This window comes from Pantherophis guttatus, chromosome 4 (genome assembly GCF_059756535.1).
Source record: "Pantherophis guttatus breed Tessera chromosome 4, ASM5975653v1, whole genome shotgun sequence".
Taxonomy (NCBI): domain Eukaryota; kingdom Metazoa; phylum Chordata; class Lepidosauria; order Squamata; family Colubridae; genus Pantherophis; species Pantherophis guttatus.
In genome coordinates, this window is record NC_142066.1 from 59,024,544 (window position 1) to 59,096,632 (window position 72,089).

General features: G+C 37.5%; 2 protein-coding genes across 2 annotated transcripts; both read left to right on the top strand.

Annotated features, from left to right (window-relative positions):
* The first annotated feature begins 5,235 nt into the window (after nt 1-5,235).
* LOC117664799 (proepiregulin-like) lies at nt 5,236-15,054 on the top strand. The gene is made up of 5 exons (XM_034416125.2): nt 5,236-5,388; nt 9,538-9,624; nt 10,668-10,785; nt 13,540-13,689; nt 14,481-15,054. Exons 1-5 carry the CDS (start codon nt 5,340-5,342, stop codon nt 14,572-14,574), a joined length of 498 nt encoding a protein of 165 aa, XP_034272016.1. The 5' UTR covers nt 5,236-5,339; the 3' UTR covers nt 14,575-15,054.
* A 24,697-nt stretch (nt 15,055-39,751) lies between these two features.
* Nucleotides 39,752-55,912, top strand: LOC117664801 (amphiregulin-like). The gene is made up of 6 exons (XM_034416126.3): nt 39,752-40,016; nt 41,169-41,351; nt 49,975-50,161; nt 51,384-51,542; nt 54,025-54,115; nt 55,777-55,912. The coding sequence occupies exons 1-5, from the start codon at nt 39,968-39,970 to the stop codon at nt 54,095-54,097; spliced, it is 651 nt and encodes a 216-aa protein (XP_034272017.1). The 5' UTR covers nt 39,752-39,967; the 3' UTR covers nt 54,098-54,115; nt 55,777-55,912.
* Nucleotides 55,913-72,089: the final 16,177 nt, after the last annotated feature.

Genomic DNA, 72,089 nt, shown 5'->3' on the forward strand with positions numbered 1-72,089 from the left:
GGGCCCTGTTTTCTGCCCCGATGGCCTCCTGCAGCCCTCTGTCAGCAAAAACAGAGCTTGGGGAGGCCATGCATGCCCCTAGGCCCATTTTCAGCCACAATGGTCTTCTGCAGCCCTTTGTAAGCGAAAACAGGGCCCGGGTGTGTGTGCACACAACCTCCCCGAGCTCCATTTTTGCTGGCAGAGGCCTAGCAAAACAAACTAAAAGCAAACAAAACAAAACAAAAGGAGAAATGTTTCCTCTTTCGCATTTGAGCATTCAAGAAGGGACAAGAAAGGAGTAAGGGAAACAGGAAAGACAAAGAAAAAGATGGGAAGATGGGAAGAGAGCAAGGAAGGAAAAAGAAGGAAAGAGAGGAAGGAAGAAGAAAGGAGAAGGAAGGAAGGAAGGAAGGAAGGAAGGAAGGAAGGAAGGAAGGAAGGAAGGAAGGAAGGAAGGAAATTATAATGAGAGGGAGGGAGGATCTAGGGGAAGTCCTGCCTTAGCACTTGGCCACCACAGGAGCACCTGACACGAATGATGCCGAACTGGCCACATCCACCCTTGTCGTGCCCACCCCAGCCCCCTGAGGTCAAACACAACCCTGATGTGGCCTTCAATGAAAACGAGTTTGACACCCCTGCCCTTAACACTAACCCTGAGTTTAGCTGTAAGAATTGCTAGTATTAATTCCCTGGAAGGCCAACGAATAGATAACTTTGGAAAGTTGGCTCAGATTTTTCACATACATGCACAAACACACAGAAATCCCTGGAGACAAGGACTTTGTCAAACTATTTAGAGTTATGGGATAGATCAGATTTCCTCAGCTTGCAACATTCAAATATGCTGCTTACTAGAGGCCAGTCATTCATTGCACTCCTATCTCATAAACCTGCATGTACAAGTTTAAATCTCTTAGATCTCTGTTTTTCATTAAATTTCACTAAATTCTAAAACTGGACCTGGAAAAAAAGCATTCAGCAGAGGCTCATATTTTATGGGTAAGGAATTAAAGCTTAAAATGTTTAGTAGAGCTCAGCTATTGAACAGGCAGTTCAATATTTGTAAATCAATTCTTTGATTTACAAATCAAACATAAATCCTTATATCCTTCTTCATTTTTTTTATTTCCAAAGCTAAAACACAAAACAAAAAATTAGGAAGCAAACTAACAACCATCCAATGCCAACAACAGAAACAAAAAAAGAAAGAAAGAAAAAGAATATGTACAAAAAACAAAAACAAAAAATGAATACATCATTGACACTAATACTGAATATAAAAAGTCTACCTTGGTTGAATGCTAACAAATATATTAAAAATCTGATGTATTCTCTTCGTCTCACATAACAAGTTACATGTAGTTATAAACTTTCCTATCTAAATTATATTTGATGAAAATACCATATTATATAAAACTTTGTCCCTGATGTGAAAATATATTTGACAAGCAATCAAATTACCCAATCTTTGTTTGGTGTCTGTTTGTGTCTGCATGTGTGCGTGTGTGTATATCAAATTAAAAAATCAACAGGTAACCCCAAGATAAAACTAAACTTCAAATTCCTCTGTTAATGATCAGTTATTGTATTGTATACAGAGAAAATCCACAAATCACTTCTGATCTCTTATAAATTTATCTAATTCATTGTCTATAATCAGTGCATAAATCCTTATGTCTTACATAATTTGTTTTTGTTGTACAGTACACAATTTTTGTCTTTTTCCTGTTATTGTTTTCCCCCTTTATTGAATAAATAAAGCAAAAAAAGTAATTTTCATGAAGATACTTTATTTAGGTAAATGGCTTCATTTTAGTTAAACTATCACTCAAAAGCTGGGCTTAGGAAACCTAGAAGAACTAATACAAAGTTCTAGTAGCAAGGTATTCATTGAACAAGGCAGTTGAAAAAAGAAGAGAGGGAGAATTATACTATTGAAAGAGTTTTGTTTTCCTAATCCCAAATAATTATCATAAATACAAGATAGCATAATATATCCAGGTATATTGGTCTTTAATACTAAACTGTACAGGTACTCCTCAAGTTATTACCATACCTTTAGTGATCATTCAAAGTTACAATGGCACTGAAAAATGTGACATGAATATTTTTCACACTTAGGACTGTTACAGCATCCCTGTGATCACATGATCAAAATCTTAACAACTGGCTTGTATTTATGACTGTTGCAGTATCCCACTTTTTGCAACCTTCTGACAAGCAAAGTCAGTGGGGAAGCCAGATTCACTTAATTGTGTTACTAACAGCTGCAATGATGCCCTTAACAGCTGTGGCAAGAAAGGTCAGAAAATGGGACAAAACACACTTAACAACCATCTTGATATTTTGGGCTCAATTCTGGGCATAAATTAAGAACAATCTCTAATGTGCATTATATGTAGAGATTCTCGGTCATCCAGGTCATGGTTGTCCCAAAGGTGCTTTTTCAGGAGGCAATTGGACTTTCTATTCCCCACCATCCTGTCAGAGCTGAAGAAGTTTTTTGGATGAGAAGTGAAACATCTTCAAAGAAAAATCAAGAAAGTCCAGTTGCCTCCTGAAAAAGCACCAGGACAACCATGACCTGGATGACTGAGAATCTCTGTAGATATTTAGCTATACAATTTGGGATGAACCCCCTTTGAATGATGTGGGAATAGGAATCGATTTCCAGAGAAAAAAATTGCTGCACTACCCAGGTGACCCTGAGGACACAGATAAACCTCTAAGTGCTTCAAGGACCCTCTAAAAGGATGCAAATTACCAGCTTCTGCAAGGAATATGAATCCTTCCATTCCCTACTATCCTGTCAGAGCTGAAGAAGTTTCTTGGGTGAGAAGCGAAATGTCTTCAAAAACAAACAAACAAACAAACAAGACAGTCCAGTTGCATCCTGAAAAAGCACCTTTGGGACTAATGTCTGGATACGGGTCTGGATGGGTAGGAACAGGCTCGGGTTCAACCCCTCCAAGACAGAGTGGCTGTGGATACCGGCGTCCCATGATCTAGATCCCCCATCACTGTTGAGGGGAGCGTCTTGCTCCCTCGGAAAGGGTTCGTAATCTTGGCGTCCTCCTTGATTCATGGCTGTATTTAGTGGACTATCTAACGGCCGTGACAAGGGGGGCATTTGCACAGGTTCGCCTGGTGTGCCAGTTATGCCCTTTTCTAGACAGGGACGCCCTCCGTACGGTCACTCATGCTCTCATTATCTCTCAGTTGGATTACTGCAATGCCCTCTACATGGGGCTGCCCTTGGGCTGCACCCGGAGGCTCCAACTGGTTCAGAATGCAGCCACGCGAGTAGTTACGGGTGTGTCCCGCTACTCCCATATAACACCACTATTGCGCAATCTGCACTGGTTGCCAGTGATCCTCCGGATCCGCTTCAAGATGCTGGTACTCACCTATAAAGCCCTTCATGACATGGGCCCAGGGTATTTTCAGGATCACCTCCTACCGGCCTCCAACCACCCAGTGCGCTCACATAGGGTTGCCCTCCTCCGGGTCCCCTCGGCCAGACAGTGTCGGCTGGAGGTCCCCAGGATGAGGGCGTTCTCTGTGGTTGCACTGACTCTCTGGAATGGGTTGCCCACTGGGCTCCGGACGGCCCCCGACCTCCGCACCTTCCGTACCGACCTAAAGACATGGCTCTTTCAGCAACTTCCCTGATCTGCCATGGATTTTAACTTGGGGATTTGGGGATTTTAATTGGTTTTTAATATTATTTAATGTTTATCTATTGTCGGGTTGTTTTATTGTTGTGAGCCGCCCCGAGTCCTATGGGAGAAGGGCGGCATATAAATCTGACAAATAAATAATAAATAAATAATGTGTTTTGCTTCTTTCTGGTTTACTGAGAAGTACGAGTCCATTCACTAAACCTTAATAATGTGCAAATCTAGACTTCCATGAAACCTGGATTAGCATTATATATATATAAACAGCAGCTTCAAAGTGGAAATCAGTGGGATGCATATATTTTCATCTGACTTAAGTGTAATACACAAAATTATCTGCTACAATGTCCTACCTGTCAATGACTACTTTAGCTTCAACCGCAACAACACATGAGCAAATAATAGATACAAACTTAAGGTAAACAGCTCCAAATTCAATTGCAGAAAATACAACTTCAGCAACAGAGTGGTCAATGCCTAGAATGTACTACCTGACTCTGTGGTTACTTCCCCAAACCCCCATAACTTTCTTAGACTGTCTACTGTTGACCTCACCCCATTCTTAAGAGGTCTGTAAGGGGCGTTCATAAACGCACCAGAGTATCTACCGTGCCTGTCCTAATGTTCCCATGTATTCATTCCCATGTTTATACATTTTATGTATTCACAATCATGTTTATACTTTTTCTGTAATCTTACACATGCTTGACAAAATAAATAAATAAAAATAAATACTTTAAACGTGTCTAAGCCTGGATTCGGTGCAGGAGAATCGGGTATTTTGGATCTGGCCATTAAATGGCCTTTTCTGCCATCTCTATTGCATTGCCAACATTCAGATGTTTCATCTGGGAGCCGAAAGGTCATTTTCACAGCCGCTTGAGGACTCACGTCACTCCCGATTTATACCTATTCAGATTATCTAATCTGGGTATTATTTCTTTATTTGCCAACCTCATCACAACAGGGATTGAAGCAAGCAAACAGCAAACCAGTCCTTAAATGGGAGCCAGCCCTTCCGCTTCCTCCCTCTTACTTCCCCCGCCTATGGATCCGCAGCTGCAATCGCGGAGTGTGGGGGGGGGGTGAGAAAAAAATCACCTGCCCTTGCACCTGCATTTGCTCGTCCAGCTCTACCTATCACGACTCCGCCCGCAGACATCCTGGAGCCAAGCCATGCCTTCTCTGGAGCTCTTGGGACCGTACCATTGAATGAAAGGCTTCCTCGAGAGGAGATTCCACTGGAATCCAGCTTAACAGGAAACCAGAATCAGGCCCAGATTCACCTATTTCCCAACAGACGCTGTGAAGGTTCCGCGGACGCCTCTTTCTTTGCGGTCGAATTTGAGAGGGCCGCGCTCCCTCCCTCCCTCCTTCCTTTCTGCCTTTAGAGCGAAGCAGGTGAAGGGAGCAGCCCTGCCTTAACCCCTCTGTGGAAAGACACCTCCAGCCGCGATTTCGTCAGCGGGGAAATTCAAACGCTTTGCATAAGCTTGCCTGAGCCCAGCCCCCGCCCGCCCCCGGATCCGGAGGCTATAAAATAGGAAGGCGCGCCGAGCGTAGCAGAAGAGTAGCGCTCTCCTTCGACGGCTAGCAGAAACCGGGCGTCAGTCCTTTACATCGCGTAAAAAACAACCCGGCATCAAAGACAGCTTGCTCCGTGACGGTGGACAAATGGCTGGTTGTAGCTCTCAGAGCCTCGGAGGCGCCCTGCTTTTCTTGGGTAAGCTGCCCTTCCTTCTTTTCGCTCCAGCCGCTGACCAACGACGTGAATGCCCCCGCCCGGTACAAACGAAAGGCATGATAGCTTACACTGCTTTCTATCCTATCATGTCTTTATTACCTCTTTTGCTAGTCATTGCCAGTCACTTAACTCAGAGGTCTCCAACCTTGGCAACTTTAAGACTTGTGGACTTCAACTTCCAGAATTCCACAGCCAGCTTCCACAGCAAAGCTGGCTGGAACTCTGGAAGTTGAAGTCCACAAGTCTTAAAGTTGCCAAGGTTGGAGACCCCTGAGTTAACTCCTCACCAAAGTGACTAGGTAACGTCTTAAAGGCAATAGGAAAGAGGAGAACCCTCCTTTAACACTGGTACAGTTAGAGCTGTCTGAGTCGCAAATTGGGAACAGTACACAGTTAATGCCATGGGGATGTGGCAAGTAGAGATGTTGCTGAGGCAAAGTTGCGTTGTGGTTCAATACAAGGGGCGCCATGTCCTAAGAGCGCTTATTGGTCATTCCATTGTTTCCTGCTGCAAATGCCCAATGATTTTGTTACAGAAGTAGAAAAAAATGTTAGCTTTACAGCGTCATTGTTTTTGGGGGTGATAGGATGGATACTTTTGGCTGGGCGCAAGGAAGAGAAAATATATCCCTGAGGATCCAGAGGCTGTATTTTACAGACTTTACCCAGAAAAAGATTATATGCTTCGACCAAATTTAATTTTTTTAATGCTGAATTTTTGGAGGCTGCAGAGATAAGATCATATCATTTCAAGACCTCTTTGCCTCAAAAGTTAAAGCATGGATAAATATTAACTTTCATGTGGCTGGTCCGTCTTCCCCAACCTAGAATAACAGAGTTGGAAGGGATCTTGGAGGTCTTCTAGTCCAACCTCCTGCTTAGGCAGGAAACCCTACACAGGGTTCAGACAAATAGTTATCCAATCTCTCCTTAAAAACTTCCAGTGTTGGAGCATTCACAACCTCTGGAGGCAAGTTGTTCCACTGATTAATTGTTCTATCTGCCAGGAAATTTCTCCTTTGTTCTAAATTGCTTCTCTCCTTGATTAGTTTCCACCCATTGCTTCTTGTTCTATCCTCAGGTGCTTTGGAGAATAGCTTGACTCCCTCTTCTTTGTGACAGCACCTGAGATATTGGAACACTGCTATCATGTCCCACTTCTCTTGTCCTTCTTTTCATCAAACTAGACATACCCAGTTCCTGCAACTGTTCTTTATATGTTTTAGCCTTCAGTCCCCTAATCATCTTTGTTGCTCTTCTCTGCATGCTTTCTAAAGTCTCAAAAACCTCTCCAAAAAAAGAAATGATAGATTATATTGTTTGGGAGAGAGAGAGAGAGAAGAATCGATCACCAAATTGCACAACAGCTATTTTCCATGAGGGGAATTCAATTCATGAATTTAAATACCAACTTAATTAATTCAGCCATCCCTTTTCCTTGAGTAGGCTTGAAAGATTGAAAATATCAAAAGAAACCCTGATTTCCCAATTCTCTTCAGGACTTGTCATGGAATTAAAACTAGGTTAGCCTTCTGATAAGTTTATAGCTAAACTTTCTTGGGAGAAAGTTTAGCTATAAACATGATTAAATTTGGCTGAGATTAAAGCTAAATTCTCGTTTGGTTAATAGCTTCTCCTTGAATAGGACTAGAATGCAGAATTCCATATAACTTCTAGATGGCAGCAATGGTGAGTCTTTGTTTCCATCTAATGGTCATCCAGAACTTGGTACCAAATCTGATACCATTTCCTTTCAAGTCCTACTTTGCTCTGTAAAGCATTTTCATGGCCTGAAGGGACTAGCATGGGGAGGTTTAGATGAGAAAGTCAGAATAACTAAGCCTCTTGTCACTCTTTTGGAGTAACATCTAAGAGAAAATTTGGAGATAAGATTATCCTAGAACCTGCAGATAAGAATTAGCCCCTGCCAAAGACCCTGTATCTCATTTCTGTTAACCTCTATTTTTCCTTGCAGTCATTCATGTAGGATCCCCATGGTCGCTTGGGAAATTCAAATTCATATTCAAATTCAAATTCAAATTCATATAGTTGTTCGCCATAATTTAATTTGGCCCTAACTATTAAAGACCCTATACAGGTCTAGGATATCACTTTGGATTGGATGATAAAGAAACTGGTATCCTTTGCAATTAATGCATAATTGGTTTAATAAGATCAGAACAGTCAGTCAGTATACTATACATCCTAGTACCTGTATCAGTGAAAGCTTCTGAGCTACCTCCAGTTATGTGCAGTTCTGGATATCAAATCATAAGTGACAGAATCAAGGTCTGTTATTTTCTTAGGATCACAGCTGTTGACACTCTTAGCCAGCAATATACCTATGCTTCAATTGATATTTAATCTTATGATGGGCCACGATGGCACAGTGGTTAGAATGCAGTACTGCAAGCTACTTCTGTTGCCTGCTGGCTGTCTGCAAATGGCAGATCGAATCTTACCAGGCTTCAAGGTTTACTCAGCCTTCCATCCTTCCGAGGTGGATAAAATGAGGACCCAAATTGTTGGGGGCAATATGCTAACTCTATAAACCTCTTAGAGAGGGCTGTAAAGCACTGTAAAACGGTATTTAAGTCTAAGTGCTATTGCTGTTAAGCTTTGTTGAATATGGTTTAGTGTCAAAAATTGAGTTTATCCAGTCCAAAAGTCAGAGGTTGTGTTCACACATTATGTTAAGCCAAGTATTTACAACCTAAAGAACCTGGCACCTCATACAATATTCAATAGTTCAGAGTATAGCTTCCAGAAAAGAATTGTTCATTTCTAATTTTGATAATAAACTTATTAAATACAAGAGGACCAATGCAATTTTATTTAATTTTAATTAAAATTGAATGATAGCTCTCGAGATAATATCTTTGCTAATTTACCTCATCAGTCATAGAAATTTCAGCAACTTTGTGATCTTCTGCTATTCAAGTTCAATTTTAAAATGTGTTCCTCAGTACAACATAAATTAAGGAAGTGATAAAATTACCAAGAATTGTGTTCAGTATTAGAAGTGCAAATTGCCTGGATCAACACTTCAACTCTTTGATTAAAAGATTTGTTAACTGAGTTGTTCAGTGGCTCAATAATTACTTTGGTTTGACTATCACTTTCTGCATATTTTCTGCACTTTGAGAAAATTCTGATCTTTTCTCAAAGAAATACAGCCACTAATTTCAACTCCTAATTATAGATCAGGTCTTTCTTCGTCTGCCAAACCCATCTCAACAGGAGGTGCTTAGTTTGTAGTTGTTGTTGTTTTACTCCAGGATAGGTAGTTTCTCCACCATCTTAATTTTATCCATTACGCAACATTCTGACCCAACACTAGAATGTAGGCAGTAGGAAAAGGGAAACCTGATGATAAAAGGAGTGCTGCTAAACATATTATACAACTACTGGGAATATTTTTGGTAGCAATTATGAGCCATCATCCTGGCATAAATTGGAGAACTTTGTTCTGCATAGTCTGTTCATGAAAGACACTGTTTAGGCAACAAAATTCTTCTTAGAAACTGCCTTCTGGCTACAGTTTCCAAACAGTTTCAGCTGCACCTTGAACTTCGAAACTACATAGTTTAGAATTGCTGAGGCCAAGGAGATGTATTCAAAATTTTAATTGCATGGTTGAATCAGTAATTTTTCTTCTCAGTGTTCAAGAATGTGATATTCTCCTTGTTTGCACCATTACCTCTATTGTCTTCCACAAGTCTTCATAAATTTGATTATGAGTCTAGAAATGGGGTAACTCCTTCTTTAACTTGAGATTTTCCTTAAATTAGGACTACTGTGTGTCAGTGGTGGCTGGGAATTTGTAGGTGGCACATTCTGTTATGTCAGCCTTTGAGGCAGTGGTGGGATTCAGCCACTTCGCACCACTTCGGGAGAACTGGTTGTTAACTTTCTGAGCAATTTGGCAAACTGGTTGTTGTAAGAAATCATTAGGGCAGAGAACTGGTTGTTAAATTACTTGAATCCCATCACTGCTTTGAGGTGAAGTAAAGTGGCATGAACAGTGAACTATTCACTGACATGACACAATGGAAACTTTCCATGATGACATGGAAACTTTTTCTGGAAGTGTCTATTCTCTTAAAGCTGTTTTGTTTTGTTTTTTAGGATGGCACCTAGTTCAAACCACTCTTAGTACAACAGTAATTCCGTTATGTGGAGTCAATAAGACTGAAAACTGTGTAACTACTGTAGGTAAGTTGGATTATTCTCTAGTATTCACTAAAATATCAGGATATTATCCAGATAATGAATAAAATAAACAAGTACTTCCAGTATCCTTAACAGTTGGCATATCTTCTGCTTCTTGGCACTTTTGCACTCATCATAGTCACATCTCCTTTCTGTCAAAATTAAAATTGTATTTCTTTGGAAATGAGATTTGTTTCTGAGTCTTGTTTCTGTTACATGTTCCACACATGCCAGGGATACAGATGGATGACACTAAATACACTTTTTTTTTTACTGTAAACGGCTTAAAGGCATCTATGGAAACTTTTGGGAATTCTTAATCAGCTTCCATTCCATTCCATTTTCCAATAGACTTTTCCGGAAATACTTCAGATGCTTTGTGCTCTAAAGTGCAAACAGTATGAAATGACCACATTAAATCTGGAAGCCCTTGTAATATCCAGATATTGAAAGAAAAGGGTTTTTTTTTAAATGTACTCAAAACAATTTTTAATAAGCCAACATCTTATCTTTCTGACAAGTATTTAATTATGGTTTTTCTAATGAGTAATACCATTTTGATTTTCTTTTAAAAAGAGACATCCTGAAATTGTAGAAAAATATTTTATATATTTTTTAAACCTACCTTTTTTTCTTTGTTACAATCCTATGAAATAAATAAGATTGAGAAAAAGCATCAATCTGGGCTATATATATTCCCAGCTGAGCCTGGATTTCCCCAGATCTAATTTTAAAGTTCTTACCCACTATGCCATCTAGCCTTGGCCTTCTGCCAATCCATGTTAAGGAAGAGAAAGTTTTATCCTTAACATGAAAAATAATTTGACTTTAGATTTTAGGAAGACCAAAGTAAGCATGCAGAAGATGCATTACACCAAGTTAAAGGAGGGACCCATTTTGCCCAGGATGGCTGACACCACAGCTTTTTAGACTTCAGTAGAGTCACCCTACCTGCATGTCTTTGATCCTTGAAGAAAGCCATGTCTTCACAGATGATAATGCAGGTTAGCTTTTATTTATGCATGTGTTTACTGTCATTCAAACAGGAACTGCTGTACCTATAACTCAGGTGGGAAGAGAGACAGAATGCAAGCCAGAATGGCGAAGTTACTGTTTCAATGGAATTTGCAGATACGCAGAGAGTTTGGACCGATATTACTGCAGGTAAAAGAGATGCTGTGAAGTAAAGTGTGGAAATGATGGTAATAACAATAAATAATGATGATAATGCTTAGCTTTTTAAGTAAGCACACTTTTCTTTAAAACTGCTGCTCCTGTCCCTCTACTTTGAAGACACAGAAATTCAGGAACTATTTTTCTTACCTCCATACCCCTCTAGAAGTTTGCTGTTAAATAGAAACTGGAACAGAATTAATGAAAGTTTTGATTACATTCTAGCTTGCTATTGGTCTTTCTCCTCCCTGCTTGAACTAATTATTGCATAGAAGTGTAGAAACCTTTGAAACTGTCAATAATTTTGAATTAACGATTATGAGTCATTGAATTGGCATTGACTCTTAATGTCCACACAGATTGATTTTCTCTATTCAACCTTATCTTCTCTGCTCAATCTGATTTTTTCAACACTTCTAATCCTAACACTAACCCCAACTAGCAAGATAGAAACAACAGGAATCCTAGAATACTTCAAAACTAGCCACAGTTCTCTGTTTTGTTGTGTTTTATCTTACTAGTTGGGGGAGAAAATCTTTGTGCATGAATGCTAACATTACTTGCCCTTTTGATTTAGAAAAAAAAATCTTACATCTGCTTATATTAGATAATATTTCTGGATATTGAAAAAGACCAAAGCTTTATTAGACACATGGCCCTGAGAGTCATTACTGGGACTGGACTGGAATTTTTTTTTCTTCCCTTTGGATGTCATTTTAGGCTGTAAGACTCAGCCAAGGGCAGGGAAGTGAGTCACATATTAAGAGCTTGTTTCAGGAGCTGCTAAATTGTCATCATCTTGGGTTTTTGTTTTTTGTTTTTGAAAGAGACTGGTTTGGAAGAAGAAGAGCACTGTTTTAAAATTGGAGAAAGAGGCTGAAACTATTCTGACAATTGAAAATACAAATGACATATAAGTTCTAGTAATGAAAGTCAAGGTACACAAAGAAACTAGGATTAAAATTAAAGATAAAGAAGACCAAACTAATGTCAACAGGTTCTTCAACCAGCCTTAAAATTGATAATAAAGATATTGAAGCGGTGGATAGCTTCTGTCTTTTATTCTTATCAAGAATAAAGCAATCAAGAAATATGCCACAGACTACACATGGTGGAGTTAGCCATGAAAGCTTGGAAAAGATTCAGATACTGGACTTTATCCATACTTACAAAGATCAGAATAATGGAGGCAATGTGGTTTCTCTGTGGAAGAGAAAATTGTTCTTTGAAGAAGCAAAATAAAAAGAATATGGATTCTTTTGAACATTGGTGTTGTAGAAGACCATGGATTCTTCTTCTTGTGCCATATCCGTCATTGGATGTTGGCGATCATGTTAACTATCCTATTTTTATCAACAGCCACACGAAAAAGTGCTGCTGAGTTTTGTCCAAACCAGTCCCTTAGATTTTGAAGCCATGATGTTTTTCTTCTGCCTGGACCTCGTTTGCCTTCAATCTTTCCCTGGAGGATTATGTGAAGTATTCCGTATTTTTCCGGGTGTTGCAACACATGTCCAAAAAGACCATGGATAGTAAAATATTATCCAAGTAAATGGATAATCAAACAAATCAATCCTCACAAGGTACAAATGATAAGCTTCAAATAGTCATACTTCAGATACGTACATTCTAAAGAAACCTGGAAAAGTCTATGCTATTAGGAAAAATGGAAGAAAAGAAAATAACATGCAGCAAGGTGGATGGATTCAGTTACAGCAACAATGGATATACTGTTAGAAGACTGAAAGATCAAGTAGGAGAGAGGCTTTTCTAGAGAAAATCTGTGTTGTCACTAAGAGTTTTTAGTAATTAGATGGCACATAATCATCAACTAAGGCTATCAACAGCTCATTCATTTATGTGTTCATAATGCATAGATATGAAAACAGCCTTCACAACCTAGTATCTTTCAGATTAATGAGATTAAAACTCTTATCCATAGCTTGCAGTGGTGAAATCCAGCAGGTTTTGACAGGTTCTGGAGAACCGGTAGTGGAAATTTTGAGCAGTTCGGAGAAGTGGCAAATACCACCTCTGGCTGGCCCCAGAGTGGGGTGGGAATGGAGAGTTTGCAATATCCTTCACCCAGGAGTGGGGAGGGAATGGGGATTTACAGTATCCTTCCCCTGCCACACCCACCAAGCCACACCCACAGAACCGGTAGTAAAAAATTGTGATTTCACCACTGACAGCTTGTATGGATACGTTTTTGCTAGAAGGGGATTGATAGCAGTTGTAGTCCAATATGTCCTGACGGAATTAGGTTGGAAAGGCTATTAGTACCTCTATGTTTCAAGTGTTTAATTTCATTTTAACTATTCTGGTATTGCTTAAAGCTGCAGTTCCCAAACTGCATCACAGCACTTTGCAATCAGAGTGAATTTGCAAGAGCCACATAGGATATTTGACTAATTAATAAACAGAATGACTAATGAGCATTGTGCCCCAGGGTGCAGACTGCACAGTTAGGGAACCACTAAGGGTGATGTGAAATGAGAAAGGTTGACAAACTGTGTCTTAAAAGAATTTTGGGGATCGTAATTTGTTGAGAACACCAATAAATCTGTTTCCTTTCCCAGAAGTTCAGTCCTTCGGATTCTCTCTTAAAAGGGAGTTACTATAATGTTGTACTTTGGTGGATACTTTGGAATAGCACTTCATTGTTGACTGTGGTCTCAACTTGCAATATCTTTGATACTAAAAACCCCAGTATTTCTAATGTTGACTTTTTCCTATCTCCCTTAGGTGTAAAGAGGGCTGGATTGGTGAACGATGTAGCCATTCAAATCTGAATCCGGTCATGAAACCCTTGAGCAATGAATACTTGGCATTTACTATCCTTGTGTGTCTATTTTTCTTCAGTGCAATTTTATTATCAATATACTTTTACCGAAGGTAAGCAACACTTTTGGAGATGGGATTGTAAACATTCCACAGCTTCTATTTCATAGTAATTCAAATACAAAGCTAGGCTGTTGCATTTCTTTTTGTATTTTCAGATATATACACCCCAAACTCTTCAAAGTGAATTTAGCAAACACATACACACACACACACACATACATAAGGATCTGAGATTGGGAATGAAGAACATTTTATCTGAAAAATTTCTGCATATCAAAAAGCTGTCAAAGGGACAGAAGCAAATTGGCTTTTTAAAATGCATTTTAAGAGTCTAATCTGATCTCATTTGCAGAATGTCATGATGGTATTAATAATTTTGTTTCCATTTCTGGACTTTATTCAGATCACTACATATGAATAATTTTTTACTGTTTTTAAATATGTCCTTTTGTAAAATTCAAGTAAAATTCAAGTAAAGCATCTGTGTATGGTGTGAAAACAGACTTTGATATTCAAAATGATATTCAAAATGATAAATTCAAAATGTTATAGCATATGCCTTCATGTCTTAATGTGCTAAAATGTAACTTTTGAAATCCTTCAATTAGAAAATAAGAGAAAGAGAATTCTGGAAAAAACAAAAATCACAGAACAGGGAAAGATGAAGGAATCTCATTGACATATCTACACCATTGCCTTTGTTTTTTGAACTTATTGTAATACCTTTTAAAGTACCTTAGAATCTAAGCTGTACGTTGAAGAAATAAAAGAAGATAATTTCATGACCTGCAATAGATTCAACTTATTTTATGTTCTTCTAAAGATGTTCTTTTTTCTCACAGGTATCTAAACAAGAAGGAGAGACTTGCTACAAACAAAAGCTATAAAGAGGTTGCTACAGATACTGAAAAAGAACAAAATCTTCTTCATGTGTGAAATAAAGATTAATTTAGAATCCATTTATTTAATAATATAAACACAAATATTTTATTAATATTTATAAGTGAAAGAATTTCAGTTTTGATCAGAGAAGAATATATGTAGAGGCCAAAGCACTATTTTTTATAAATGTCATTTATATTTGTATTTTATTTTTTATTCAATGCTATATCTATGGAATGTTTTCATAATTCAATTATGTCTTGCATTCATACCTGTGAACTGTTACATGTGAATGCATGTAAAATTTATTTTATCATGGTTATATTTAATGCACTACAAAATACTAAATGTTGCTGTTTTCTTTATTGGAAGAAAGGTTTTAATTGGAAAAGATTAGAAGGAATCTTCATTTGTTATAAAGATGACATTTTCCTAATCGTTCCAATTACCTGTTTCCTTAGAAATAAGAACAGAAAGTGTCATATTGTAAACTTGTGCACTTATTTATTTGTTCATTAAAATATTGTTTGCTTACCTGGCCTTTGAAAGAATTGGATATCTATAAAAGTTCAACAGCACAACTAAAGTAAACACAAAAAAACAAAACTTTCTTTAAAAGATGCAATAGAATTTCCATCAAAGTTACCCAAAATAAAAAATCAACATCTTAAATTATCTTAAAAATAGGCAGCGTTCTAAATACAGATAATACTAAATAAGGAAATACTAAGAAAAATAAGGAAATAAATCATTTTCAATGGGTTAGATCAGGGGTGTCAAACTCAATTTCATTGGAAGGCCGTGTTAGCATTATGATTGCCGTAAAAGGGCCAGTTGCATGTAAAACTATGATGGCTCACAGCAGCCAGGTAGGCATGACCGGATAGGTGTGGCTGAGTGGTCACACTGGGTTGCCGCTACTAAGTGTGGATGGCCGGATGGCCGGATAGCCGGCTCAATACTGCTCACTGGGCGCACCTGACTCAGGATGGCTGGGTCAGGACAGAACAAGTCGCAGTGGCTACCTTGACATGGAGACAGCTCGGTGCTTCACAAGCTCACCTCCCCAAACTGCTGGCAGCCAAATGCGTGCGCGTGTACACAGACACACACACAAACACTGCATTCCATGTTTGGGGACTTTTATCCACAAAGGAAGGAGAAGGCTTTCTCCCTAAGCCCAGGCATGATTGGCAGTTTGCTAGCTCAGATGTGGATAAGTTTCCAAGCTTGGAATGGTGTGTGGATATATGTACGCCAAAGGAGACGTTCTTCTCCCAATCCCAGACATCCTTGGCATTTCCCTGTCCAGTGCCCCCTCCAGCAAAGCAGGAGGTTCTGCCTTGACAGATCTCTGGAGAGCAAGAGGAAGAGGCAGGAGAGCAGTACTCCCTAGTCCTGCACGAGCGAGGCTGGCCTTTCTCAAAAAGGAATCCCCATTTCTAATCGTGCGCGGTAAGGATGTTACCTTGGTTTGTTGACCCACATGTTGGGAGAGGTTCCCGCCACCCCATTCTCTGCTAGCGCTGCTGCCACTGACAAGACACATGAAGAAGTGAGGACGTAACTACTCAATCACCTCCTACTAGTCTCCTTGCGGGCCAGATCTAAACCAGGGGCGGGTTCCAAATCCCGTTAATCCTGGTTCACTCACTTGTGCATGGCGGAGCCTCCCGCTGCCACTGCTACCGGTTCGCCCAATCCGGTGTGAACCGGTAACAACCCACCACTGATCTAAACACATTATAGGCTGGATCTTGGTCATGACCCTTGAGTTTGACATGTCTATGTTAAATAGTGACACTGCAGTTAAACAGAATGAGAAAATGAGTTTGGAAAGAAATTTCAATTGGAAATTCAGTCTTGCATATGCATATGAAGCAATAACAAAGATTCAAGAGGCAGCTGGAGAAAGGTAATTGAATGAGATAATGGAATGTAGAGATAGACTTGCGTGATACCAGCAAAGAAGTGGCTATGAAATCTATGTGATTTAAACATGTGACTCGGGTGGGTTCTACTTACCTTTACTACTGGTTTGTAGTGGGGCCGCGCGCAAGCACAGAAGCTTCTGCACATACGCAGAAGCGTTTTGATGACGTCGGGGTCAGTGGGCGGAGCCTCCCGCCAGTTTTACTACCAGTTCTATAGAACCAGTGCAAACCGGGGGCAACCCACCACTGATGTGACTTCATAACAATGTATAGGGAAGAAATAAAAACCACTCTGGTGCTTTGAAGGATACAAAGACAAAGAAGCATAACAGAACATGGGCTGGAGAATTCCGGAAGCTGACATCCAACATCTTAGAGTTGCTTAGGATGAGAAAAACTGCTCTGAAAATACTGGAAGCATAATTAAATATATAGGAAGGGAACCATTCAAAGTTAACTGAGATCCTAACATAAAGAGAGTAAACCAAGAGAGTTGCTTTAAAATAATTGTGTTTGCCTAAGATTAAATCGAACAAAAGGGAGGATGCTGGGCTCCATCCTGCCTCAGCATGCCCACCATTCGCCCACAGCTGAACCTCTTCAGATTTGCCCTGGCGTGAGTTATGCAGGAGGGTGGGAGAATTGAAGCAGAATCCACTGCCTGGCCTCAGCCCCACACTGCACCTGTTTCTGCAGCCACCAGCCCAAAGGAAGGAACTGAGGGTTTTTTTCCACATTTCCAGGCTGTGTGGACAGAACTCCCCATCCCCATCCCGCCTGGTTACCACCTCTCCCCAAGCATGATGCAAAGTGCAGAGAACCTTCCTGATTCCACAGAAAATCTCACTGCAAAAGGAAATTGTGCCTTTTGTGCCACCAGGCGCTGTTCAAATGAAATTAGGGGTTGGATTGTCAAAAGGGTGGTGATGGTATCTTCTGCCCTTCCCCATAGTTTGCAGGACGGGGAGTTCAACTTAGTCATCTGGGTCTCAAAAAGGGGCGAGGTTGCCTTAAATTTGGAGGGTGGACCCCTGCAAAAGCTGGACCTTTCGATACCTCTATTGAGGATGGATGAGTGATGTTGGTCTGGCGGGTCATCTGATTCTAGGGTTATGCTTTTAGGAAGGTTTTTATTTTGTTTTATTACTTTGTTTTATTTTTTCAGTTCAATTCAGAATAGAACTGGAAGGGACTTTGGAGGTCTTCTAATCCAACCCAATTGCTCAAGCAGGAGAGCCTATACCATTTCAGACAAGTGACTGTCCAGTCTCTTCTTAAAAACCTCTAGTTATGAAGCACCCACAACTTCTGAAGGCAACCTGTTCCACCGGTTAATTGTTCTCACTGCTAAGAAGTCTCTCGTTAATTCCAGGTTGCTTCTCTCCTTGATTAGTTTCCATCCATTGTTTCTTGTCCTGCCCTCTGGTGCTTTGGAAAATAAGTTGATGCCCTCTTCTTTGTGGCAGCCCCTCAAATACTGGAATACTGCTATCATGTCCTTCTTTTCTCTAGACTAGTCATTCCCAATTCCTGCAACCGTTCTTCATATGTTTTTGTCTCCAGGCTCTTCTCTGCATTTTTTCCAAAGCTTCAACATCTTTTTTGTAATGTGGTGACTAAAACTGGATGCAGCTTTCCGGGTGTGGTTTTATAAAGCGGAACTAATGCTTTACATATTTTTGATTCTATGCCTTTGTTTATGCAACGAAGGATTGTATTGGCTTTTTTGGCTGCTCCAAATAAAAAATAGGTAATTTTTTATTTTATTTTATTTGGTTATACATTTATTTTATTTTATTTTAAATCAAATCGATTAGTCTCAGAGTTGAGCTATTTTGGGGTGGGGTTGGGACAAACTAATAGGACTTCAAGGGATTTTTGTTCCTGAGTGTCATTGCTCTAGATGTCTTACACTTGAACCATCTTTCTTTTCTTTAGATTAAAGGAAGGTGTCTCACTGCTAAAGGAACTAATCTATCGGCAGAAATCCCACTGCACTCTGTGAATAACGTAGATGATCATATTATACTGAAGTGCACAAATTGCAGCCCACGGAACACATGCAGCTCCCTTTATGAACCAACCCGCCCCCAAAAATGGTAGATTCCTGTATTCTTTATTCTGCATTCTCCACTACATATGAGATTTGGAGTGGAATGGGAGATGTCTGTAAAAGTTTTTTTTTTCTTGTCACTTTTTTTTCTTTATCAATTGACACTTGAGGTATGGAGGTCAACATAAGAAAGCAGGTATTAGTACTTATTTCTTCAATAATTCATGACAAGCACTAAGATTAATAATCACTTAATTTCATTTTAGTTTTCCATCTACTTTTTAATTTTATATGGACATCCACCTCCTTTTGCTAGTTTGGTCCTTGATCCAGTGAAATCTCCAAATGCTTGCTTTGTGAATAAGCCTATTCCAACCTCTTCACATATTTCAGCTATTATATGATAGAGACTCTATTGCCTTTTCAACTCAGAAGATCAACTCCGATGATACAGATAATGTTCTGTATCACAGTGAACTGATAGATCAAACTAGATCTCATTTTGTGGTCCCATGATTCTTTGAAAGACTTCAGTTTGCAGTAAATGGAGGCTTCTCAATTTTATTCCCAGAGGATTGTAAAGCAGAATAGATTTTATTTTGCACAAGACCTTACTTACAATAGAGAGTTTTGATAAACTCACAATCATATTTGCCACTACCGGTTTGTGTCTGAAAAACAATAATGAAGTTGACATGCCCTCCTCCACTAGAGGCTGCTACAGTACCACACAAGAAAACAAAAACAAAAATTTTTTTGAGCCTGAACATAGAACATGTGAATTAAGACAATTATATATTTCTTAAATGAAAGAATTCAAATATTCTCTTAAACTAGCTAAAGAAGATCATTTGGCTTGAAGTGTAATAATCTGACACAGGGTTTTATTTTGTTTCTTTTGTCCATCACTCACATTTGAGGGATTAGCATGTTTAGCAGATATCTTTAACAATTTTTTTGATTGTTTATTTGTAAACTATACAGCTCTCCTCTCCGAATTATCTGAAATTGGCCAAACATAATGGAATATTCAAAGACTGACAGCTGTCTAAAAATGATCATTCCAATGTTCATCTGAGCTGTTCAACAATAACAAGATTCCTTATTTGGTTGCCTTTCAGTTACCATAAATTCAAGGGCTATAATTCACCAGTGATGCTTTTGTACTGCTTGTAATCCTTGAGACACACAGGATGTATTTTATTAAACAGGAGGTTAAATATTTCAGATTAAATCAATTGTCTGGCTTTATTCTGAGCAGAAACTCCAGAATTCAGTACCTCCCCTTGTGGAAAATGTCGCAGTGCTGTGGCAAAAATATTTCAAGTTGCTGACATCACAAAAGTAACAGCAATATCAGGTGTTCCTGGCAAACAATATAATTTCCAAGGAGGCTTCAAACAAACATGTCAGCAACAGCAGCACAAAATTCCTGAAATGACTTCCTTTATTTACAGTATTTAATTCTTTCAGGAGGTGGAGTGTGGAGTGAGGGGGAGAGCCTCCCCTAAGATGTGTGAATCATTATGTTTTGTTCTAGGCTTTGTCCTAGTAAATCTACATATCTGAAAAACCAGTGCCCAAAATTAGTTTTGGCAACCGGTACAGAGGAAAGAATTTTTACTTAGTTTAACTCTCCTTGAATAAACAAGTTCAGTATGTTAAAATTAAGCCTAAATTCCATTTCCAGTAATTCTGAAAGAAATAATAATTAGGAAAAGAAAAAGAATATTCTGAAGAATGTTTCAGCAATTTAAAAAACCCCCAACAATTAGCAATTGCCAAGTTCAGGAATATTCAAAGTGGTGTTGGATTATACTTTTCTAGAGAACATTGATTTGCAACTATTTGCGTTCTAAGACAAGACATTCCTTCAGCATTCCTATGTATCATCTAGATCAGTGATGGCGAACCTTTTCGGCGAACCAAGTGCCCAAACTGGAACGCATGCGGGCAGGTCTGCACACGTGCGTGTATGTGCCGCACCAGAAACCCAAAGACCAGCTGGCCAGTATTCATGTGCACACCGGAAACCAGAAGAGCAGCTGGCAACAGCATGTGTGCCCACAGAGAGGGCTCTGACAAGAGAATCAATGTAGAAGCTAACAGTAAAATCACAACTCATAGCCACATGATGACTTGCTTAAAGGCCACAATGGAATCATTTATCCCAATTTTGGTCACTACCTGAAGTGTCATAATGAAATCCCAATGAACTTCCCACACAAAAAACAAACAAGGGCTAAATATGAAAAGGGGTTCAATATGAAAGTTAAAAACACCCTGTGGAATAATTCCTTTTTCAGTAAATTCACCCTTCATACAGAGGCATTTCCTCAGCATTTTCACTGCCATAGGAAAGCAGCACCTTCTAGGCTCGGTGCTCCTCACCTCCTAGAAATGTGGAGCTACATTAAGACATGATTTGATCTTATACAGCTCATTAGTTTTCAGAGCTGGAACCTTGGTCAACCTCTCTGTGATGTACAAACATTATTAGCACCATTACATCATTACACTCCATCAGTGGTCATCTGGAGATTCTAATATGCCAATGCATCCACCTTTAGCAATATATAAATATATAAATTTAGGGATACTGCGTCCCTAAAGGGATGCAGTATCCTCCATCCCACATGCTGAGGTAGACGAGGTGCCTCGATAGAAAAACACTTAATCTCTCCCCTGGCTCACGCTCATGAAGGGAGGAGAATTGTGGCGCAGAGGTTAATACAATTGCCTAACATGCAGGCAGCCAAGTTCAAATCCAAGTAAGGGTATAGCTAACTGATGAGAGCTGAATAGTTTGAAATAGATCTATACTAATCTCCCTTTATTTCTTTATCAGCAAAATATAAATTTGGTATAAAATGGTTTGTCGTGAATGCGACTGCTTGAGGGCTCCTGGATTGGAGCTGAAAGGTGAAAGGGATGCAGTATGTTCCCTCCCACATGCTGGGCTAGACCAGGTGCCTCAATATATTCCTTGTCTTTTTGCTTCTTCTCCCTTGTACTACTCTGGTGACATTCCGTTATGCAGACTGGCTGAGGATGGACAGTTGCATTCAATGAGAAAGTCACATGACACACAACAATTGGCAAAGATAACACAAGTGCCTAAAGCAAGGGAAATTGTCCCAACTGTACTGGGTCCAAGGTATTTTCCACCATCATCACTAATCTCAGTAGAGTTCTTGACTGAACTGCCTCTAGATCAGTGGCTCTCAACCTTTTGGGCATCAGGGACCAGTTACATGGAGAGATGTTATTCCCCGGACCAGAGGGGGTGTGGTTTCATGTGCTGCCTGCATCTGACGGATGAGGCTTCACTTGTTTGCGCAGCCCGGTTGCTGGCATGCCACAGTTCAGTGCGGGTCCACAGCCTGGACGTTGGGGACTCCTGCTCTATATATTAAGAGGAAGGAGGGGGGGAAATGGAATGGTGTCCCAGGAGAGGAGAAAAAGAACTAGTGTAAGCTTGGCTTTTAAAGAATACATGACATTTCATTCATGAAAAACTACACCAAACATTGGTAATAAAAATATTGTTTTCTGATTTTGCATAAACCAAACAATTAGGTTAGGAATTTCTTTCAGATAATGCTAGTGTACTTGAAGAGATAAATGGCTGAGGAAACATAAATACCTTTCAACCTTACCCATATCAGTACCATTAGAGATAGCTTTCATAATTTCCAAAACAATATAGACAGCCCAAAAGATTACAATCCTATGAAACAAACAAAATCTTTAAAAAATCATGACATTTATGTAGTTACTTACTGAGCACATCTAAATTATATTAAAGTAACCAAAATATCTTTACTATCCCCAAGGCATTTCACAATTTTTGAGCACCCCTAATATCGGGAAATTGAAAGTTTAAAAATTTGACACGCCCTAAAATTGAAGTAGCACAAATCCAAAGGATGCATTATTGCTGATAATTCTGGCAAGTCACACTGTCCAACATCTTCTGTAAATAAACTTGAATCAAATGGACTGATGGGGGTGGAGTGCTTATACCAATCCATGGTAAGGTGTCTAGCATCGTAATCACACAGAGTGGCAGGCAGCAAAGCATCTTGAAATCAGCTCCAGACTTCTGGTTAGTCCAGCTACATTCCTCAAACATTCATTCTGTCACATAAAAAGAATCCTTTTTGCCACAGTCAAAGTTTGCAGGTATGCTTGGGTTGACTATGCAAACAACAAGGGTGTCTGTAAAAATTTGCTGAGTTTCATTCTGAAATTGAATTCTTCAAGCATTGCAGACAGTTGTAATGAAATAGAATGGATTTCATCTTTGTTCTAACCCCTACAATTCAAATATACGAGCCAAATAAAGGTAAGACTAGGAAAACCACTTGGATGACTACATAGATTTAAAAAGTGGAAAAGTAACATTCTCTATCTTCCAGGTCATCAGCACATTCCTGGGTGTGTACTACAGTATCAACCCACAAACACAAAACATCTCAGCCCCTTCTTTTCAGAATTAAAACTACATCCAGTTGATTTTTTAATAATGAATGTGACCTTTGGAATAATAAGTTGAAAAGTTTAAAATGCCTTTGAATTCATTACAATGGTACACATTTTACAAAACTATCTTGATCTCAAAATGCATTTAAATCAATAACAATGTTTTATTTTTTTATTGATCATATCAGAAAAATAGTAGCAAAAACTAGTTGTAATTATCTTGTTGAACATGTAATCTTGGTAGCTGAAAAATAAATTGATATGATTTTGGCATGTCCTATTATTGCTACAAATTGATCTGAAACTCATAGGAGTGTTAACATTACAGTAATTACAGGGCTCATACCAGAGGTGGGTTTCAACAGGTTCTGACCAGTTCTGGAGAACCGGTAGTGGAAATTTGAGTGGTTCGGAAAACCAGTAGTAAAAATTCTGACTGGCCCCTCCCCCATCTATTCTCTGCCTCCCAAGTCCCAGCTGATCAGGAGGAAATGGGGATTTTGCAGTAACCATCCCCTGGAGTGGGGTGGGAATGGAGATTTTACAGTATCCTTCCCCTGCCATGCCCACCAAGCCACACCCACCAAGCCACACCCACAGAACCGGTAGTTTAAAAAAATTGAAACCTACCACTGGCTCATACATATTTTTGGCAACATTCTGGATGTATGAAAACTATTGAAGTAAATTATTATGAAGTTATTATGAGAGCTAGTTTGGTCCAATGGTTAGCTAGAAAACTTGACTTGAATTCTAATCCCACCTCAGGCATGGGCCAGTCTCTCTCTCTCTCTCTCTCTCTCTCTCTCTCTCTCTCTCTCTCTCTCTCTCTCTCTCTCTCTCTCTCTCTCTCTAATCTATCTATATCTCAGCATATAATGTCACACTTGGCTAACAATCCAGCCACTCAATTCCTCTCACAACCGAAGGATCAACACTTGTTTTCCAGCAATTTCCAGGAAAACTGCTACAAAGAAAAAATATTAGCTTCAATTATTATACAGTAGTGAAAGTAGTGAAAGAAAAAATATTAGCTTCAATTATTATACAGTAGTGAAATTGTATAAATCTACAATTGGATTGCAGCAGCAGTTGTCGATGTGTAGTCTTTATTAATGTTCCAGATCGCTTTTTTAATACAGAGAATATACAATAGGAAGGGGATTTTCAAGGAATTGGGTCAAATTTCCACATGTTATTGGGGGATAGATTGTATCTATGATTTATAAGTAAATTCTGTTTTCATGGCAAGATCATATTAGAGTCACAACATTTAAAAAATACAACACACCATTAATACATGTAACAAGTATGTTAGTATGTACATATACAGAAGGAAGAAATCCTATAAAGTTAACATTTCATAAAAATGACTAAAGGATTTCTACAAGCTAAGGCTTGTAATAAATGTCTCTTCTGCTTTTGAAATAACTGGCTATTAGTCGTTCAATAAGGATACCTCGCTGTCATCATGAGTGGAGTTTTTCAGAATAACAAGTGGAAATATTAGCTCTGATCACCAGTCCGCATACAGTGGACAAAGGGATGATGGTTGTTTTTTTTGGTTTGTTTTTTTGTTTTTCTGTTTCTAGCCTGTGGAATTATCCTCCCTTGAGATTTTTTAAATTGTTCAATTTATTTAGAAGAACATTTAAGTTGTTATTACAGTCAGCATTTTAAAATGAATTTTGCATTTTAATTTCTGCAATTTATATGTTTTATTATATGTATATATTTTTCAAATTTCATTTTTACTTACTAAAATTATTTAACTGTTGTTTTAACACTGTGGATGATATGTGTAACTGATAGTAACCTGATTGATGCAAATCTAATAAATAAAGAATTGCCTATATCTGGTTTTACTGTATCTTATGCACACAATATAAATTTATGACATTTAAAACCATCTATTTCAACTATATCAAATTCTTCCAGTTAGGAAGAAACATTTCTAAATTAATTAATCTTTACTGAATACAACTGGTACAGCTGTGCACCAGCCCCGATTATGGGGATATCGCGAAGTCTCTCAAAATACTTTTTAATATGAATTTTGATCCAGTCCCAGGAATAAAAAGGTTAAAAACTATCAATTGAACTAATTTATATTAGATATTAAATTGCTGGCAGAGATGCAGAATATGAACTTTGTTTTTGCTTTAAAGATAGCCCTTGACTTAAGGCCACAATTGAGCCCAACATTTCCACTGCTAAACCAGATAGTTATTAAGCTAGTTTTGCCTCATTTAATGACCTTTCTTGTCACAGTTATTAAGAGAATCGCTGCAGTTGTGAAATTGGTAACCTGGTTGTTAAGTGAATCTGATTTCTCCACTGACTTTGCTTGTCAGGAGGTTGCAAAAGGTGATCATATGAGTCTGGGACACTGCAACTGTCATAAATACATGCCAGTTGCCCAACATCTGAAATTTGATCACGTAATCATGGGGATGCTGTAACAGTAGTAAATGTGAGAATTGGTCATAAGTCACTTCTTTCAGGGCCTTTGTAACTCTGAGTGATCACTAAATGAATGGTTGTAAGTCAAGGATTACTTGTATTTGAAAGTTATTTGGGGGAAAGAACTTGCTAGAGAGATGAGAAAGAAGAATTCTAATACCCAGTACTTCCTTTTAGATGTTGATTGATCAATGAAACAGAACCATTATTATATGTGGCAATCACTAGGAATCACTTACTTGTTGAAATTTTTGCAACAATAGGTCACATTCAAGAAGGTTTTTCAATATATTTCTCAATGTCATGTACTCAGGCTAGAGATCAGGTTAGTAGACATCCAAGACATAGGCTGGCTAAAAGCCAAAAGTTTAGTAATTCAGATGGAGAATTTCAAGACAGCCATCCAGACTAAGAAAAGCACTTTTGTATGAGCTCAGGGTTGGGTCACTAATATAACCTGACTTCCACTAGGAAGTTTAAGAGTTATGATGGCTGAAAATTCAGAATCAATTCTTTTATGTGTTATTCCTCTATCTCTCTATCTGGTTGCATTTTTACAACATTTTGGTATTTTATAATGGTTCTAATTCGCTATTCCAAAGGAACTTGTCTGTCTCTCTGTCTGTCTGTCTCTTATCTCTATCCCTATATCTAAGTTTTAAAATAAAGCCTTCCTACAGACATCTTTATTATCCTGTATATGAGAAAAGGCAAATTATAATGGGTCTGTCCTTGAAGAGTGTCTGGAAACTTTGGCTGCCTTAAAATGCAATGATCCTCAGTTTTACACAAGCCCAGGTTTGTATGTGTCACCCCTTTTGGAGGAGCAGCATTGGTTACTGATCTACTTCTGGGTGCAATTAAAGGTGCTGGTTACAGTATCACCTTTAAAGCCCTACAAGCAGTAGTGGGTTTTAAATCCCATCGCTACCGGTTCGCTCGTGGGCACTAGGGCACTCATGTGACGCTTCTGCGCAGAGTTGTCTGGGCAGGTGGGTGGAGCCTCCTACCAGTTCACCCCATGTGGGGCGAACCGGTAGCAACCCACCATTGCCTACAAGAGTTTTTTTGAAGGAATGCCTTTCCTTAGTTACATCTACTTGACTCATCAGAATGAGAAGGCAGGACATGTTGCATGTTCTATTTAGAGGGAAATATATCTGTTGCCCCCCTCCCTCAAAAGGGCCTTCTCAGTGGTAGCTTCCTCTCTATGGAATATCATTGCTCTAGAGATAAGATTGTTTCTTACCTTGTTACTTTTCCAGAAGGCTGTGAAGATGTGATTCCATCTGCAGGCTTGGTGACTTAATCAATCAAGTAGTTGATATGACTGTATTTGTTGCCGCTATCGGTGGGGGAATTGTAGGCTTTGGATATTTTGTTGATGTTATAAACTTCCAGGAACCAACATGTGTGACTTAGGCAGTCATACATGTTTAATTAATCAATTAATTAATTAATAATTCAGGGCGGGCAATTCTTTGTGGCTGAATGGTTGACCGCAGCAATGTAATTAAGCAGTAATGTAGTAAGCAAAACTGGGATTTCTGGTTTGTTAATCTTTTTCTTTAAGTTTTTAAAGGGACAGATTGGGACTGCTTCTAAAACTGTACTAAACTCATCTAATCATTTACATGATTATTTCCCCAATTCTTCTACTTCAGTATAGCAAATATACTTCTGGAACATGACTGAGCACTTAAAGGGACTCCAGGGGATGCAACAAAAATGGTTTGAAAATCTCATGGCAATAATAGGGTTTCCCCATCTTTCTTTTTCCATTAAAAAGAAAAACGAGGTCACAGGTACAAACTGGATAAAGCACATGGCCCTGGGCAGGAGATCTCTGGAGGGATGCTCAAAAATATCACAAGGGCAGCTACTTGCATTTACAACACTCTTATAACCATTGCAACAGTCACATGCTCAAAATTAATATGCTTGGCAACCAATGATAGTTGCAGCATCCCAGGTTCATGTGATCTCCATTTGTAACCTTTCCAGCTGTCTTGTGTCAAGAAAAGTCAATGGGGTGAACTAGATTCATTTAATGACCATGTGATTCACTTAATTACCAATGATTTACATAACAACCATGGCAAAAAGGTTACAAAATTGGGCATGATTCACTTAACGGCCATTTTTCTTAGCAACAGAAATTCTTCTCCCAATTAGGGTCATAAGTCATAAATCAAGGACTATCTATACAGCATATGTGTTATGCATCTAACAAAAAGCCATGGCTGTGGTCCCATGGCTGTGCCCAACATCAGACCATGGGCTAGCCATGTATTAGGAAGCTTGTTATATAAAAAATTCCCCTCCTACCAACTATTTTCCTAATCTAAAGACACTACTATATGGTCTGACCAAGAAGACAATTTATTGCCACTTTTTTATCGTATAATACAACATTACTGCATTTCTTTCTGTTGTCAGTAGTAATCCCTTCATCATAGAGAATGGTGAAACTTTCATAAATGAGGTAAGATGAACTAATTTTTCACATATGTTGTATTTTCCACATAAACTGGACAAAGCTTACAAGATCCCTAGTGCAATTTCTGAACTCGCCAGCATCTCATAGAAAACTGGGTAAAGGCACAACTTGCTTGGCTCTGTTTTGTGAAGAACATACTGTATATATAGAACATACTGTATATATAGAATATATAGGTGCAGATCCTAATTTCATTTATTTGGTGGAATCATTGCAGAAAATTGCTGATATAAAAGCACTTATCTTGTGGTTCATTTTAAGAAACTATGCAAGCTGCCTTTCAGCTTCATTCATAAAGATAGATATTCTGTAGAGTACAATCAAAAAGTTATAGAAAGTTTTTGCTTTACTCTGAAAACAAAGAGCAGGGTTGTTTTCTGAGTCAGCTTGTTTGGGCTGGGACAAAAATATAAGTTAAAACTGGATCATTTAAAAACAGATTTATTTTAAAATAAAGCTGCAGGCTTCCTGTTCTACTAAAAAGACTATATTTAGGTGAGAATAATTAATACAGAAAAGAAACATACAGGTGTGTTATACTATGCAATGTTTAATATACTTCCTAACTGCTATTATTTTCTACCAAAGTTTTTAAGAAACAAAATATGTAACATTTTCTAAAAATTAACATCAATATTTTATGGAAAACCAACAGTCTGAGGTGATAGTGGCTGTCTGTCCAATCTAGTGCTTTAAATATTAATGTTTACATTGAGAAATAGAAAGTCCTGCTCCTCATTGAGCATTGAAAGAATACTTCAGTTGAAGGTTATCATTTAAATGAAGCTCCAAGGATGAGGAAGCCTTCCATCATCTGAGCTATATGAGGCAAGGTATCAGAAGTTGTGAGCACGTCAAGATTAATTTCCATTGGATTAAAGACATTACTGTCATGTTGCAAGTTATGGATGTATCATCAGACTGAATGAAAGAGTGGCCATGGTTCAGTATTCCAATTTTGACCATATAGGTTGCTGATTCTGTGCATACTATCTCTACCCTAAATTGAGCCAAATCTGAAGGGTCAAAAGAGAAACACCTTTCTTTGCCTGGAACCATGGACAGTAGCTGTTCATCTGAATAGATAAAAATGACCACAGTACAGAGCTAAGCTACCAACCACAACCTTCAAAACTCAGTGAATAGTATAAACCATTATTGGGCTTCAATCACTTGGTCAACTTTCCACATGAATACTGCCAATTTTGTCTTAAATTGCTTAGATGTGCTTTCACAATAATGCCTTAAAGATAAAACTTAGCTCAAGTTACATTCAATTTCTGGTACAGTAGGTGCAATAACCTGTCCATGCAATTTTCTAGACAAAAAGATTGAAGTTGTTTCCCTTTGCTTTCTTCTGGGATATTTATTCAACTTCCTAATATAACTCTCAGGCTTGGGATTTCCTTGTTGTCTCCCAGCCAAATGGGTGTTTCCCTTTAAAAGTTATTGCAATTTATTTCCTACTTGCATTTCCAGTATTTTACTTTATAATAAGAGATGTAGTTTGGATAAGACACAGAGCTTGTTTTAACAGTGAAATCAAAATATCTCACGCTGCTTTTATGACTTCAATTTCTGCTTTATTGATGCTGTCATGCTTTTGCAGAAGCTTTTTGAACAGTAGATAGTGAAGATTAGCTGTCATAGCAAACATTGCCATTAGATTAATTCTGCAAGGTCATAAGAAATTGAATTCATTGCCTAAACAAATCCTATAAAAATCTTGATTGAAAATATTGTATCCTGGTAATTTTTTAATACCTATTGCAAAGAGTTGGTGAAGGGAAAACTAGAGAAAATTGCAAGTTAATATTACTCCCTATTATCTTCTATGAAAACAGAAAAAGGCTTCAAGGGAGTGGATTGATTCTCTTCTCCCATCCCATATTGGCATAGGTGGTAGAGAAAAGTCTGAAGAAGCCGCACAGCTTATAGTGTTCTAGAAGTAGTTTCTCCAAGCTTTAATAATTTCCTTTTTCTTCTCTGCCCTGGTATTGAGCTTATTTGCTTTAAGTAAAACACCCTTTCTTGCTCTCTTTTGCTAACATTTCTTAGCAAAGACATAGTTAGCACCAATGTCTCTTTCAGAGATTCCTTGTTCTCCCTCCTAAATGGCTCTTCAGATATTTCTTTTTCCACTGGGCCAGATGCTTCTTCTTCATCTTCAGTGTGCCTTATTTAGTTGGACATTAAGACAGTGATGTTGAGTATGTCAGCTACCAGTACTTATCTGTAACATCTTTTCATTTACCTTTAATACCTACACAATTTTTAAAAATAGCCAGATATAATAAGATCTTATCAAAGCCTGTTTCAAACATGAGATAAGGAAATATGCTCTATGAGGTTTTTTTGATTCCATACCTGAAAGTTTCCAGCCATCATATGATCCTATTAGGCCTACAATATTCAGAAAGTTTGGGTATATCATTCACTCTAATTCTTAAACAGAATGGTGAATGCTTAAGTATATCATCTTCCCTGTAACATACTTCCTCAGCACTGGTGCTGCTAAGATTGGGTTAATAGGCCCTATGTCATTGAAAATTAGGAGCATGGACTAATAAGACATGATGGTAGATATAGAAAATTAGGCGAAACTCTAAAGATAATATTTAGAAAAGCTCTGTTTCTGAATCATAGTTTAGTAAGTTTCTTCTATCTCATTTGCCTTTAACTGAGGAAGGATAAGTTATGTTTGAATGCCAGGTCAATCATGTGCCACACCCTGAGGACCTTCAGTTCTCATCTACAAGTTCAAACAAAAATTATCTGTATGCACTTGTTTCATTTCCTTTCATTTTATACATTCCAAGAATAAAGTGAATAATTAATAACTTCATTTTTATACGAAATATTAAATAGTGGAATCAAGGCTATATTCCTTTCAGAATACCTACAATATAGAATACTATCCAAATGCAGGTAGTCCTCTACTTACAATAGTTCATTTAGTGATCATTTAAAGTTACAACAGTACTGAAAAAAAAGTGGGTTATGACCATTTTTTCACTCTTATGGCCATTTTTTCACTCTTATGGCCATTGCAGCATCCCCATGGTCAGGTGATCAAAATTCAGATGCTTGGCAATTAACACACATTTATGATGGTTGTGGGACATGGTGGCTCAGTGGCTAAAACACTGAGCTTGTCAATCGAAAGGTCGGCAGTTCAGCGGTTCAAATCCCTAGTGTCGCGTAACAGGGTGAGCTCCCGTTACTTGTCCCAACTTCTGCCAACCTAGTAGTTCGAAAGCACATAAAAAATGCAAATAGAAAAATAGAGACCACTGTAGTGGGAAGATAACAGTGTTCCTTGCGCCATTGGCATTTAGTCATGCCGGCCACATGACCATGGAGACGTCTTCGGACAGCGCTGACTCTTTGGCTTTGAAACGGAGATGAGCACCGTCCCCTAGAGTCAGGAACGACTAGCACATATGTGCAAGGGGAATCTTTACCTTTATGATGGTTGCAGTGTCCTGAGGTCAAGTGATCACTTTTTGTGACCATTTTACAAACAAAATCAACGGGAAAGCCAGATTCACTTTACAACCGTGTTAATAATTTAACAACTGCAGTGATTCATTTAACAATTGTGACAAGAAAAGTTGTACAATGGGGCAAAATTCACTTAACACATGTCTCACTTAGCAACAAAAAAATTGGGTTCAATTGTGGTTGCAAGTGAAAGATTACCTGTATCTGTGGACACAAAGCTGCAACCTTTGTTGATACTCCCAGAGCAGGGTATAGCAACTGCTATATTTCATGTCATTGAAATAGAATAGAAATAGAATAAATAATATAATTTATATCAAGAATGCAATTTTCATACAGACTTTTACAGTGTCTTAAGCACTTCCCATAATTACCTTATAAATACTCAGAACCAGGGTGGATTTGATTTAAATCAAGTCGATTTAAATCACTATTTAAATCGTGATTTAAATCACTAGTAAAAAGGCTTGCTTTAAATCAACTTGATTAAAATCATAATTTTTAAAGAGCAACTATCATCTCTGTCCCACAGTGGCTCCTCCTCTGACCCGCTGTTGACTCACTAACAGTCCCATTCACTTTAATGAGATGGCTGGTGATGCGGCAGTGACACAACAAGGTGAGGGACGTGGCGGGCAGCAGGTGAGTGGATGCCCGCTAACAGTTGCTGCCATGATGGATCTGAAATGACAGGTGCTCTTTAAATGTAAGGACTCATTCTTGCTGGTAGTTAGAATCTTTAATATTATTATTTGCAAACAAAATGAAGGTTTCCTATTTAGCTAGCAGAGCTTGGATTCATTGAATGAGTTTACTAAAAATGTAAATATTGCAGAATAGACAGCCTCATGCTACATAGCCAAGCTCCATTTCATGCTAAATAAGCTAATTTATTGATATATCTTAAATAGAAAACTATATTAGGCAGATTTTTACTCCAAAAGCATTTTATTAAAATAAATTTGATAAAAATAAAAAAATCCAATTTAAATAAAAAAAATCCGATTTAAATAATTTTAAAAATCTGATTTTTAAAATTATTTTTTTAAAAAAAAACATTGATTTTTATCCATCCTGCTCAGAACAATCCTTTATAATAGTGGAATAGCATATTCCTTATATTTCAGATGGAGATCTGGAACCATTTGGCTTATCTAAGGTCACCAGCAAGTTCACAGGTGGTACAATTCACAGTTCCTTTCTGTGATTCATATCACCATTTACTTTGGATGAGCAGAAAATACTTCAGAAATAGAAAAATAAAGGACAAAAAGCAAAAAGAGCAGTGGAGGAAAGAGGTTTTTAGACCTGGCCCCATTTGTGATTCTGTCATTTCCAGTCACCCATTTCTCTGAGTTTTCCCTAAATTAGATTCTTTCCACAATTTTGGCCACTACTGCAGATAACAGTAACAGAATTGGAAGGGACCTTGGAGGTCATCTAGTCCAACCCCCTGTTCGCTCAGGACACCTGTATTAGGGATTCGAACTGCCAAACTGCCAACCTTTCTCATATAGATATATGTCTTCTCAAGTTTTCGCGGGTGTGTGTATGTAAAAAGTTAAAATCTCGGGTGTTTTCCCACGTCATTAAAAGTCTGTTTGGCAAAGTCAGTTTTAAAAATCAGGTTGCAGCTAGGATAATGAAGCATGACCCACAGCTTCTAAACTGATAGTAAAGGCCCAAAGATGACAAGGTAGAGTGCTTGTCAAAACGTTGCCAAACCTTTAAAATGTTGGTTAGGATTTTAGCCAAAGTTTTAAAAGACCTTACAAAGTGTTTTGTTGGGATTTTAGAGGATTTTGCACTGGGATCTTAGCTAGGATTTTAAGCATTTTAACTAACAGACTTTTAATGACATGGGAAAACACCCGAGATTTTATATATATATAGATTGTAGATTTTCACGGGTAGAGGCATGCAAGTCTTGGCATATTCGTGCCACATTTTCCCGTGTAAGATTGAGAGTATCTTGGCGACGTTTCGACAAGGTCCCACTCATCATCTTTAGGCTGGTGCCTTTGGCTTCGTGCGAGCACAGGCACGAAGCCGAAGGCACCAGCCTGAAGATGACGAGTGGGACCTCGCCAAGATACTCTCAATCTTACACGGGAAAAATCTCGAATATACCAAGACTTGCATTCTCTCTCTCTCTCTCTCTCTCTCTCTCTCTCTCTCTCTCTAAGGCAGCTCAAGAGAACTTTGATTTTGCAGGAAAAGAATTAGGTAATAATTTTCTGGAATCTATCCTTGAGAACAGTAGCTCCATTTATTTACTGAGCCAGATGTTTTTAACCATGGTTTGTTATATAATCCCAAGTGACCAGATTGATCTTGAATTTCTGAAAAATAGATTTTGATATATTTTTTCATGCTAACTCTGCATTATGAGCTAAGCAGCCTTTAAAATTGATTTTTTAAAAAGTATGGAAAATTTGAATACATGCTAGGATTGCTTGTAGATTAATTACTTTTACTATTTCCTATCTTCAAGAACAAATATAACTTGCCTTTTCCTACCTACTGGTAATATTTTCAAATATAAATCTATTGACATTTAAATTTGATCATAAGCATTTTCATTTTTAGGAACACCAACAAGAATGAACAAATTTTATGTGATCAAAAATGTCAGAGTTAATCTTTGGTAAAGTTTATCAAACTTTGCTGATGCTGAGATACACACCTAGGAAAAAAGCTTATTTCTAATGGGAATTGGAAGGAATGTAATAATCATAACGAAAATATTGATTATATTCTATCATTCATCTAGAGAATCTTAATTAAGACACAGATGACCTCCACAAATATTTTTTCTGTACATTTTGTAGAGCAAACATTGTATATCCAGGAACAAGTGTGGACTTGTGAATGAATAAAGGAGCTATCAAAAATGCAGGAAACTGTTCTGCAGTTTCAGTGGAGGAAGTCAGTCGTTTTATCCACAATAGGAGTAAGAATATACTTGGGAAAGGTTCATATTTCAAAGCCCAATCTTTCCAATCTCTGAAGAGTTAAAGTTTATTGTTTTAAATGCTATTCTATCATTAATGATATTAGTCTAAACAAATTTAGATAGATATCCAGCCATCACTAAATCACCAATTTAAGATAAGTCATCAACACTTTTTCCTTACTGTAGTCAAGAGTTTGCAGCTGACCATGATATTATTTTCTGAAAGATTTTGACAATGGAATAGTAAAATTATTAAAAAGGAGCTATGTGCCAGTTGTTGTCCTGGAACAAGTTACTATAAAACCATATGGTGAAGGTTAATCAGCAGTTTCTATTGTTTAGTTCTGAAGGGGAATGAGGCGGGGATATCCCGTCATCCCGGCTGCTTGCCTCAATCACCAAGTATTTGACAATAGCCCTTAGAAAGAATTCTTACATCAAAGAACTGTACTGTAAGAATGCCAACCTAGAGTAAACATTTTATATGGAGATGTTTTACAGTAACAACTTGGCCATAGCTCCTTGACAGCTAGTAAACGTATTAAAGAATTAGGACCCTCCCGAATATAATTGAAACTTGAACAAAAACAGAAACATATGATTATCATATGAAGAATACTCAAAATCACTATTTATATTTCCTTGATTTAACAAAATTGAAGCCGTTTTACAATTCACAATTCTTTTGTTTTATTTGGATCTAATTCACCCTAATTTAATATATCTAGATTGCAACTAACTACCCTCTGTTGCCATAACCTTGGCAAATTGTGCATGAAAGATATACTCTGCTTACTTTGCATTCCAGAGATATAGAATTATTATTACAATAAAATTCTCTTTTTGTTCTTAGCTACCTACTTAACTGACAGGATCTGACCAAACAAAGGCTGTCACATTTTATTTTATTTTATTTTACATTTATTTGACTATGTCAAAGCCCTAGGCTGAAAAGTAATAGGTTAAGCTTGATAAATAAATACAGCATATTAGTGCCTACTTTGACACAAGATTAATACTGCTTTGAAAATTCAAAACACACACAATGACAAATATGATATCAATTAATCCAAAATCTTTGACCCTCTCCCCTTCTCAAATTCAATGTTTCCATTTAGCAGTCAAGAAAGTGTGGAAATCTAGATCTGGAGGAAAATGACACAGGAGGAATGGAACAGAGAAAGGTACCTCATAAAAGTGAAGCTCCTGATTAATCTGTGTATTTTGGCTGGACTTTCTAGGACTACCAAAATTAATCTTTCCCTGCTAGGAAAGAAATGAAAGCCATTCTGTATGCACCAAGTGTCTGTGGCCATTCTCATTAACCTCAAGGAAAGATGAAGAAAAGTTTCAAGATCAAAACAATAAGGCTTTCTTTTTGGAATGGACTTTATATCTCCATAGTCACCAGGCATCCAACCAAATTAAAGGGAGTTATTTGGCGACAAAAGCCAGGGACCAGTTTAAGGGATTATGAGAAGTCAGACTGCCTGCAAAATGCCCTGCCTTTTTAAGACTTCTCCCTAACCGGCCCAGCAATGTGTGTCGATAAAAGCTGGGTAGAGAGGCAGCTGGGGGTTGCCTGGTTTTAATGTGAGGGAAGGTGATTTGTGTTAGTTTGGGGAAACTTAAACAGCCTGCAACAGCCTAGACAAATAGAAGATGTACTTTTCTCCAGAAATGAGGCTCAGAAAGAGAAGTAGTGGAAGAACAGAAGTTGTAGTAGAATAGGGGGAGAGTGGTATAGTAAACTGTGAGTACTAGCCTTTGAATATTCATGGGTGTGTTGCCCAGAGGCCTGGTGGGGTTGGATTGGCTCTCTTGGAATTTTGGAGCTCACTAACTTGTGTACACATAAAGGAACCTGTGACAAAGTGCTACAGATTTTCTGCTCACTGAAGATTGGACTCAAAAAACCAGAGTCAAGAAGGAACTAAGATAGTGGTGTCACTATCTTATTTACAAGGGCCCAGTTGAAGTCTAAGACGAGGATGGAGTGTGTGTGTTAATATTGTAACTTTGAACAGGCACGAAGAAACCATAACTCAAGGATTACCTCTATAGATGCCCATTATTTTCACTTAACAATTTTTACACACATGCATATATGCACACACAAAACACACATATGTTTTGTTTCATATGTCTAATGATATTAAGTGGTGCTTATTTTTGAATTAAAATGTGTAAGAATTGAGGAGTCAGGACAGCTAAGAAGAAACTGCTAAGAACCCTGAGTGGTGGAACTAAATAAATTAAATAAATCTTTCAGTAGTCAAAGTACAGGCTTGTAACACTGGAAGCAGCTGTAGTACATTCAGAAAGTATTCAGACCCCCTTCACTTTTGTCATGCTGCAGCCTGATTCTACAGTTGTTGAAATTCTTTTTCCTCCCTCATTAATCTCACTCAGTATCTCATAATGACAAAGCGAAAACAGAATTTTAAAAATGTTTGTAAATTTATTTTTTTAAAAAACTGAAATATCACATTGGTTAAATATTCAGACACTTTGCAACAACAATTGAAATTTAGCACAGGTGCCTCCTATTTCTCTTAATTGTTGATGACATGTTTCTACACCTTGATTGGAGTTGACATGTGGTAAATTAAATTAATTGGACATGATTTAATGATTTATGTAAGGCCTCAAACATGATAAACACTGCCTGCAAACCTCAGAAATAGGATTATTGCAAGGCACAGATCTAGGGAAGGCTCCAATAAAATTTCTGCTGCACTGAAGCTTCCTAAGAGCACAGTGACCTCCATAATTCTCAAATGGAAGAAGTTTGCCACAACCAGGACTCTTCCAAGAGCTGGTCACCCGGTCAAACTGAGCAATTGGGGGAGAAGGGCAGAGGCTCCACCCACCCGCCCAGACATCATCATGGATGCTCTGCGCATGTGCAGAAGTGCCACGCATGAGCGCTCACAGTTCTGAACCGGTAGCGAAGGTAAGTGAAAACCACTACTGGAGAAGGGCCTTAGTAGGAGAGGTAATCCAGAATCTGATGCTCACTCTGGCTGAGCTCCAGAGATCCTATGTGGAGATGAGACAGAGTTCTAGAAGGACAACCATCACTGCAGCCCTCCACCAATCTGGGCTTTATGCCAGAGTGGCTAGACAGAACCTTCTCCTCAATGCATAACACATGAAAGCCTGCTTGGAGTTCGCAAAAAAGCACCTGAAGGACTCTTAGACTGTGAGGAACAAGATTCTCTGGTCTGATGAAACAAAGATTGAACCGTTTGGCTTCAATTCTAAGTGTTATGTCTGGAGGAAACCAGGCACTGCTCATCACCTGCCCAATATCATCCCAACAGTGAAGCATGGTGGTGGCAGCATCATGCTGTGAGGGTGTTTTTGAGCAGCAGGAACTGGGAGAGTGGTTTACTTTCCAACATGACAGCAATTCTAAGCACACCGCCAAGTCAACACAGGAGTGGCTTAGGGACACTTCTGTGAATGTTCTAGAGTGGCCTAGCCAGAGCCCTTACTTGAACCCTATTGAACATCTCTGGAGGGACCTGAAAATGACTGTCCACCAACAGTCACCATCCAATCTGACTGAGCTTGAGAGGATTTGCAAGGAAGAATGGCAGAAATCCCCCAATCCATGTGTGCAAAGCTTGTTGTGTCATACCTAAATAGACTCAAGGCTGTAATTGCTGCCAAAGGTCCTTCAACAAAGTAATGAGTGAAGGGTCTGAATACTTATGCCAATGTGATATTTCAGTTTTTTATTTTTAATAATTTTACCAGACATTTCTAAAATTCTGTTTTCACTTTGTGAAACAGAAAGTGTTTCACAAAGTGAAATGTACATTAATGAGAATGTACTGAATGTACATTAATGAGAAACAATTGAATTTCAACAACTGTAGAATCAGGCTGCAGCATAACAAAATTGACAAAAGTGAATTTTTTGAATACTTTCTGAAATTCTAAATGCACTGTATTTAGGCAATTGCATCCAACTTCAGAGCCATTTTTTGCGAGATGTGTATGTGTCAATGGAAGGCTGAGCCAACCTTGAGCCTGTCAGGATCGCAAATATACCACAATGAAATTTGCTGCCAATTCTTATTTAGTCTCAGTTGCCTCTTTCCAGGAGCTATAGTGCCCAGACATTTCTCAAGCTCACATATGACAAAACCTGATACATTTTATGCACCTTCATGCTGCCTTTGGATAGTGTCATAATATGGGGAAAGTTTTACTTTAATATTGCAGCAAGGGATAGCCTAATGGGGAGGCACAAAAATCAAACTGATTTAGAATCAAACTGCAATTAGGCCATTTTTGACTCTCTCTTGTGGCTATCCTTGGGCCAGGTAAAGGTTATTGAAGCCTGTCTCATTCATAGACTGGAGAGATGAGGGCAATGTCCTGACAAGGCAGCCAATGATGTTACTAAGTAATATTTGTACCATGGTTAGATGCAACTCAGAACATAGCCTATGCTAGTATGTAGAGGATGATGAAATGTGCGGTGTGATCCTCAACTAAGAGCTGCGGTGTACTGGTTAGAATGCAGTATTGCAGGCTACTTCTACTAACTGCCAGCTAGCTGCAATTTGGCAAGTTCGAATCTCACCAGGTTGAAGGTTGACTCAGCCTTCCATCCTTCCGAGGTGGGTAAAATGAGGACCCAGATTGTTGTGGGCAATATGCTGACTCTGTAAACTGCTTAGAGAGGGCTGTAAAGCACTGTGAAGCAGTATATAAGTCTAAATGCTATTGCTATTTAGCTAAATGCTAAATGCTAATGCTGCTGCGCAGCTGCCTCCCACAAGGAAATAATGTGAAGATGGGAAATCTCTTCCTTCCACTTTTTTTAATCATTTCAATGGCTTCTTCAGTTGCAGGGCTGCATGCTGCCTGGGGAATTCTGGGAGGTGAAGTCTATGCATCTTAAGGTTGCCATGTTTGAAAACAGCTTCCATTATGCTAGAGAGAAAACACCTGAAAAGGAAAATGTGGCTGGAACCTCCCCAAATCCCATACAGTCCATTCTGAACATGAAAGGGCTACTGGAGAGCTTTATCCTTCAGCTCCCTTTGGGGCAACTAGAGGCACACAATCCGACCATCCTAGGTGACAAAACCTGGCTCTCAACTAGTCGATCTTCCGTATCTATATACCTGAGGAGACGTCTACAGCCATTGGGGACTACAAGTAAAGAGCGTGACCCTAGCTGACTCATCCGACGGCTTTCTATCATGCCGCTGCCGATCCGCCTCCGCGACCTGTTTGCTCTTTGCGCTACACGCAACTGGGTGATGTCTCCCAACCTGAGGCGCACCTGTTCCCTTCCCCACCCGGCTGACGTCGAGCTTCATCTGACCGCCCTGCCTGACTGCCGGCCTCTCAGTGGTGGCGGCGGCACTGCATATATATCCCTCGCTCGATGGGTATGGAGTGTCTTGCCGCCGCTCCGAGCATAGCTCTCTCCAGGCACGAAGGGAGTCCTCCTCAACCGCTTCAACGCGCTTTTCGCTCACTCTTTAATAGGCAAACCGTCCCCGAGGACGCTCCTTTCCCCTCCAATGCGTGCCGCACTCTTTCTCCTCCTCCTCCCGCTGCTCCAGAGTTCAGGTGAGTGGGCGGGCGAGCGATGGACCCTGTCGAGAGGCGGGGCAGAGGGGGCGCGAAACTTCGTCGACCTGGGAATTTGGAGAGTGGTGCGTTGCTGGCATTTAGGGTCGTTGCTCGCTGCAATTTTCTGAATTGTGCCCCGTTTTCCCCGTTTTCCTCGTTTTTTTTTGAAAGTTATGCTGGAATTACACTGCTGTTTGGAAATAGGAGGCGCCTGAAAGGCTGAGGCGCAGTGGCGGGGGTACTTTCTGCGTTTCCCGCCAGCTCCTTCTCTCTTTCCCACTTTTCAGTTTGACTTTGTCGTTTTGGGTATTTGAAAGTAGTGTATATGTGATGGGAGCCTCATTGAAACCATCCTCAAAATCACGTTGCTATACCTTCGGATTTCCTTTTTCTCTCCTTACCGTACAAGAACCCTGCTAAGAACAGCTTGGCTAAGTCACAAAATTGGAGATCTTTTTGTTGAGTGCAGAGTTACAACTCAGCTTTCTCTTGATTGGAGCCTGCCTAAGCTTCCTTGTATTCTTGTAGGTCTTGACAATATTTTTGCTGTGGATGCTTCTTGTTTAATTAAATCACAAAAGGAGGCATTCATTATTTTCCACTATTTTAGAGGGGTCAGGGTGATGAGAGCAAATTGTCTGAAGCAGGAGTTGAATTGAGAAGCATTGTTTACACCCCACAATGCTGAATGGAGCTTAATTCAAAGTGATTCTTAGTCTTCAGGTTTAAAATGGTAATTCCTTTGTTAGAGGAATATTGAATAACTGCTTATGATTTTAGAAAAGGAGAAAACATGTTGCGAACTTTAAATCAGAGTGACTGGGTATTTTTCTTTGTCAGTTGTTTGATCAAAATCCATTGTGTAGTGGCTTGTACACACTGTAAGAGATCAATATTTCTTAAAGAACACTTGCTAAGATTCTGGTTAATGGAATGCAATAACTTGGAAGTTGGCCAGACAAATTCTGGGGCAATCTAAACAAATTCACATTAGAAAAACTGAGAGCTGTTTTTTGAATGACTCACTATGGGAATAAGGGTAACTACATGTGCAACAGCTGCCAAGTGTAATTTTCAGATAAACACCTCTCTGCCAATTTTGCCTGACTAGTAAGAATGGTATCCATTTCTTTCATTTCTCTTCCACAGTTTACCAGCATGCTACTGGATCAGAGCTAAGCGTGACAAAAGATGAGCAAAACATGCCCAACTCGAACACATTCAACGTATCTTCCACTGATCGGTTATCATCAGGAGTTGAGGCTGAAGAGGCTGAGGATAATGTGAAGGAAGTGAGAGAATCTCAGTTCCTTGTGAATGATGCAGGAAGAGGTAGGTTAAACTATGGAGTGCTTGCCCATGATGTTCCTCTCATTTGGAACCGAGGCACCTGAGAGGAGGCTGGTATAATGATGCAATTTTTCCAAAGAGCTGTTGCTTTGTCGCTCCTAACAAGACAGGGGCTTTCTTAGAATATACTCTAAGCATTGTAGAACCCTAATCTTCCTTTATTTTTATCCATGCGATCTAAAGACTTTAGCCAGATAAAAATTTATGTATCATAGAAGAGAATATTTATAGCTCAAGGTTGAACAGTAGAGTCCTTGATGCTCTCTGAACTTTGTGGTTTCCTTGAAGACGTTTCATTACCAAACTAGGTAACTCAGAGCACGTCATGCTCCTCAGAGCACTGATGATGTTACCTAGTTTGGTAATGAAATATCTGAAAGAAAGCAACCAAGCTCAGAGAGCGCCAAGGATCCCAGAAAATGAATATGTCTAAGAAGGTATTGTATTCAATAGACTTATACAGTATATGCTCTATGGAGTCTTTATGAACAATGCTTTCTTTTTTTCTTTCCAAATAAATCAATAGTCACATGCTTGTTGTTAAACAATTATCATAATATTAATAGTCTGAATGATTGTGTAGCACTTTCCAAGAATTTGAAGTATTCTATAGCATATACTTAGCATATAGCATATAGATATCTATAGCATATCATTGGGAAGGACTTCACTCTAGTATGAAAGAAGTACATTTTGGATGCAAAGGTGAAATTATCTTCTGAAACCCAACCATACCTCTACAATATAAAGTTAAGCTAATGTCACAACCAATCCGTTTCTCTCAAGGTATCCTGGGAACTTTAATGCTTGGTACTAAGTATGTCTTTCAAGGAGCTCTGTCAAAATATGTTTTTCAAGAAACTTTGGTGAAGCTAAAAATCCCAGAATTTTTTTTTTTTTTACAAATAGTAAAATGTGCACCGTGTAAGTTTCAGTTTATCACTGTATAAAAATCCCTTTTTGCAAAAATGAAGCTTATTTACGGACGAAAAAATTAATGGATTTTACTATTGCCCTTAAAATTAAATCTTAAAAAAAAACAACCACCCCTCAGTGGAATACTGAAATGAAATATAAGAAATTCTTCTGTTTTTAAATAGTCTATATTGTGCTATATCATTCAACCTGCGTTATAAACATACTTTGTCCAAACCCCCATGTAATATGTGTTGGCATGAATGGAAATGTGAAGGCATAAAACAAGGCCTTTTCTCTTAATATTACTATACTGTTTATTCTGATTCTTCAAAATCAGAATAGCACTAGCCATAGCACTTAGATTTATATACTACTGCTTCATAGTGCTTTTACAGTCCTCTCTAAGTGGTTTACAGAATCAGCATATTTCCCCCAACAATCTGGGTCCTCGTTTTACTGACCGCGGAAGGATGGAAGGCTGAGTCAGCCTTGAGCTGGTGAGAATCGAACTCTGGCAGTCAGCAGAATTAGCCTGCAATGCTGCATTCTAACCACTGTGCCACCATGTGTATCTGTATCCAAGATAAAAAGAGATAAGCATCTGCCAGCATAATAAAGAGGTGCATAAAGTATATAAAGGAGCCTTCTCTGCTGTAATGCTAATCCTGTCGAACATTCTAATTCCCGCCCCCCCCTTGAGGTCTGCCCCCGTCTTTCTGTCCTTCTGAAAGGACCTGAAGACATGGCTCTGCCAGTTGGTATGGGGACCCTATGGGGGAGAACCACACTGGAGATGGCTACCGGACTAATTAGCTGACCCCTTTGTACTTCTTGCCCCCCAGACCATCTTTTAATTGACATTGTTGTACTTTGTTTATTTGTATTGTTTCATTGCTTTACTATTGTCATGTTTACATTTTTATCATTTCTTCCATTTTATTCTTGTAAGTTGTCCAGAGTAGCTCCACAGTGAGATGGGTCCCAAATAAATTTAACAAACAAATAAAATATGTCAATAAAAATAACTTTAATTTTGTGACATGGTCAAATAAAACTTGAATTTATTTCCTCTAATATAATATATAAAATATTATATTTATTTATAATATAATATAATATAATATAATATAATATAATAATATAATATAATATAATATAATATAATATAATATAATATAATATAATATAATATAATATAATATAATATAATTAATATAATATAATTAATATAATATAATATAATATAATATAATATATAATATAATATAATATAATATAATATAATATAATATAATATAATATAATATAATATAATATAATATAATATAATATAATATAATATAATAGCTCTCCTGTGTGAGCTGCATTGGCTTCCAGTGGTCTTCCGGGTGCGCTTCAAGGTGTTGGTTACCACCTTTAAAGCGCTCCATGGCATAGGACCTGGGTATTTACGGGACCGCCTTCTGCCGCCGATAGCCTCCCACCGACCAGTACGCTCCCACAGAGAGGGACTCCTCAGGGTGCCGTCGGCCAGGCAATGTCGGCTGGCGACCCCCAGGGGGAGGGCCTTCTCTGTGGCAGCTCCCGCCCTCTGGAATGATTTGCCCCCGGAGATAAGAAGGATATTGGATCTCCGGGTCTTTCGCCGTGCCCTGAAAACTCTTCTTTTCCAGCAAGCAGGGCTGGCATAAACCCCGCCCCCTTTTTTACTTTTTTAGTTTTTAATTGTTTTTAATTCTTTAGTTTTAATCTGTTAATGGGTTTTAATTCGCATTGTTTTAATTCGGGCCAAAGTATATAATTCTTTTAATTAATTTTAAATTTTGTATTGTTATGTATTTTAGTTCTGGCTGTGCACTGCCCTGAGTCCACTAGGAGAAGGGCGGTATATAAATTGAATTGAATTGAATTGAATTGAATAAATAAATAAATAAATAAATAAATAAATAAATAAATAAATATTAGAGGGAATTAACTCTTTTTTTTATTTATATGATTTTTGATTTTAGTTTAGTATCAGCCATTCCATTCTACTTCCTTTGGGCGTTCATTTGCAATACTAAGAAATAATTGATATTCATAATGAAATTGACATTTTAGGTGTATTTTCTCTTAAAAAGTATCTGTAACCTATTGATGGATACTTAATATGAATCGCAAAATTTTGATTAGAATATTAGGATTTAGATATTAAAATCAGATGGGATAAGTTTATCAGAATTTAGAAAATCAGAAATTCAATTAAATATTATTTCTTGGGAAATGAATATAATGTAGTGTCATTAATATATACTCATATTTGCTGACACAATGTATTGAACTTCCAAAGTATTTGGTTCATAAATATTTTTCTTTTCTAATTGAATGAAATTGAGTATCTTTCTTATAAATCATTTGAGTTATTAATTGCATATTTATGTTGGTTGTGCTACAATAGTCTTAGCTGAGCTGGTCCTGGAGGAGCATTTCCAACTACTTTATCTTTATTTTTTACCTCTGCTTTAGTAACAAGGGGAAACATTAGCTTTACCCCTATTCTATTCACAGATGTTCAGTGTTGATCACAAATACTACAAAAGGAACAGGAAGTATCAATTAGCACCAAGATTTTTGAGATATCAACCAAAAAAGGAAGGAAGTGGCAAACCATAGATGACCATGGTTCGCTATGTTATTTGCTGTGCATTCACTGGGTGAGTGCCATAAGCATCATTATTATTCCTCAGTCATGCTTAGGATATCCGTGAATATGGACAGAGGAAAAGACAGTGAGAACTCTCAGAATTCTTTAGGATTAATGTACATCTCTAGCCTAAGCAGCTATGGATAAAAATATTAATGTTGCCAATAAGTATTTGTCAGACAAAATGCAAGAGAAAAACTAATGAATCTTAATTATCATAACATAAAGGGGTCAAAATGTGGCTGTGTAGCCTTGCATGAGGGATGGCACAAGGCCCACATGGGGTTGGCTGGCCCCATGAGAACCCACCTCTCTCTCCCCCACAACACCTGTATTAACAACTGTTAATCCGCCATCTTGGAATTCTTCACATTCTGAAATTTTTATAATGTGTTTATAATTTTAAAATCTTTAATCCTAAATTATTCTGACTTCAATGTTTAACTTTATTGATCATATTGTACACCACCCAGAATCCTTCTCCGAGGGAGATTTGCAATTAAAAAATACGAAGTATAAATAAATAAATAAATATTTGCAGTGCACTTTTTTAACCATGGAAATTAACTCAAGTAAAGATTTTTGTTGAATAGGTAAAGATAAAGGTTCCCTTCACACATATATGCTAGCCGTTCCCGACTCTAGGGGGTGGTGCTCATCTCCATTTCAAAGCTAAAGAGCCAGCACTGTCCGAAGTCATCTCTATGGACATGTGGCCGGCATGACTGGATGACAAAGGTGCACGGAACACTGTTACCTTCCCACCAAAGGTGGTCTCTATTTTCTACTTGCATTTTTTACGTGCTTTCAAACTGCTAGGTTGGCAGAATCTGGGACAAGTAACAAGAGCTCACCCCATTAGGGGGGAACTAAGGATTTGAACTGCTGAACTGCCCACCTTTCGATCAACAAGCTCAGCATTTTAGCCACTGAGCCACCGTGTCCCTTTTGTTGAATAGGTTAGCTTAATTATCTTATTCGTGTAGAATAAAGTTCTAATAAGGAATTAGTATCATTCCTATAATGTTCATTTATTTTAGAATGACAAATTATATTATTTATATTTTATTACAAGTATATATACTGCTTTTCTTCTAAGAGATCACAATGGCATATATGGGAATTTCTTATCAGGTTAATCCATACAGTACTTAGGACAAGAGATACAAATGCCACCAAGTAGTATCCAAGTAGCTCAGAACTTAAATCTGATCACTCCACCTTTAGTTTTGTTATTTTAATTGCATGGCATAAACCCAATTGCTGAGATTGCAAGACCCTGCTATTTCAAAATAATATTCAGCATGTTGTTTTATGATCCATTCTACTTGCTACACAATATATAAAGGTTTCTGTAGGGCAACTAATCTGGATTATAAATTTTAAAAATGTCAGAACTAAATATTTTGGAAGTTCTTTTTATGCAAAAGTCAATTTTATCTGATTAGCTAATATTTGGGCTTACTTAGAAACAATTCCTGTAGTTCCTCAGTTCAGTCCCATTGGGAAGCTCTACTTACTTAAAGACAGATGTTTCTATGATGTTCAATTATTTAAGTAAAAGAAGGAGCTAAATGTCTCTTTAAATTGAGATATGTTTGCTTGAATATGGTTACTGAATTAAACAGTTAAATCAAATTGCAGAGTAAGTAGATTTAGTTGGAGGCTTCAGAAATTATAAATGTGTTGGCAAAGGTGCTATTAATGCAGAATATGCATGCAAATTTCTTTGTACTTAATTGAAATTAATCAGGCTTAAGTAAAATTACATAGTGGAATTGTATGCTTAATAGAAAGTTGTATTTAACCCTTGCTGTTTGATGCTTGAATTTTCTAGTTTGTCTCATGGCCTTTTCTCAATATTCATTTAATGCATCACTTAGCCCTAACTCTATATATGAAGTATGCAATACTTTTGCTAATCAGATATAGTGCTTACTGGCCTGTTATATATTAATGTTTATTCCTCTGGATAGCAATTAAGCAAACCAGGATAACTCAAGGATAACTTCCCAACATGTACATCTGATCACAGGTAAGTTGACTGCCTTCCCAGAAAGAGGTTATAAGGAGTTATGGTGTTTTCAGACTTCGTTGATGTGAAAATTCTTTTCTAGAACAAGATTTGGCAAGATTTAGGTTTTTGGGCTAGGCTAGAGCATAATAAGCAGAGGCTGAATGGTCAGAAGGAAGCTCTTGGGTTGCTAGACCTGATCCTGACAAACTGCAAATAAGAAAATGCCTCCTCCACCGAATACATTTCTGACACATATTGGACCAATCATGCTCTCTCAGTCTGATATAACATAAAGGGCTGCTATGAAGATAAAACAGAAAAAAAATAATTCCATTTTAGCTTGGATCACTTGGGGAAAATGGATTCTGGCCTACAACTTTGTGATTATGCTCATATGTAGTGAGGGAGAATTCTGGTGTATCATTCATGAGTTCCTAACTCTTTTACTCTTGTTTAAGTGTTTCTATTACAAAAAGGGCTAAATCAGCCTTCTCTGCTATATGCCCTCCAGATGGAGTAACAGCAAGTTCCCATCATTCCCCAGTAGTTACACTGGAGTTATAATTTAATACATCTTGAGGGTATTAGATGTGGTATTAAAATAACCGAGGTAAAAACTCACTAAGGTTTCTGACTCAATATTCCTATTCCAAGACAAGGGTTGCATGTCCATAATAAAACATGAGAACCTGTTCTGGCTACATGATAAGCTAGAGGAGACAACCTGATGTCCCCAGGTTGCCATTGGCCATGGGGGCCTCTTGAGATTTCCAGTCCAAAATATCAGGAGGCCCCCAGATTGCTTGTCCCTTGTGGTAAGACTTTGTTGGTTTAACCTTTCCTGCTGATGGGAAATGCCAAATAGGAAGAAAAAAGTTTGCATGTGGTATCAATATATAATAACAAAAAATCATCTAAATGCTAGGTTTCTGCTGCATGTGAATGTGAGTTGGCCATAAAGCTTTGAAGTTAAAGGCTCTTAAACAAAAAAACAGAATTTGTTTCATTAGGGTTTCAAATCACCTTTGAGCTAGAAAATTGACTATATCCTACCTGTAAATGGAGTCATATCAGGGAGAGACGAATAATTCATTCAGACTGTTTTATGCTGATTAGAAATGAGAAATCCATTGCAAATCATACTCTCAATCCCACAATATGCATTTTTGAATTGGCAGATCCTTGTGAAACCCTGTCTAAAACCACATAATTATCTACTCTGATCTTTTAAACCCCTCTGAAATGCAAATATCTTTGGGGTTAACCATATTACCACACCTCATTAGAATTGTTAAACTTCTAAGAGAACTTTATTTAATTTATCTTTTGCTGAGCAGTAATGTTTATATTATTAGTTTTGACTATATTGCAGGGAGAAATAAGAAAAGACTGATTACATTAAAATGTTTTGCACACTGACTTTTCTTTAATTGCATTTAGAAAGGCAGAAGTTATTAAAAACCCTGTTTCTCTTTACTGATTTTGAAATTCTTAAAATGTAAAATAATTGCATCAAACCAAAACTTTACATAAATATTTACTTTTATCAAGATCATCAATGAATTCTTCTTATTTTTGTTCAGATATGTAGCTAGCCCTTGCTTCTAAATATGGGGACATGATCTCTCTGCACCAGAAGATTTCACTGCCTAGAATAGCAAATTGACTTTAGTATGTAGAAAACTGCATGTTGTTTTCTTGTTGCACTAGAGATGCTGGCACAAACGTATTAGCTGTAGTTGCACAATATGCTTAACCCAGTTAATATGTCTTCATACATCAGAAATCATTTTGGTAATGCAAATCCACATTCGTTTTCTTCTGGAAATTCCTGCTATTCTGTGAGCTTTGCACAAACCATTGTCATTGCTGATCCTGCTCCAGGATCATGAGGAAGAAAACCAATAAGATGGGGAGATTCAGGGATGAAACGCTACTGGTTTGGACCAGTTTGGCTGAACCAGTAGTGATGGCGGCAGGTAATTCAGAGAACCGGTAGCAACAGTGGCATGAGGCTCCGCCCACCCACCCGGTCATCGTTATTTCCTGGTTTTAACAAGGAAGTAATCTGTTTTTTACTCTCTGCCTATGCGCAGAAGGGTTTGTGCATGCACTGAGGGTCTGTGCATGTGATGCACGCATGCGAGTGGAGAGAGTGCACGTGTGCAGTGCGTGCACTTCTGAAGGTAAGTAGATTTCACCCTGGGGAGATTGCCATCCCCAATCACAGTGACTCACTAGATTTAAGATAAACGTCGTAGAGGAGCTTCAAGTTGTGACTTTGTAGATGAGGGTGGACAACTACCTTTACTAGGTTACAGTGTTTGCATAAAATAAAGGGGTTAATGGTTCATTAATGGCTAATTAATATAAACCTGTTTAAAGTAAATCCCAGAGTCGACTAAAATTTAGGATTTCCATGACAAATAGCCACTTCAGGTGAACATAGCCATTGTAAATTTCTTGTGTATATATGCTTGGTCGCCATTATGACATCTCTTCACTTCATAATTGTACTTGCAATCAAAATAGTATTCTGATTAGAACAACAGGAATCTTAAATTAAAATCTTTCTTCCATATCTCAGCCAATCAAAGTCCTTTTCTTTGTGTTACCTATATAATAAGGCTAGTTTGATTAGAGTCAAAGACTTCCAGTGAACTCGCTGCAGTTATATGCCAATGTAGGTTGTTTTTTTTTTCTTAGTGTGTTTCCCTCATGCAAGATCCACTTGTTTTTGCACACCTAGTTTTTACAGTGAAGCTATCGGTGTGTTTTTGCAACAAGGGTTTTGTTTTTCAGCCAGATTTCTGCTCCTTTGGGCGGAAAGGCTCAAGGTCACTCAGGTGTTTCTGTGCCTAAAGATTGCTATAAACTAGTCCCTCTTTTCTTAGAGTTTTAGAAGAACTCTTAGTTCTTAGCATTTTGATCACAACAGCAAACTGTCTCTCTGCAGAAATTAAATATAATTAATACTTGTTTTCCAGAGAAACCACCCATTAAGAATCCAGCAAATTTAGATGGTGGAAAAAAGAACCCTAACAAACCCAAAAGAAAAGGAAACGAGAAGAAAACTAAAAGGAAAACTAAAACTCCATGCGAAGGAAAATATAAAGGTTTTTGTGTTCATGGTGAATGCAGATACATTGAACAGTTTCTAATACCTGTTTGCACGTAAGTTAAATTAGAAACGTTGATAAAATTGTTAGTATCTCTATTTTGATAGCTAATATGTTGCCATACATGGCATTTCAAAGTATTATTCTCTCACAGAGTTATTAATACAGTGATGAAACAGAATATATGGATCTGCAAAAAAATATTAATTCTCTACCTAGCAGTGTTCTGGAAGCATAAGAAAAAATTAATATAGTGGTCCTGGCCCTGGCCATTATATTGCCTGTATGCATATATCTTCCATTAATCTGGATAGAATTCATAAGGTATAATTTTTTTGGTTGGTGTTTGATAGGTGCAGCAGGCATTTGTGGCTATAATCTATGGTTTATGACTGTGCAACAAATGAAGTTTATCACTGAGCTGCAATCAAATCTGGAGATTCATTTATCTTTGCTCAGACAAATGGCTGACATCTGTGCTTCATGCACTATTCTGTAGGCTGAAATGTTCCTTTTGTTACATTATTACAGGTAGTCCTCGGCTTACGACCGCAATTGGGACAGGATTTCCAGTCATAAGTCATTACGGTTGTAAGCCGATGCACCAACATGACTGGACCTGATTTTGTGATGTTTTTGCAGTGATTGTTAAACAAATCACTGTAGTCATTAAGTGAATCCATAATCAGTGAGTGAACATCATGGTCATAAGTGCAAACGTATTCTTCAGAATGGACATTGTTTCCAGAAACTAGAAACAAAGTTACAAATCATAGTCACATACTGGTAATCATGCAATGCTGCAATGGTTTGTAAAGGCAAACCAGTTGCCAAACACTCAAAATGCAAGTGTGTGTGTGTGTGTGTGTGTGTGTGTGTGTGTGTGTGTGTGTGTGATGACATTTTACAATGGCTTAAAGTGGCTATAAAACTCTTACTCTGGGCCCATCATAATTTCAAATGTCCATTAAGTGGCCAGTTATAAGTCAAGGACTACCTGTATCCCTGATTCAACTAAAATGTCCTACTATATATATATAAAAGAGTGTAGAGTTGTTGCATTATGGCCTCATATGAAAATGAAGTTGCCTTTTCTGGTGCTTTCCACCCAAATTATCAAGAATTCAAACTATTGTTTGAATTTGAAATGAACACAGAGGGAATTAAGCAGCAGAATACAGTGGATGTACCTAAAGATACTTTGAACATTATTTCAGTGTTCTATATATGTTTTGAATAGCAGAGATGCTATTCTAATTGTGCATTTTTGCTTTCAGATGCCACCCAGATTACTTTGGTGAACGTTGCGTGGAACAGTTTTTGAAGACAAAAAGAACCAATGATGAAACAAGTGTCTTAAAAATAGAAGTTGTGATAGTATCAATTTTCTTTGCGATGATCAGTTTTGCCATCATTATAATTGTCATCACTGAACAGTAAGTTAAGTTATTTAAATCCCCTAGTAAACCAAGAAAAGTACAATAAAATAGTGGCAAAAAAGACTGATAGATATCTGTGATACTTAATATACTCAACAATGTTTTTAGCAACAGAATAATAAAGTTTTGTAAAATTGCTTGCCAGAATTAGGATTTATGGTGCCCCAGAATAAAAACGAAATTTGCTTCTTATTTTAATGCTAGTTGATACTTTCTATTTATACATTTATGAAATATTGTGACTATATTCATACACTGGTGACTCCATTTTGTGAATATTACAGTGCACTCAAGTGAAAAGTATATGCTATAATATATATATTAAGAAACCTTTCACAAAAAATAGTATTTTAGAGAAAACATACATCAAAGTATATAGAGGTTGACTCAGAAATAGGATACAAAAATGTAAATTGGCAAATGTGAAACTGAATTCATTTGTATTTCTCTATCCTTAACTTTAATTATATGGAATAATACATTGGGCCAATTTTGTAGAGCAGTATTTACCTCAATTTACCTCTGAGAGCCATTTAGAACATCATAAAATAATGAATAGTGTAAGCGGACAGACCAGTATGGACACATTAAAATTCAACATACCATAATCTTGGTGATTAAACTATATTTGACAGGTGATGATCTCATTACGTCTGTAAAAAATGAGCAATGGAAACAACTAATGTGTCCTTTTGATTTTATGAGATATATTAAGCTTGAAATTGATGAAACTTAACATTTAAATTTAATTATTTCAGAGTGTTTACTCTAGCTATGACTCAGTTTGGATCTAGTCCTATGAAGTAAATGTATCAGTCAAGGCTAATTGAGGTACAATAAATGGTAGATTGGTGACTTCTAACTATTGCCAAGTACGGTTTTCAAATAATTAACAAATTAAGGCTGTTGTTTTTGGGTGTTGTGTTTTGCTGTGGAAAAATAGTCGTGTAATAGAATTCAATGGCAGGATAAAAGTGAAATTTCAGCACTATTTAACTTTATTTAATTGAGCTTCATGTTTGGGACCATTAGCAAATATGATGCTTATTGCTTTAAGTTTCACTCCTGAGAAATAATGTTTTAGCTGCTATCTGCTGCTGTTGAATTTAACAGCACATCGGCCAGGTTCTCTATCTCACCATTATGTAAAGTCTAAATAACCTCTACTTCCTGTGAGGTCATGTAGATTTCATATCAAGGACCATATAAACTAATTTTCCACAGTGCAGAACTATGAGCACTGTATGTTTGTCTATTTGTACACACAGACACACACAATGATACTTGCAACCTATAGGTCACAGATTAAATCTCCACTTCAATTAAACATTCATCTGGTGACAATTGCAATGGCAAAGATTTGGTCCCTCTCATTTCTACTCCTGCACAATTCTCATCCTAAGGCCAGAACTATTCTGCACTGAACCTGTAACACTTCCTTTCACCAGCCGTCTACTTTTCTCAATCCTTTGTATTAATATTTTGCTTAAACTGTAGCCTATGTTATAGCAATTTGTGGTTCACGCAGCAGTCTCCACCCTATCCTTGTCCTGAATTCCTTAAATAGAGTTGCTTATCCATAATAATAATAATAATAATAATAGTAATCATCATCTAAATGCTCGCCTTGGGACAATATTATGCATGTAATACATTGCCTATCTTAACATTTAATAAATAATTTTGACTTGGATTCCGATGTAAACTGGTCATTATAGTTGGAAGCTTTGTTTCTGTGTTGCTGAAGGTCCCCATCACCACTCCAAGTTTCCAAGAGTGTAGTAACAAATTTTGGTCCAAAGTTTGACTTTAAGGTAAAAATGCTAAAGATGGGGATGGGGATGTGAGGTCCTGCAGAAATAAAATGCTTCCATTCCCGTAAATTTCTTGAAGTCCCAAAATTCTGAAATATTGGAACAAAAATGTTTTCAAGTGATAGAGTTGTGTCATTACAAGGCTTTTTCAGGACCTATTGATTATCTGAAACCTAAATTACAGGGCCATAGTTAGAAAACTGCCCCCCACCCCCATTGTTCAACTGGACATACTATTCTATTTGTGCAGAAGTTCTGAAACTTTTTTCTATTTTAATTCTTGCAAATTTAATGTCTGGTTTTTTGGGGGTTTCTTAGAGAAAGAATGATCTACTGTATCTTTTGATTATTAAACATGCCAAACTTTTTAATATTCAAAATAGATGCCCCTAAATTTTTAGGCTTTGAAGCGCTTTTAAAATGTTGACAGACTGTTGTAGTAACAGCAGTTGCATGGTTAGATGAAGTTTGCTCATTCAAAAGCTTTCTGCCATGGCTGTTTGGCTACTCACAAATGAAGAAAATTAAATGGGGCAAGGAACCTGATATGCCACAGTTTTTCTGTATCATGCCTATAATTTAAAGTCATTTTGTACTTATGCTTGAACAAATTAAAAGCAAAATAATTCCACAAAGTGATGGAGATGAATGTTTTTATTCTTCAGGGTAAGAAAAAAATGCACTAACTATAATGAAATAAAGGAAAGGAGAAATGGAATTCCCAGTAGTAATGTCTAAAAAAATAAATAAATGAAGGTAAGGATTTTTCTTAACTATATCTTATGCTATTCTTCTAACTCCAGAAGTTTATAACTATTTGTTTTTTCTTTATCAATACTCTTACCATATTATGAGGCTTTGTGTTATAGTATATACTAGTATCAGAAATCTTTTTAAAACTCATCCAATCAATTTAAGAAAGTCATTATCTTTTAGTGTCAACTTGTTTTTTTTAATAACAAGGACATATTTCACATTTGAAACAAATAGAAATATACTCTTTTTATTATAGGTAATCCTTGACTTACAACCACAAATGAACCCAAAATTTCTGTTGCTAAATGCGACAGTAGTTAAGTGAGTTTTGCCCATTTTACAACCTTTCTTGCCACAGTTCTTAAATGAATCACTGCAGTTGTTAAGTTATTAACATGGTGGTTAGGTGAAGTTGGCTTCCCCATTGGCTTTGCTGCTCAGAAGCTCACAAAAGGGGATCACATGACCCCAGGTCATGGCAACCGTCGTAAATATGAGCCAGTTGCCAGTGTCTGAATTTTGATTATGTGACTGTGGGACTGGGTTCTGCAATGGTCATAGGTGTGGAAAACTATCACATCACTTTTTTCAGTGCCATAACTTCAAATTATACCAGCTATCACTAAGCAAACTGTTGTAAGTAGAGGACTACCTGTACTGTACTTCCCTAGGATCCCTATCAGTAATTCCGTCTTCTTGAAGATGAGCTTGATAAGAGGTGTTGCACATTTTTGAATAGGTCTTTGCTGTATGTGTAATGTAGAGCATTTCCTGAAAAAAATGTAGAAGAAATGTAGAAGAGTGGGACACTATAATTGCAGAGATACTTGGTCAGTCATCAAATATACAACTCTCCTGAGGCTTAAAAAACACCCCAACTTTCTACCTACCTGACTGATAACTACATCCAAGAATTGCCTGTTCTGCCAGTTGGAATTCTGACAATTTTTGCAAAAGGTTCTTGGTTGAGTTGGATGGCCAGAAATTAGATCAGTTCAGAAATAAATCACTTTCATAATTCAAATTATAGCTCGATGCATATTTTCAGATAAATACTGTGATAAATATTCAGAATAACATACACCTGAAAGTGTAAGATAAATACCATATTTTGTTACCTGTCAATATGTAAGCACAGAAAATTCTATTATCATAAATAAATAATTTTATTGTTAAATAAATAACAGTTAAATAACTGTTAAATCACTGTGTACATGTATACACAGTATACCCATACAACGAAATTCACTTAACACCCAAAGACCAGGTCCAACACACATAACAATCCCCAAACACCCTCCCACCCCCACAATTCTCCACCCCTAAACCACCCAAACAATTCTCCACCCCCTAAACCACCCAAACATCCACACAACAGACCAAGTAAATGTGCTTTCTATTGAATATAGTATGTTTGTACAGCTGAGTGATTTGATAATTTTATATAGGGAAAAAATTGAGTTGTTGTAAATTTATGTTGTTACTCGGTAACCTCCAACAACAACCACTGCAATCCTTGTATATATAATATCTTTATAATTCAAATCTTTGAATTGTTCCCAAACAAAATCTAAGTTTAGTAGTGTCTGCAGCAGCCTCCTTTGTTCAGCTTTCCAGAAAGCAAATGTCCCATCTGCTAATGCCATGCTTGCCTCTTCCAGATAATAAAAGAAGCTGTCGCTGAAGCACATACTAATTCATGGAGGCATCTCTGAAAAATCCAAATCAAGAAATCAAGGCAGTTAACCTGAAACTTTATTTGCCACCAAGCCCGAGGTGTGCTGCAAGGAGGGTGATCCTTTTTTTCTGGGCAATAGCCAGCATGCGACCGCACAGGCAGGAATGAACAGCTTTGGTTTCACACCCGAGCCAGCACACCAGCCAGCGCTGCTCAGTTGTAGGAGAATACCGAATGGCTGCTGCCCCACATACTTCGTTTTTGCACATGTTACCTTTGGCAGAGATGAACTGATTGAGAGAGTATGTGAGAAAGCATGAATTTGAAAGGCACTTGTGATTGTATTCTTTGCTGTGTTCCACACACACCCATGAAGGTGAAAGGCAGAAATGGAGCTGGCTTTGAGTAAGTCTCTCACGCTGCTTAAAGAGCTCAATGACTCCTAACCGGGACAAACGGTACAGGGTGTGCCTCGTTTCTCCCACGCCTCCAACCTTGTCATCTGGAGGATTCCCGCTTGCTCGATGAAAATGTGCCAGGCAAGAAGTGCCAGTGTTGAATGCAGTTTTGTCTCATTGGAAAATACATAAGCAATTGGAGCAGCTTCCAAGTTGCTGCTCTGGTTTTAAAACATGTGTTTGGGGAAATGCAATCAGTTTGCAAAATTATCAACCAACAGAGTTATTCGTTGGTGGCTTTGTTTCCTGAGATTAGTCTAGTCCTTAACATCTGCAACCTAACTATTCCAGAGTGTTCAGTTTTCCCTTTAATGTTTTAAGGTGGGGGAATGACCTAGTATTTCAGCAATAAGAATTGTGAGGTTTTGTTAATGTAAAGACTATTTTAAACAAATGCATTGTTGTTGTTGTTGTTGTTGTTTCTCATGCTTGTTCCCCCTGGCTCTTATCTATTACCATATCAATATACTAGTAATTTAACATGTAACCAGCATCTGTATAGCTAACTGGTCTTCTTCCCTCTGCCCCCCTCCACTTAGCTCTGAATTAAATCCTACACCAGTACATTTGATTGAGTGAACTGCAGCTGATGAAAACTTATGCCATTAATAACACCTTTTCCAACTAAGAAATTCTATCAGATTCCAGATTTCATAACGAACAAACACTAACTAACTAGTGAGAACTGCTTCTCCCCCATTTTTTCTGGGAAGAACAAGTATTGCTCTGAGCCAAGCTTTTGCTAAAATTGAGATCTTCTACCATATAAGAGCAAATAATGAAACTATGTGTGTGTGTGTGTGTGTGTGTGTGTGTGTGTGTGTGTGTGTGTGTGTATGTGTGTGTGTGTGTATATATATACTTACTTCGTCGTAGGATTTATGTGGGTTTTTCTTTTAGCCAGGTTTTTCCTATGTAGAAAAACCTTGGTTACATAGGAAAAACCTGGCTAAAAGATATATATATATATATATATATATATATATATATATATATATATATATACTGTATATATATAAAACAGAGATACAATATTTATTAAAAAAAACAAAGATCAACGTGAACACACTACTGTACTATCAACTTCCAGGGATTTTTCTTTAAAGAGTGTTAAAGAGCAAGATAAAGCATGTTGAATTCAGTTTGCAATATTATTAGCTTCAATGTTTTTTCTCTACAGATATAAATTGTTTTCACAAAGAGGCACCTTTAAATCAAGTTATAGTTCTATGCACATGTTTAGGTAAACTATGAAATGTAATTGGATTTATATCAGAATAATCTACATAGCTTTATGTTAGTTGACAATAGCTTGTATGTAAGATAAACATAGTTTTTAAATTTTTTTAATGTAAATATGTAAGTATAGAGTTCTATTTCTGTAAATGTGATTCTTATCTTATTTAATATATTCACACAACTCTAATGACTTATTTATTTTATAATTTTTCTACACAAATAAAAAACAGCTGTAATTTATATTGTTGTTTTTTATTAAATCTTTTTATTGTTTTTTAGAAGACAAAACATGACAAACACAAACATAAAACATATATTTCCCTTTTACAACAGTTTCGTAACAGTATTCTTCTATTATTTACATTTTTCCCCTGCTCTTCTTTAACTATACTTGTCTTTATAGTCCCTTTATTCCTTATTTCTGTATATAATCCTTCACACATAATATTATAACTATATATTATTTTACAAACATTATCCGTTTTGTGACTACTACTATTTCTAATCTCCAGCTGTAATTTATATTGTTACTTGGTCCCAGTGCTCTTTGCATTTGCACTTTCCCAAAGCAGCACTTCACACTAACACAATCAGCACAATTATTAATTTTCATATCAGTTCATCCACCACAAATGTGTCACTTGAGACTGTTGATTTGCAGAAGGTGGTAGAGTTACTTATCTTACCACCATATTTCTCTGCTCTCTTCAGATTCCAGGCATAGGAAAAAATAAATCAGTTTTTATGTGTATATAAGGGAGAAGGGGGAAAACTATACCATGCCTGGTGACATTGTGCAAGTGACATCACTGATATACTTGCATCAGGTGTGGGAGAACAAGTATGACCTGTGTAATGACATGATGCACATATCATTATTTTCATGTCTTTGTGCTTTGTAGCAGAGTCCTCTGTTTAGATAGTATTCTTAATAAATGGAAGACTTTGCTCAAAAGCCATTGATGGGAGAAATAGAAAACCCTAACTACATTAAGACTTCACAAATTGCCAAAACATTTCTATTTCCTTACATTTCTCACTAATTTTGCCAAGATTTCAAAAAACACTTTAAAGGAGGAATTCCACATTCTCTGAGTAAATGTATTCCTTAAGTTACCATGGCACTTGAGACTGGGCTAGCCATCGTTGAGCAATATGGTTAGAAAGTGCAACATCACGTGATCACATTGCTTACCAACAACAAACCAGACTATCCCAGTTATAATCTCAAGACACGCAAGTCTTTAAATGGAAAGAACAGGGAATTCCAGGTAAGGAACACAGCAATGTCACGGGATGGGGGAGGCTTCAGGATGCTTGGTATGTGAGTTGGGATGGTGCCAAAACATAAGCTTGGGGAGGCCAAGGAAAGAAGGTGTGGGGGTGCATGTGGCATGTGTGCCGGGAAAAGGGCACATGGTGTGTGTTGTGAGCTCAGGGAGGCTGGAGAAAGTAGATGTTGGGTGAGTGAGTGAATAAGTGAGTGAAGCAGTGGCATGATGTTGATAGGTGCAAGCAAGCAAAGAGAGTGCGGTTCATACAAGCAAAGGAAGGCCTGTGGGGGGAGATATACTGTAGCAACCTCTGACCTTTCCTGCCAGCTTTCCCAATGACTTTGGGGGAAGTCAGTGAAGAAGGTTGGCAACAGCAATCACATGACCTTGGGATTATTGCAAGGGTGAGCTGGTTGTCAAGCACCAAAGTTTGTTCAAATGACTGCAGGGATGCTGTAATGGCCAGAATTTTGAGGACTGGTCATATGTTCCTTCTTTCAATGCCATTGTAACTTCAAACAATCTCTGAATGAATGAAAGTAACTTAAGAACTACCTGTATTGCAATGACTATGGCACAATAATTTCTGGCATTGTTTCCTTCCCAAGCTCTGTAAAAACAATAGTTCTTTTTGTATAGTTCTTATGCATTGTAATAGAGCTTATGGAAGAGAGTGTGCACTCAGAAACCAAAGAGCGACTGGGAACTGCCGGTACTGTGAAGCATTTAAAACTTCAGATGGACAGTAACTATGGTGAAACTTCCCCAGAGCTATTATTCTGATACTTGTAGTCTTGTTTGGTTGGCTCACCCTGCGTCTCATCGGAATGATACTGTACTATGGGGCACCAACCCTTTCTTAAAAGAGCAAGTAGAACAGGAAAAACAGAATGTGAGCTGCCAATTACAGTGTGTCAACAATTTTTTCTCAAGAAAGCCACAAATAGCATTTCAAATTAATAGTTGTCATCCTCCTTCAGCTTGTTTTGGACACATCATGTCATTGGCTGGAGGTTGTCTCCCTCATAGAAAGAGTGGCCTTGTTGTGGTAGAAGCCCATTTAAGGCTGAAAATCATAGCTCATTTGCTTTCCAGAAGTCCATTGATTTTAAGATTATGGATTTTCTGATGCTAATCTTGGCAAATTGTCTAATGAAATGAACGTTTTTACTCTTAATAACAATAAGATAATCCTGTCTCTGGTACATTTCCAAGAAATGAATCAGCTGATCTAAGATGAGTAGTACTGCAAAGTATCATTTTCTTACTTTTTCAAAAGTGAATTCCAGAATTATTGGAATTCGAAGATTATTGAACTGGTGCCCAGGGAAGCAGATAGGATGGAGGGTAGGCATCACAGAAGCAGAACCAAAAAAAAAAGGGAAAGATGTTGCAAACTAATTGTAAAATATCAAAACATCAAGTTTGAGCAGTTATTTTTAAAGACTTTGTTAAAATAAAGTCACTTAATTAAACCATAAGTTAAAAGGCATTGACTAAAGATTGCAATAATAATGTGTGGATGTTACTGAATAGTTTAAAATCCAACCATTAATATTTACACATGTAAAGAAACGTATTCATGGTGCCTCACTGGCTATTTCCAAGGATACATGTAGATGTGTAAAAATACAGTCTAATATTGTTACCCATTCCTTGCATTTATCTACCACATACAAAGTCAGACTTTGAAAAAGAATCCTGTATTTTAACTAATCTCCATTAACTTCAGTCTCTCACTTTGCTGTCTTTCTCCTCTGCTCTAATAAGAACACTTATTTTCAGTTTGCACATCTGGAAACATCTGAAGGGCGTGGAGATTTACCCAGCATCTCTTCGTTTCTTCAGTTCATTAAGCAGATTCTATTGAGAACACACTACAAACCCTGTAAAATGTCATTCAGACTATTCACTCTTGTTCCAATGCGAGGACCATATTCTGCCCAGACTTTTGTGCAAGTTTAATAGTACAGCATGACCCAGGCCACAACAGAAAGAAGCATGCTTTCTCTGAAGACCTATATTTCTGATAATGTAGCCTTCTGGGAATGAACTTTGTCTTACAAGTTAAAACACAACCCAACAATTTCTTGGCCAGATCCGAACTAGGGGACTGTAGATAGACTTGGAATCCTTCTGCAAAATGATTTTAACAAAAGGAAACTATAGTTTTCTTGACATCAACAATTCTACTCTGTTTCATATTTAATCTAAATCTTGCTTCATAATATGATATTATAAATTAAACACTAAATTATCAGCCAAGGATTTCCATGCAACTACACGAAGGCAGCCTAGTATTCCAAAACTCCCTTAGGAGATATTAGTGATTTTTGTTTGTTCGTTTGTTTGCACTGGTCTGTTGTCATCCCCCGACTATTGTCTTTCGCTGGTTTGCAATGCAGTTGCCTACAGACTTGTAGAACTAGTTTTTTAACATTCAATCAGAGACAGAAAATTGTATTGACTGAGCTTTCAAACCAGTGTCATGATTAAAAAAAAAAAATGCCACATTTATTTTATATTGCATGCCAGCTGGAGAAACTGGTATCTTGAATAGAAATCCATTGCATTAATATTTTTTGTGGGCAAAAATGTTGTTAGCATATAGTAATTAAGACATTCCATAAATAAATGCCTGGGGAAATGCAAGACAGGATCAAAGGAGAAGATTAGGCTGCTTGGCTCACATAAGAAATGAATATTGCCCCAGTGGACCTTTACTTCTAAGCAACTGCTTCCTACATTTCATAAAAAATGTACTTTTATTTCATAAGAATGTGGGAAGAAGGATTCTTTTTGAGAAAAACAAAAACAGAAATAATTAATCCACTTTCAGTTTCATGTTAAAATAAGGAGCTGAATGAGGTTTTTTTCCCCCATCTCAGTAATTTTTCCATTTCATTCCAGAAAGATTTTTATCTCCTCTCATCAAATCAGCCACAATAAATTTCCCCTGTCCCTAGGTTACCTTTCATTCTTAATTATAAGTATTTTCATCAGTAGCATTTAGAGCTTTAATAAGGGACTTCAATAAAGCATTTGACAAAGTAGACCACAGCCTACTTCTTGGTAAAATAGAACAATGTGGAATAGACAGTACCATCACCAGATGAATTTGCAGTCAGTTGACCACCTGCATTCAGCATGTTGTCCTCAATGGAATGTCATCTGCATGGAGGGAAGCATGCAGTGGAGTACCTCAAGGTTCCATCTTAGGCCCAGTAGTCTTCATAAATGATCTAGATGAGGGGATAGAAGGGGAAATCATCACATTTGCAGACAACATCAATATGGGGTGGGGTGGGGGAAAAGCTAACACTTTAGATGATAGACTTAACATTCTGAAAAATCTTGACAGATTTGAGCATTGGGCCCTATCCAACAAGATGCAGTTCAAAGATGAGAAAAGTAAGGTATTTGGATCAACAGAAGTAACTGTAGAGAGATCTAGGTGTCTAATAGACCACCACTTAAGTATGAGCCAGCAGTGTACTGCAGCTGCCAAAAAAGCTAATGCAGTCCTAGGTTGCATCAACAGAGCAATAGTGAAGTGAAGTGATAGTACTACCGGTACTTTATATTACACTGGTGAAACATTTGGAATACTGGATCCTGTTTTACACTGTTACCACAATGTAAAAAAGATGATGATACCCTATAAAGCGTGCAGAGAAAAGCAACAAATATGATTAGTGGATTGGAGGCTAATTGTCAATACAATGGACAATTGAGAGAACTTGATATGTCTAGTTTAATGAGAGAAGGACTAAAGATTACGATGGCAGTCTTCTAGTATTTGAAGGGATGTCACAGAGAAAGTACTATTCCCCAAAGTACTTGAGGGCAGAACAAGAAGTAATTAATGGAAGATCTTTAAAGAAACATCGGAAGTTGTGAGTGTTCCATCACTGGAGGTTTTCAAGGACAGCCATTTGTCCAGAATAGTATAAGGTCTCCTGCTTGAGCTTCTGCTTCCAAGGTCCCCTCAAACCCTATTATTCTATGTTCTATGAAAGAGCCATTTGGTTGAAAAACAAATCAATGCCTCAGATGGTGAAAGGACATTGATGGTCTTATTTCTATCAATTCTTCAGAATGGGTGAAAAATCATGCAGAACAGGTGAAATGCTAGATAATCCAAGGAGGTCAAATGTCCTTATTTTCTGAAAGGAAAAGCTGGAAGTACTTATCAATCAGTTTTGTATTGCTATCTGGAAAGATTTGAGAGCAAACGCAACTGTATTGATCCAGATATTTTGAAATCAATGAAGTAATTATAGAAAGAATAGATTTGCTAACAATACATTTTAGTTCATATTGTTTCTAATCTTGTTTCATTTTTCTTTTTCAATTTCCATAATAGATTTGTTTGAATGCTATGGAAATACAAAATTTGACTTCTATAAATACTTGAGAAAGTACTATGTGGCATTCCGATAAACAAATTAATTAAGTATGAACCAGATTTTTTTTTTAAATTTGATTTATATGCCGCCCTTCTCTGGAGATTCAGGGCGGCTTACAGTGCATTAAGCAATAGCCTTAATACTTTTGTATATTTTATACAAAGTCAGCTTATTGCCCCCACAAACTGGGTCCTCAATTTACCTACCTTAGAAAGGATGGAAGTCTGAGTCAACCTTGAGCCTGGCAAGATTCGAACTTACTTTAATTGCAGACAGCTGGTGTTAAATTACAGTGCTTTAGTCTGCAGAGCTATCCAGGCTCTGGACATCTATCCAGGATAGATGTCAACTGAATGGTTCTGTGATAGTCTTGGTAATTCATATTCAAATCTATACTCATGAATTTTAATGGTTCCCTGTCAGATTGGAGTGAGGTATCAAAATGTGATAGCATATAGTTCAGTCTTTGGCTAAATACTCTTCAGCATTGTCATTAATTATTTGAAGATAAAAGAATGAAAGCTTATCAAATCTACAGGTGTCTTACAACTGAATTGGCTAGTTAATTTTAAATGATATTGGTTAATATGTTAGCAGCATATTCTAAAAATAACATAATGAATTTTAACAAATGTTAAATTTTTCACCTCAAAGAATAAAATCAAATCAATCTTAAAATGAGAAATACTATTTTCAGGCTAAAGTTGATCCTATGCTGAATCTAAACCAGTAGTATGATATGGATATTAATGACAGTTTTGAATACATTAATAGAAGTATAGTTTCTAAAACACAGTAAATAATAACTCATGCTTCAGTTTGTATACTCTTATTATTTCCAGTTCTTGACTGTACCATTTCAGAAAGATTCAGAAAAATCTTGAGTAGGTGCAAAGAGAAATCCCTTGAGATGGACATTAGATTTTATGAGGAAAGACTGAGGAAACTTGGAAAGGAATATTGAGAGGATATAAAATGATGTTTTTCAAGTATTTGAAGGTGTGCCATGTAGCAAAAGATGAAGATTATTATCAGTTGTCCCCAGATGGTGAAGATGGAATATATTTTTAAGTTAGAGGAAAACAAATTCCTCTAATTTAAACTGATCATTAACAAAGACCTCCAATAGGTAAGAGCAATTTACAATGGGACCAATTCCTGAGGTAGTTGGTTAGTCCTCCTCACTGGATGCATTTAAGCCAAAGTTGAACAGACATCAGTCTGGGTTATTTTAGTGGCAGGTTGCCCCAAGCAGCCCAAATGGTTTCTTCCAATGGTATAATTCTTTGTTTTGCTTGCACAAAGCAAAGCTTTGAAATGTTCCTTCACTTCATGAAGTATTTCTGTGAAACATTCCTTTGATGCTTTCTTTGTGGCACAAATCATCCCCCTCACTTTTTAAAGGGAAAGGGATACATTACTTTGGTTCCCTTTTTTCAGAGTTGTTCCCTACAAGCTTTGACTAGCTAGTTCTCAGAAGAGGCTTCTAGTCATTTACTGGCTGTCAGTTATGGCTGTGAAGTGATTTACAGTGCTTCAGTGAAGGTGAAATGTGAGAGTCTCACAAATCCACAGTAGGTCACTAGTCCTGAAAATGCTCTGAACTTCTTTAACATTTCTCCTATTTTTTCTGTTTCTCTGCTGTTCATCCTACTGTTGTGGATTTAATAAGACAAACACAACTTTTGGGTTAATCAGAGATAGATTTTATATATTGCGCAATAGGTTCAAGGCTCTGTACATGAAGCGTTGAACAAAAACAGGAATTAGGTACAATGGTTTTATACCCTTCTAGACAAAGGATTCTGTTAGGTCAGCAATTCATATGGTCCTATACATCTATCAATTTTAGTTGACATTTCCTAATTACAGAGTTTCTTTGCAAAACAGTCATAATTCTTTTTGTAGATTACTGAAGCATATTTTTTATCTTTTGTTGAAACAACAAAGTGGACATCTCTGTCACTTTAACCTCAAGGTGTAAATCACATAGACTGTTCTTATCTGTGACAACTGAGAGGCCTTGAAGTAAGCATCCTTGCAAAGAATGTCCTTGCCTGTGTTCTGAATATAATTACAAGCAATTTCTCTCTTACAATATTAAGAACAAAGAGGGCCCTTCAGTGACTATCTAACTGGATCCGTGTTTATTTTATTTTATTTTATTTTATTTGTTACCTGTCCCACCATACTACTAAAGTCCTTGTGAAACAAACTGTTTCTTTCATTGTTCTTCCACTAAGAAAAAGCTCTAACCTTCTCTCTTTTCTGCTGATTACATTTAACTGTTTTTTTATTTATTTAAGACACTTTATCCCTATATTTCAGCTGAAAAGACTTATATAAGACTTATATAATTACAAACCAACAATGAATAAAACAGCTTCTTCTCTCATTCCTTCAGAAAGTTATCTTTCGAGAAGTTGCTTGTTTTAAAGGAATCTATAGGATTAAAATAGTATTACTAATACTGCTGGTAATTCTTTGCCCAACTTAATTTACAGTAATATTAATTTTCTTTCCCAACAAATCACATGACATGACTTGACATGATAGACTTCAACAAGGAATTCTCATTTCCCATCCTCCACCCCACAACATTTTCATACAATAATATTGGAATTTTGATACACACACACACACACACACACACACACACACACACACACACACAAAGAGCCGTAATGGCACAGTGGTTAGAATGCAGTATTGCAGCCTAACTCTGCTCACACTGCTAGGAGTTCAATTCTTTCAATCCTGGCCTGCTCAAAGTTGACTCAGCCTTCTATCCGTCAGTAAAATGAGGACAGTCAGACTGTTGGGGGCAATATGCTGACTCTGTAAACTGCTTAGAGAGGGCTGTAAAGCACTGTGAAACAATATATAAGTCTAGGTGCTATTGCTATTGCTATATTATCTCTCTTTTTCTCATGCTAGTTTCGTTCAATTTCATTTCCGGTAGAGAAGGCTAGAAGGTTATCCAGTTCCTCCTGTATAGCAGTATAAGGATCTTCTGGTATGTGCCAGCTTTGTGGCAGCAAGAAATTTCATTAATACGCTCCAGTCTTTGATGCCAGGACCATTAATTAAAATATTGTATAAGATGGGTCTCATAACAAATTCCTGAGGAACCTGCTTAGTAACTTCTGTTATTTAAAAAAAAAAGTCGTCATAGTCTCATCAGTTGATTCTTACCTGATCTTAAAATAATTTATTAATTTTTATGTTTCTAATTAAGAACAGGTTGATATTCTTTTATTTGTTGAATTCTAGACAGAAATAGCTATCATCATTAGGTCTCTTGGAAAAGATAGGATGACAATTATATTCAACTACTTTGTGAGCAGCATGCTTACTTGGGGTGTTTTAGGGTTATCTGACATAAATGAAGTAAAGTTGGATTCCAGCAGTGCAATCTTAACGACATCTGTAAAAATAAAGAACTGCAAGGCAGAGTATTATAGGCAGGATATACAACAACTTCACCCATGTCACTTTAAATTGCATTTGAGCAGTTTAGATAATCTAATGGCACAATCATGTACGTCACATTTAGAAGTCCAGGCTTCTAAAGTACTTGTAACTGGGCAGGGTTGAAAATAATACATCTTAGGTTTTGCAAGCAGTAATAATGTGGTAGATAAAATAGTAAGAAAACAGACTAAGCCTTGGCTATAAAAGTGGATATTTTCGTTTTTTGCTCTATGTCAGTTTGCAGTGTGGACTCAGTTCAAGAACCCCTATAGGCACCTTCTTTCTCTATAGAAATAGCAGGCTCAAAATTTACTGTAGAAGATCCCAGGATTAACTACAGATGCACACTCAAGGATGTGTGTCGAGGAAATGTGCTCTCAAAAGGAGCTATGTTAGTCTGAAGATATAGATTATGTCTGCTATGCTGTGCTGCAATGCAGAAAAATATGCTAAAATAAGTTGCATTGCCCGGTTGAACTCCATAATACTACTACTCTAGTTTTAATATGGGACCAATTAAGGAAAGCAGTTGGTGAATTCTCCTGGATTTGTTACCCCTTCCATGAGTGTCACCTGCTTTGTGTGAAAACCAGCCACCAATCACTCTTCTTAACATATTTTGGGCAGGATTGGATAAATCAGTGTGAGTACCTCAGAGAGGGATGAAGGAAAGAGTACAAAGCTAATGTCCTGAAATAGCTCAATTACTAGGTCACAGAGGCAGAAGCAATGTCAACAAGCTTTATCCTGGATGGGATTAACAGCACGCAGAAGTATCTGACGGAGATGGTACAAAGGCATATACAGAGGCAAAATGATTATCTTCCCCAAATAATAAAACACCAAAAGGTACAGCTATAGAATATTTCTGTTGGTGGAAGCAGGATTTATAACAACCAAAACAAGAATTGGGCTACATTGGTTAAGCAAGCTTTCAGCCTAAGTGCTGGTACATCATATCCCATCAGATTCTCCTTCTCTTAAAAAAACTTAAAAACAACAAACTTTAGAGGTCATAGTGAGATTATCACAGTTTGATATCATGCCATCAGCAGTGTTGGAGAGAAAATACTATGAAATCTGATGTGCTAAAAAGACTCATTCCCTATATAAATGGAAAAACTGTGGCATGGGATTATATATTGCTCTACTATCATTTTTACCTAAAAACTATGGTGAGTTATTGAAACATCTTCACCCATTTCCAGGTCAGACAGAATAATTTTATATACAGCTTCTTTTTGCAATGAATTCTTTCTGCAAATAAAGATATCAACTCTTGGTGTTGCAAATTGTATAGACTTAGAATTTTTTGACAATAAAGTAGGCTATGCACAACTACAAGCCTTTTTTTAATCATGCATTCTGTATTTGAACTTGTATTAAGGTACATATTGTATTTTTAATGAAGTCTGAGCCAGTGGCCTGTAATATGGTTTTAATGAATTGATTAAATATGCTAAATAATTTCAATAGCAAAAATTATGTTGAAAAAGCAGGGAAAACTTGTATTAGAATTGCAACAGCTAACAACAATTTTAACCTATTTTAGGTATGAGTTGAAGATAAGACTCAGGCAACATCACAGAGATATGTCAGATAAAAATGGCTGGAACATATTCATGCCACGGTTAAAGGAATGTTGGGATGAACTTCAAGATAGCAAAGCATTATTAATTTGCTAAAAGAGGCACATGATTGTTGTGCAACCATGTGCAAAATACTCCAGATTACCATCAGGTGGCTAACAAGAAGAAATGCACCCATGTTTTCTTTCAGCAGATTCAGTATAGAGACAGGTATATCAGGGACACGGAAGCGTGTTACCAGATTTATCTGGAGGAGTCAAACCTGCTTCCTGAACTTTCAAGCTTTGCCTCTTGAACTTTGATCTTCTTTGCCCTGGTTCTCAGCCCACAAGGTCTTCACCATCCAATTTTTCTTGTGGGAGTGGTTTGGTAAGAACTTTATTTTAAAGAGGGAATGAGTCACAAGTAGAATAAAAAATGCATAGCAGCAAAACTTTTGTGGTCTTCAGCCAGATTCATTAGATGCTTATTGCTCAGACTGGATTAAAAACCCTGTTGAAAAATCAGACTACATTAGAACTGACACCAACTTTCATACAAAGCAAAATTGCCAGGCAATGTAGCTGAAAAGTACAGATAGCAATGAAAATGTATTTGGTAAAACTGGATGATTCCACAGATCACTTAAATGAAAAACTATTTTTTTTTCTAGACAGGTAAACACACTTTCAAGGGGGCACGATGGTTCAGCACTGAAGTCACTGAATTTGTCAGCTAGAAATCTGACTTGCTGGGTTTGAGATTTGAGCACCACAAGACAAGATAAACTCCTCAGCTTCTACCCACCTAGCAGTTCAAAAGCATGCAAATGCGAGTAGATAACTAAGTACCACTTCAGTGGGAAGGTAACAGCATTCTGTGCACGTTGGCATATAGTCATGCTGGCTACATGATCATGTTATAGCTTCAGACAAATCTGGCTCCCTCGGCTAAGAAATGGAGATGACCACCACATTTTAGAGTCAGAAATGACTGGACAGGGGAAACATTTACCTTTACTTTAAACATATTTTTTTTAAAAAAAATACCAACATCCATCATATTTATGTTTTAAGGAAGTGTTCTTAGAAACAGACAACAGGTTAGAGAAGATCTATGAAAGCTTCCTAATTCTTTAGAATTTAAAATAATGCTTTAATATAGGAAATGTCCCCAAAAAAAAGAATTCTTGGAAAATATTTCTGATACCAATTTAAATATCTAATATAAATTACAAAAACTTTGGAATTAATAGAATAACAGAATTTTAGAGTTGGAAGGGACTTTGGAGATCTTCTAGTCCAACCCTCTGCATAAGCAGGAGACCCTATGCTATTCTGGAAACATGGTTGTCCAATTTGTTCTTAAAAACCTCCAGTGATGGGACATCTTCTGAAGATAAGCCATTACATTTGGTTGATATCATGAAATTTCTCCTAGGTTGGTTCCTTTCCTGATTAGTTTCCATCCATTGCTTCTTGTCCTAACATGATAACAACAGTATAAAATCAGTACGGTGCACCCTTTCCTAAGGCTGGGATAAAATAATCATCAGGAAAAGCTCTTACTGTCAGTGGGATGAATAAACCAACAACAAAGAACAGATTAATAATATTCAAGTTAAAGAGTTGGGTTTTTTTAAAATTAAGCTTGAAGTCCTGGGAAAAGGGAGGTATTTATCAGGCACCAAAACCAAAGAAGGCATGCTGTATAAAATTCTCTGTGGCACATGCTGTCATTGGCTTGCCAGAATCATTTTCATTTCACCAGCCTATGGCCAAATGTCACGTACAGTATATTCTCATTCATATTAAATTGTTTAAGTGGTCGTCCTTCATTCCCAGACTGCATTTGAGTTTTTGCATTCTTCTTTTTTCACGTATTTTCTACTGGCCTGGCTTCTGATTTGACAGTTGATCTAGACTGCTTTTTATCACCAGCACATGCATGGGTGGTTTGCTGGTCCTGATTCTAGATTTGTTCTAGATTTGTACAGACACATGGAGTTTGTGTTACTGCTGATAGAAGCTCATAAACTAAGCCCATGGCTTAGGCCCGGGGTATTTGGCGGACCATCTGCTCCCCATCGCCCAGTGCGTTCCCACAGGGAGGGCCTCCTTGGGGTTCCGTCAGCCAGACAATATTGGCTGGTGACCCCTGGAGAGCGGGCCTTCTCTGTGGGTGCACCTACCCTGTGGAATCAGCTCCCCCTGGGGTTCTGGGTGGCCTCTGACCTTCGCTCTTTCCACCGTGGCCTTAAAACATGGCTATTCCGCCTGGTCGGCTTGGACTGAAGGGGTTTTAGAGGGGATTTTAATGGTTTTTATAGTTTCATTGGGTATTTTTTAAAAAATTGAACTTTGTGTGTTTTATTGTTGTGAGCCACTCTGAGTCCTTCAGAGATAGGGCGGCATATACGTCCAAATAATAAATAAATAAATAAATAATAAACAACATTAATAAAAGCTGCAGAGTGGTCTTCACAGGTAGCATAGAAAGAACAGGGAGAAGAAATAATTGAGATGAAAGACAATACATTAAGTACAAAATGTACGTAAATGGAGCATCCTCCCCCACAGAATTCCTGTGTAATTATTTCCCAAATCCCAAGAAATAATTTAATTAAGATACCTTGTAAATTCCATGAGTAATTTAGAAGTGAAGAAAGGAACTTGGAAGACATCCCACAGAGGAAAGCTGATATTAATGTGTGATTTCAATTACCATAAAGACTGAGTAAAGAAATCATTGGATTATCACAAAGACATAGTTATGGAACTCCTAAATGAGTATTCTGTGACCCTGACTGATTTCATGACATCTGTTTGGAGAGCTGAGTTTAATGTATTTTTGTGTTCTGGCTCATTAGTGCTGCAAAAAAGATGCTTCTCTTTTTTATTGCTGCAATTCTGCACCCAAGATGGCAATCCATTTTATCATTGATGGAAATGCTTGCCTTATCACATCTGCCAGCTTCTAGGTACAAGTTAATTATGACACCCCTCTCCTTCCCTTATGACTCCCCTCCCATTAAAGAAGTTCAGTGAAAGTTCTTGAAATTAATCATTTCCTTGTCATTTTGGGATCAAAAGCTCTTTTATAGCTGGAGAATTGTGCCTTTTCTTGTTTCTTTTACTATATGCAGGTATATCTACATGCACTGGGGAACAGAGTGTTCAAATCTCTCCATCTGTCACTTACTTTACTGCTTTTCCAGAGTACACATTAGTTAGAACCTAGCCCTCCAATCCAACCACAATGGTAGCTCTGCCATTTTTTGTCACAGCTATTGGGAAAATGCTGGTTGCAGATATGAGGGACCAATACAAAAAAAATGCAGTGAAGTGGTTAGTTCATGTAGAAAGGAAGAAATGGGGATCAAATTGCAACACAAATATAAGAAGAAATATAAAGAAGAAAAAGAGAGAAAAAAAGTTGTGGTTGAATGGAATTGATTAAATCCTTTAAAAGAAAGGTGAAATTTTTAAGGAACAAAAGTGAGTGGTATGTAAATATGGATAGTTCAGAAAGATAGAAATATAGACACACAATATATTATATTCAGGTATAATGAATGCTGTTGGTGAACTAAAGCTATATGCCTCCATTTGTTCTCTTTTTTCTGAAAAGCACCAAACAATTTTAATAAGCTCTTTCCAATTCTCTGTTTCTCCTTAAAAGCAAAAATGTGCATGACTATTACCACACTCTAAAGGAATGAATCATTAAAGAGAACAAAAGAATGTGCCTGCTTTTAGGCATTGTTACCACCTAGGATATGAAAACACACCCAGCCATTAACCCTTTAGCAAAGAGAATAGACTACAGTCAGCACAATGGAGGCTTAACTTCATTACATATACAAACACTAGAA

What these genes read in the sequence shown, in the direction of transcription:
- LOC117664799 (XM_034416125.2), top strand. Translation starts at nt 5,340, where the DNA reads ATGGCTGGTTGTAGCTCTCAGAGCCTCGGAGGCGCCCTGCTTTTCTTG. An exon ending in AGGCGCCCTGCTTTTCTTGG is followed by an intron (nt 5,389 to 9,537) that starts GTAAGCTGCCCT and finishes TTTGTTTTTTAG; the next exon opens with GATGGCACCTAGTTCAAACC. An exon ending in TCAATATACTTTTACCGAAG is followed by an intron (nt 13,690 to 14,480) that starts GTAAGCAACACT and finishes TTTTTCTCACAG; the next exon opens with GTATCTAAACAAGAAGGAGA.
- LOC117664801 (XM_034416126.3), top strand. Translation starts at nt 39,968, where the DNA reads ATGCGTGCCGCACTCTTTCTCCTCCTCCTCCCGCTGCTCCAGAGTTCA. An exon ending in CCCGCTGCTCCAGAGTTCAG is followed by an intron (nt 40,017 to 41,168) that starts GTGAGTGGGCGG and finishes TCTCTTCCACAG; the next exon opens with TTTACCAGCATGCTACTGGA. An exon ending in TTTCTAATACCTGTTTGCAC is followed by an intron (nt 50,162 to 51,383) that starts GTAAGTTAAATT and finishes TTTTGCTTTCAG; the next exon opens with ATGCCACCCAGATTACTTTG.